The sequence below is a fragment of the Cornus florida genome, unplaced genomic scaffold, assembly GCF_030987335.1.
Source record: "Cornus florida cultivar Cherokee Brave unplaced genomic scaffold, ASM3098733v1 CherokeeBrave_3.0.0_Hap2_Chr08, whole genome shotgun sequence".
Taxonomy (NCBI): Eukaryota; Viridiplantae; Streptophyta; class Magnoliopsida; order Cornales; family Cornaceae; genus Cornus; species Cornus florida.
This window is the reverse complement of record NW_026775578.1, coordinates 13291088-13361712: the sequence shown is the minus strand read 5'-3', so window position 1 is coordinate 13361712 and position 70625 is coordinate 13291088. Positions and strand designations below refer to the sequence as shown.

Sequence of the window (70625 nt, the reverse complement as noted above, 5' to 3'; positions counted from 1 at the left end):
AACTTATTATTCTAATAACTTGTTATCTGTATAACGCTATACCTAATTTATCTTTCATAAAAATTCCCCATGCGATTGATTTAAATACCCTAAATTAAACTCGAAAGTGTCTATTTGGCCTGTAAAAATGATCGATTATGATGGAACCGGATAGGCGTGCCAGGAACTGCTGTAGTCCCAAAGAAAGATCCAAACAATATTTTAGATGAAAGATTGTGAGACCAGACGATTGTGAAGAGGTCTGGAACAAACACCTCAGGGTCTTTTTTGTCTTTGATAAAGGACTTCGGGATTACTACTTGACTAAGGAATAAAGAACTACTTTTGAACAACAAAAGAAACGGAGTCGAAAAATGAGTCCCAAGCAAAAATATATGCCCCGAGCATAAAGATATACCCCGAGTAAGAACGGCGACTCCCGAAGCAAAAACCCTAAAAAGGGAGAAAACATTTGGAATGCATTTCTAAAAGTACGTGGCTCGACGAAATGCGAAAATGAATCCCGTACGAGAATCCTATCCCAAAACAGGACACTTGGCATTAACTTTCGTTAATTGCACAAAAGCCGCTCCATTAAAATATCTTTAAAAAGATATTCGCACAAATGACCCAAAAGAAAAATATCTTCCAACAGATACTTTCTAATAAACCCCTGAAATAAATTATCTTCAAAAGATATTTTCAAAAAGACCCCAACAATGAGAATATTCTCAAAACTTAATCGCATAAATAACCCCAAAATAGAAGAAGTGAAATAACAACAAGGACAAAGCAAATATCAAATGAAAGAAGTGTCGGAAACTATTCCCGAGCACTCAACTCAACCCGAATGGACAAAACCTGAACACAAAAAAAAGTAAAATAAAACAACGGAAAAAGAAAATCCATAAAAATGGAAGATAAAAGGAACTGGTCTCTATAAGAAAGGCATTAATAAATAGATCAGTTTATGAAAAAATCTCAAACTACATCAACTTTAGTTGACAAAATATATTCGTAAAATCTATTGCAACTTTAATCATGGAACACAATCCCACCTAAAGCATCTACATTTATGTTTAAGTAGACTAAATCATATCATTAGATTTAAGATGTCTCACTAAGATTGAATCAATATATTATGTTTACACTAGACTAAATTAATATCATTACAATTTGCTAAACTTATTCTTCTGATAACTTGTTATTTGTATAATGTTATACCTAATTTATCTTTTTAAAAAATACCCTATGGGATTGATTTAAATGCCCTGAATTAAACTCGAAAGTGTCTGTTTGGCTTGTAAAAATGGTCGGTTCTGATGGAACCAGATGAGCGTGCTAGGATTTGTTGTAGTTCCAAAGAAAGATCCAAACAATATTTTAAATGTAAGATTGCGAGACCAGGCGATTGTGAAGAAGTCTGGAATGAACACCTCATGGTTCTTTTTGCTTTTGATAAAGGACTTCGGGATTGCTACTTTGCTAAGGAAGAAAGAAATATTTTTTAACAACGAAAGAAACGGCATCGAAAAATGAGTTCTGAGCAAAAAGATATGCCCCGAGTAAGAACGGCGACTCCCCAGGTAGAAAACCCTTCGAGAGAAAACGTCTGAAAAGCATTTCTAAGAGTATGCAACTCGATGAAATGCGAAAATGAATCCCGTACAAAAATCATATCCCAAAGCAGGACACTTGGCATTAACTTTCATTAATTGCACAAACTCCACTAAAATATCTCAAAAGATATTTACGTAAATGACCCAAAACAAAAATATCTTCCAAAAGATTTTTCTCATAAACCCCTGAAATAAAATATCTTCAAAAGATATTTTCAAAAAGACCCCAACAATGAGAATATTCTCAAAACTTAATCGCACAAATAAACCCAAAATACAATAAGTGAAATAAAAATAAGGACAAAGCAATTATCAAATGAAAGAAGTGTCAGGAACTATTCCCGAGCACTCAACTCAACCTGAATGGAAAAAACCCGAACACAAAAAAAATAAAATAAAACAATGGAAAAAGAAAATCCATAAAAATGGAAGAAAAAAGAATCGGTCTCTATAAGAAAGGTATTAATAAATATATCAGTTTATGAAAAAATCTCAAACAACAACATCAGCTTTAGTCGGCAAAATATAATCGTAAAATCTATTGCAACTCTAATCGTGTAACACAATCCCACCAATAGCATCCACATTTATGTTTAAGTAGACTAAATCATATCATTTATATTTAAGATGTCTCACTGAGATTGGATCAATATATTATGTTTACACTAGACTTAAGTAATATTATTACAATTTGCTAAACTTATTCTTCTAATAACTTGTTATCTGCATAATGCTATACCTAATTTATCTTTCATAAAAATTCCCCATGTGATTGATTTAAATGCCCTGAATTAAACTCGAAAGTGTCTGTTTGGCCTGTAAAAATGGTCGGTTCTGATGGAACCGGATGGGCGTGCCAAGAACTGGTGTAGTTCCAAAGAAAAATCCAAACAATATTTCAAATGGAAGATTGCGAGCCCAGATGATTGTGAAGATGTCTGGAATGAACACATCAGGGTTCTTTTTGCCTTTTATAAAGGTCTTTAGGATTGCTACTTAGGTAAGGAAGAAAGAGCGAAACACTCCGTTCAGAAGGTCTCGCTGGGCATGCTAATACGTTTGGCCTGCAAAAATGGTCTATTCTGATGGAACCGGATGGCGTGCCAGGAACTGCTGTAGTTCCTAAGAAAGATCCAAACAATTTTTTAGATGGAAGATCGCGAGACCAGGCGATTGTGAAGAGGTCTGGAATGAACACCTCAGGGTTCTTTTTGTCTTTGATAAAGGACTTCGGGATTGCTACTTGGCTAAGGAAAAAAGAACTACTTTTGAAAGTAATTGACTTGGCTGTAAAATATTCTAATGTAAAGCAGTAAAGGTGCAGGACTTAAGCTAGACATGTTGGAATTACATTGCAATGAAAATATGAATTGTATTGGAATGTTATGTTTGTTGTGTTGTGCGTTGAGCAGGCCTTTTAAGTTACAATATCATGCCCTATTTATAGAATTTGGTAATGGCAGTTGGCATGTCCCGTAACTTTCCACTTGCATGTAACCGTTTGTTTCCTTGGCTACCATGTGTCCCATGACTTTCCACTTGCATGTAACCGTTTGCTTTCTTGGCTGTCATGTGTCCCATGACTTTTTACTTGCATGTAACCGCTTGCTTCCTAGGCTGCCACGTGTCCCATGACTTTCCACTTGCATGTAACCGTTTGCTTCCTTGGCTGCCACGTGTCCCATGACTTTCCACTTGTATGTAACCGCTTGCTTCCTAGGCTGCAACGTGTCCCATAACTTTGCACTTGCATGTAATTGCTTGCTTCCTTGATTGCCATGTGTCCCATGATTTTTCACTTGTATGTAACCACTTGCTTTCTAGGCTGCCACGTGTCCCATGACTTTGCACTTGTATGTAACTGCTTGTTTCCTAAGCTGCCACGTGTCCCGTGACTTTCCACTTGCATGTAACTGCTTGCTTCCTTGGCTACCACGTTTGCATATCACCCTTCTATTGGAATCGGCTACAATAACTTTTCATTGGAAAATGACCGATGATTATGATGCAAATAGTTATAGTTGTGGCCTTTTTATTAAGCCATGTGTCCACCTTGGATTGGGTTTTAGCCAAAGTTTTTAGAAGATAGTGATTTCCACTGGAATATTGTAATACCTTCCATTGAAATCGACCAGTGCAACCTTCTACTGGGAAGTGACTGATAATTATGATGTAAACAAAATTGATATAATAAGTCTTATATAATACTCATCATGTGTCAACTAGTCATTGGCTGAAATATATGGTGTAAACAGTGTCTTTGTACAATAAAATGTTTAATTTTTATTCAAATAAAAACAAATTTCTGTCTAAATATTATTCTAATAAGGATTACAATTTGTTACAAATATATTATTCTAATAATGATTACAATTACCATCCTAAAAATAATATCTCTAATAATGATTACAATTACCATCCTAAAAATAATATCAATAATTACGTTGAATCCAATTTTGTAATTAAATTTTTAATAATCATATAAAAACACTTTTTCTTTTTTTTTTTTCCTTCTTTTTTGCTGTTATCAGACTTTTTATCACTAAAAAAAGATAACAGAAATACTAAAACTGACAAAACCAGACTCTTGGGTGTTCATGTTTCACAAAAGCATGGACCAAATCACAATAGTCCTTATTTAATCAATTTAAAAAAGGGTTAAGTGTAAAAAAAACCCCTCATATATAGACTTTGTGCCGAACAAGTCCCTACTTTTTGAAATAGTGCATGCAAGTCCACAAAATTTAAAAAAGGTGCATAACCGGTCCCTCTGACAACTTTTTACAAAAAGTAAAACTTAAAATCCCATTTTACCCTTTTGTTTCCCACTTTGCCCCTTACCATTTGTGCATAAAAGGCCCTCACCAATCGTGCATTTAAGGACCCCTACTTCTAAACCCAATTCCCTCTCTCTCTTTCTCTCTCTCTCTCTCTCTCTCTCCCTCTCCATGTTTGCTTCAATTCTCTGGGGGAAATTTTAAAAACTCACCAATTATTCTTGTTTAAGCTTGCCCTGAATCATCCATTAAAAACTTTGTTTCTCACTGCTCATCTACTTTGGAACAGTTCCACAAAACTCAAACTGTCCTTTTATTCTAAGAAGACATTGTTGTTCATTAGGATCCTCGTGGAAACATCAATATCTATCCTTCCACGTGAAAATGGCAATAGGGTCTTAAGCCCTTTCCTTCCATCTCCTTGTTTCAAACACTTGTGCTAGCAAGACAGAACTGTAGTTTCAAGTAGCTACGCCCAAAAATCACAAAGGTGAAAGAAGTTGAGAAGATTACAAGTACTATTTCTAATCATATTCCGTTGCAATTTAATTCAATCTTATCTTTTGTACTCTCTTCCTGACCTCTTAGCTCAATCTCTGCTTCACCCATTACGAATCTATCTCCGAACAATCCATAACTTTACCTCTAACATTTTGTTCTGCTCTAGCAATCATTCTTCACATACCCATTAATTATTTTCTGGTTTCAAAGCTTAATTTAGGAATCAATGGTCACTTGTTGAACCCGAACTAGAACAACGGCTGAAGCTTGTGAATGGCGAACGGCGAACCCGAACTGGTTCAGTTGGCGATGGAAACAGAAAGATATGGGTTTTGATTTTTTGAACAATATGAAATGATATGCCGATATGGGTTTTGAACTTTTGATTCTTGCAGTAGATAGCTAAACTAAAATATATGGGTTTTGAATTTCTGATTCTTGTAATTTGCAGTTGCAGAGAGAAAGAGAGAGAGAGAGAGAGAGAGAGGGTAGGCAAGTTCAGAGTTGAGAACGATAATAGTGATGGAGGCAGCGGCGGAGGCTGAAACAGATTTGCCCTAATGTGCATATATATATATATATATATATATATATAAATGATAAATTTATTTATATTTTAAAATATGAAAGGGCATGTCTGGTTTTAGATTTAATTATATTCATGTTTAAGTTATTCCTATTTTATACAATTTGAGGTTTATATTATCTTTCTGCCAAACAAACCCCATTTTATATAAATTTGGACAAAATGGTCATTTTACATGGCCTGTATTTATAATCATTAATTTATTCAACTGAAGTGAGGGTATTATCGTCATGTTACACCACCAGGGATCCAATCGCACTAAATTAATAATATAAGGAAGTTTTTTATTACACATGGACTGATAAGCACTATATCCATAATAGAGGGGAGTTTTTTTGCACTTAACCCTTTAAAAAATGAGGGGTGTTTTTCAACCGACAGGGGCCTCTGTACATTGCAGGGGATTCTCTACACTATACCTTCTACCAGAAAGACTCAGGGAGACCGTAATCAAGTGGTTCAACGTAGCGAACGGCCTGGATTGATCTGTTACACGTGTGCGGCTACAACGTAACGTGAGCTGTGATCATGAAGTTCATTTACACTTTTATATTCCCTTGGAGAGCCAAAATCGAGTGCTCTTCCCTTCAGACACCGAATCATACATTTCGACACTACAGCAAAATCGAGTGCTCTTCTCTTTACAGCCGGTATAGTTTCGCCGGAACCTTCATTGCCTACTAAACCGAAAATGACGGCCCGTACAAATCACCGGCCATCATCGAAGGTACGGATAACGCGTGCTCTATGTTTCATTCCATTTTTAGGGTTTGAAAATGTCTGTTTAGTTTATTGTTTAAACTCTCAGAATCAACTTTGATACTTGTTGCATACCATGATTTTGTAGTGAAGTGCGGTGTAAAGTGACGTTGTTTTTGTGAATTTTTGATGAATTCAAGGTCTAGGGATTGATTTGCAGACTCGGCTTATGTGAAGAGTGCTGTCCATACACGAAAGGGACTCTCGTTTTACTAAAGGTGTTCTTGTTTTGGAGATTATTGGTCTAAACTGCTTTATTTTGGGATTTATAGTTGTTGAATTGGAAAGTGTAAAATGGTATGTTCTATACTCTCTTTTAATATATTTATTTATTGGTTGATCAGTACTGTCATTTGTTGCACTCAATTGTATAGCTTTTATATAGAAATTTTGTTGATTTCTTTGAACAAATCCATAGCCATTGGCTTTATGTAACAAATTTTGTTATCCGGTTAAAGCTTGAATGGACTGCACATGGATTTAGTTTTGAAGCAGTGGGGTTCTTCCGCGTGCGTATGGTAAATTGTAGAATTGGTTAAATGCACTATTTGCTGAATGATAATACAAAGGATTGCAAACATTTAATCAGGGCCAAGCTGAAATTGTGTTTTGTTTTGGGTGGTTCTAACTGGATGTTGGCAATATTGGAGGAGTCACTATTCTAAGTTAGTGCCAATTAGTGTTTTTTGATGTATGTTAAGTAGCACAGTGGTGAAAAACCATATAAATATTGAATACATTTTTAGATATGGGTAGTTATGGGATGTAATTCTAAGCTTATGATTGGTAATTCCTAAATGTCTACTTAATCTTAAAAATAAGTCTAGGATGATCCTATTGCGAATATTGCTTAACTAGTATAGGCACTTTACTAAAGCAATATCAAGAAATAAAAGACCCACCCAAGCTGAATACAAACTATGAAGGGCCACAAGGCTTTTTGTGCCCCTAATTTTGTCTGAGAAATAGAAGACCCCTCCAAATAATGTTTTCTATGTTCTTACGTCTTTTCAACATACTGCTTACAATAATTGACTGATCTTAAAGATTTGCATATCAAATATTGCCGTTATTTGTATTTCAGAGTTGCTAGTAGTTAAATCTAAGTCAGGTTGCTATCCATTTTTTTTTTATAAGTTAAATGTATAAAAGGCGTTCAAAAGGGGAACGCGTCCCAAGCTATACAAAAAACTGAAACTATGATCTGAAGGAGCCCACAAAGTCCACAATATCCTCAATGGAGGAAAAATCTCTCTCCCAATCCCAACAAAAAAGAGTACAAATAATAGAGAATTTCAACACCCCAATGGAGGCCTCCTTCCCATCAAAAGATCTTCTATTCCGCTCTTTCCAAATGCTCCACCAAACACAAAAGGGGGTTACCCTCCAGAAGACTCTCGCCTGAGCCCCCACCCATTGGCCCCTCCAAATATCCAACAAATCCCGAGATGTCCGAGGCATAACCCAATGAATACCAAACAAATCAAAAATGAGACTCCAACAATCATGAGCCACAGGACAATGCAGCAACAGGTGATCCGCTGACTCCCCATTCAACTTACAAAGACCACACCGATTAACAATAATATGTCTTCGTTTCCTCAAGTTATCCAAAGTCAAAATCTTGCTCCAAGCTACAGTCCACACGAAAAAGGCCACCCTAAGAGGCGCCTTAGACAACTACACCGTCTTCCACGGTAAGGAAGCGCCATGAAAACTAGAAAGGTATACAAAAAAAGACCGGACCTGGAACATCCCCTGAGAAGAGTGCACCCAAAACAGGGAGTCAACACCAGTGCCCTCCACCTCCTGTCTGTACAAGAGAGCCAACAAGCCAGTGACATCATCCAACTCTCAATCCTGAAAAGATCGCCGAAATCGCACATCCCAAGATAAGCTCCCGCTATCAAGGCAATAGCAGTTAGCAACCATAGTATGTTTGTCAACAGCAATCCTAAACAGCCTTAGAAACAAAAGAGCCAGAGGCCTATCCGTGCACCAGGGATCCTCCCAAAACCGGACAAACCTTCCATCCCGAACTTTGAATCTAACATGTTTGGAAAACTCGTCCCATCCTTTTCCAATGGCCTTCCACACCCCTACTCCACTAGCAGACCTGACTGGCCTAGCTGACCACCCCCCTCTCTCCTCCCCAAAGCGACAGGAAATAACCCTTCTCCATAATCTATGCCTTTCACTGCCGAATCTCCAAAGCCACTTACCAAGGAGAGCACTATTAAAGGGGGCCAATCTCCTAATCCCAAGCCCGCCCAACTGAAGAGGCCTGCAAACCTGCTCCCACCTAACAAGATGATACTTAAACTCCTCTCCACGACCCCCCAAAGGAAGTTACGTTGCAACATCTCCAGACGGCCAACAACCGAGGCTAGAACCCGAAAGAGCGAAAGAAAATACGTTGGAAGGCTTGACAAGACGCTTTTCACTAGCGTAACTTTACCACCCTTGGAGAGATATTGCTTTTTCCAACCAGCTAATATTCTTTCGACCCTCTCAATCACTGGGTCTCAACTTCCCACCCTCCTGGCCAAGTCCCCCAGCTGCAAACCCAAATACGAGATAGGGAAACGTTGTGTCCCACACCCTAAACTGTGTTACCTGGACTCGCCGGCGACGGCCAGAGTGTCCGTGTTGACACGACACGACACAGACACCGACATGGGATATGTGTCCGACCCTCTGATCTTCAACCGGACACGGCTGATGACGAAAATAAACAAAAGGATGTGTAACTCGATGCTTGTGAAGGATTAGGGATTTTTTTCGTGTTTTATTTAATAGATCTGTAGCTATACGAAGCTTCCTGGTTCAACAATGGCGCTCTGATTCGAATCGGTGGTCTAAAGGTTGAAGACGACTTCTTGTTTGTGAAATCGCATGCGCTGACTTTGTAAGTACCTACCTGAGCGTGGTTTCACGCAATTGTTAATACCCAGCCTTTAATGGCCAGGATGATGCCACCTATTTACCTATTTATTTGGATCTGAAAAGATAGAGACAATAATGGGCTTTTTAATAAAAGTAAAAAATTCAATGCCTTACAGCTGGAAAGCAATACCTACAGCTGTGTGTGGTATACAGCTGTTACTTACCTTTATTACGAGTTATGACTGATATACATATTGTTTATATTGTTGAGTTGGGCTTCCTTGTTAATTGTGCTTTGACTTGTACAAGCCCAAAGGTCAAGACTAAGATGACAATTAAAAGGCATCTTCGCCCAAGCCCAAACTTGCCCAAAAGGAGCCCTTAAAATTTCTGATTACAGGTTCCCATCAAATAGTAACACGGGAATGCATATCCATGACTATGGCCATGCCACCAATCAAATGAGGCAAACAAATGGTAGTAATAATTATAAAATGTTTATAAAAAATTACAATTGATATATTTATTTTTTTAGTTTTATGATTGATGTATCAAACATAAAAAAATATTCCAATTTTTTTTTTAACTTTCCAAAGTGTCCGAGTACTCGTGTCCAATATTTGGACACTTTTGAGCTGTGTCCATGTATCCTGTAAATTGATAGATTGACGAATCCGACCCCTAGACACACACCTGTGTCCGACACCCGTACCCGAGTCCGGGTAACATAGACCCTAAAGCAGCGGCCAGAGTGTCCACCTCCTGAACCTCCCCCACAGGGATAAGCACACTCTTGCCCACGTTGCTTTTCAAACCAGAGACAGCCTGAAAGCAAACTAAGACACATCTCAGATACCTCAACTGGGACACCTCTGCCTCACAAAAAACAACAGTCTCATCCGCAAAGAGCAAGTGAGAAATCTCCATTTGCTGAATGGAGTCGGGACCGATCTTGAAACCCCTGATAAAACCCAAATCCACCGCCCTTCTCATCAACCTACTAAGAGCCTCCATAACAATAATAAAAAGGAACGGGGAGAGAGGGTCCCCCTGCCTCAGACCGCGAAAGCTACCGAAGAACCCCGCGGGGGACCCATTCACCAACACTGAAAGCCTGACAGTGGAAACACATGAAACAATCCATTTCCTCCATCTCTCACCAAAGTCCATCCTCTCCAACAGGTAGAACAGGAAATTCCAGCAGACATGATCATAAGCTTTCTCGATATCCAGCTTACAAAGAACCCCAGAGCCCCACTACACAACCGAGAATCCACACATTCACTGGCAATAAGAGCAGAATCCAGGATCTGTCTACCCCCAATGAAAGCATTCTAGGACTCAGAAATAACTCCATCCAAGACCTCCCTCAAATGGAAAGCAAGGACTTTTGCGATGAGCTTGTAAATGCATCCAATCAAACTGATTGGTCGAAAATCCTTAATGTGAGAAGCACCACCCTTCTTAGGAATAAGAGCAATAAAAGATGCGTTCAGTGATTTCTCAAACCTCCCGGTGGAATGAAACTCATGAAAAGTGCCCATCACCTCATACCGGACCACCTCCCAACTCTCCAACAGAAATCTCATAGTAAAACCGTCCGGGCCTGGAGCCTTATCACCATTACAGCTCTTAAGGGCCTTCAGCACCTCTTCCTCCGAAAAGGGATTTTCCAACCCATCTCTTTCCAATGTAAAAATAGAATCAAAGTGAAGATCATCAAGACGTGGCCTCCATCGAAGAGGCTCAGAATAGAGCTTTTGGTAGAAAGAGACAATACCGCTACGCACCTCCTCCTCCGTAGTCAAAACCGCTTCATCCACACACACCCGCCCAATGTGATTATTCCTCCTTTGAGCATTAGCGGTTCTATGAAAAAACTTGGTATTCCGGTCTCCCTCTTTGAGCCATAAGGCCCGAGATTTCTGACGCCACGAAATTTCCTCCAATACTGCAATCTCCACACATTCTGCCTGACAAGCTGCTCTCCTACTGCGTTGGGATTCAGCAAGAACACCCTCCCCTTCCAGTCTATCAATCTCGGCAATATCAGCGAAAGCCCTATTCTTTCTCCACTCCAAGCTCCCAAAAACCTCCTTATTCCACCTTTTAAGATTATTTTTCAGAATATGAAGCTTTCCTGCAAGAATGAAACTCGATGTGCCCACCACCAGGTTCTCCTCCCACCACGAACGCACAAGTCCCTGGAAGTTATCCGCACAAAGCCACATATTCTCAAATCTGAAAGGAGTGCAACGAGATCTCAACCCTCCACAATCCAGAACCAAAGGAATGTGATCCGAAGTCACCCTAGCCAACACAGCCTGAACAACATCCGGGAACTTCTCTTCCCAGTCACCGGACAAACACATAAATATAGACACAAACTCTAATATGCACATTTATGAATTATAGAAGCAGTATGTAGAACAAGAAGCGGAATATAAGAATCTGCATGTGTGTGTGTATTTGTGAACACATGTCTGTATTTGTCAGTTTGTTTTAATTTAGCAATGTTGTAGAATTAAGCAACTTTCTGTTGTACTACTGGGATACCCTTCTGAATGATCTTTTTGACTGTCTTTCCAGAGTAAAGGATTCTGGATGGCAAAGAGTGGTGAACATTCAACTGATGGGGATACAGTATTTGATGACCCATCGAGAATTGAACCGAAGCGTTCTCATCAATGGTTCACTGATGCTGCTGAACCAGAGGGGTTCCCCAACAAGAAGCAAGCTGTACAAGCTCCATATAGAAAATCGACTTCAGGATTTGTCAATTCAAATGCTTCTCACTGGGAGAATGGTTCTGGTTTTCAGTCAGTCCCAAACCAATTCGTTGACCGGTTATTCGGATTTGAGCCAACCAGGCCCGTGAATTATACTGAAAGAAATGTTTCTCCGGTTGGAACAGATAACCCAAATATCAGAAAAAGTGGTATCAATGAGCCATTTGGATATGATCCTTCTGTTGGTTTGTCTATATCTCCTGCCATGGAAGATCCTGTAACCAGTCTCAGCTATGGTGGAATCAGAAAAGTTAGAGTCAATCAAGTTAAGGACTCTGACAATGGTCAGCACAAAGCGACGGAACATGACTGTGGCTCGTCTATTGCTCAGGTCTATAACAGGGGAAACGAAACTAGTTTTATATCAGTGGGGCAGACCTATAGTAAGGATGATGGAAGTGTCATGTTAATGGGTCACACCTATAACAGATCCATGGATTCCACCTCTGGAAAAGGGGATGACGATACCATTTCAATTGGTCACACCTATAACAAGGGAGAGGCCAGTACAATATCTTTTGGTGGCTTCCACAATGAACCTGTTATTGATCTATTGGCTCGGCCCATTAGCAGCTATGATATGTTGTATAGTCGAGATTCAATTCAGACATCGGAAACGCCTGGTCAAAAGGAGTTAGATGCATCAAATGCCGGTACAGTTCCAAGTGCCTCCCAGATAGCTAATTCCAGACCAGAGCCTGTGTCCAAAAATATGTTGGAAATGAGGATGGCTAAGAAAGAAGCTCCTAATAGTTTCCCTTCTAATGTCAGAAGCTTGATATCTACTGGTATGCTTGATGGAGTTCCTATAAAGTATGTTTCTGTGTCGCGGGAGGTAAATCTCTGTTCTTTTGTGTTAATTTCATTATAATTTGCTGTTCAGTAACCATATGGTTTTCTCCTTGCATGTGTTAAGGAGCTTCGTGGAATTATAAAAGGTTCTGGTTATCTTTGTGGTTGTCAATCTTGTAATTATTCCAAGGTAAGATTTTCATTTGCTTTCAATTTCGTTTCAACTCTCTGACCAAACTGATAATCCAATGTTTTGTATAAGGTACTCAATGCTTATGAGCTTGAACGTCATGCTGGTTCCAAAACAAAACACCCAAACAATCACATATACTTCGAAAATGGGAAAACCATCTATCAGATAGTCCAGGAATTAAGGAGCACCCCAGGGAGTATGTTGTTTGATGCGATTCAAACCGTGACGGGGTCACCAATCAATCAGAAATCATTCCGCATTTGGAAAGGTAATGAAAATGTTTGGTCGAGTTGATGCTTTGTTTAAGCATCCATGCTTTGTTTAAAAAAAAGAATAGACATCCATGAAGTTTAAGCTCACATACTATTCAAAAAAAAAAAAATCTTCCTATAAGGTTGAACTCTCTCTATCACGCGCACACAAATCAAAATTATCAATTCCTTAGTTATTTGTCCACCCGTTATTATCTTTACCATATTCCTCTTCTTCAGAATCATTTCAAGCAGCAACTCGTGAACTTCAGCGTATCTACGGGAAGGAGGAACTAAATCTATAGGAGGAATACTCTTAATGATCCTCCAAAAGGGCAATCTCTTTATGTGCTAATGCAAATGCTTGATTCTGGTAGGTTGTTTTTGGGTTGCTTTTTTATATGGACAAACTCTGCCTTTCTAAGTTTGATGCACAACCAATTTGATGTAAATTTGAAGTGGTTGTTATGGTTCCATTAGGATGAGTTGTGGTAGACTGCGTAATTTTGTTTACAAAGAAGAAATGAGATCACATTGTAGCCATTGGAAATCTTGTTTTATGGTAATTTAGAGGAAATCAGTGGTTGTCAGTTCCACATTTCTGTTCAGTCTGAATGGTGAGATTCAATTTGTTAACCATGTGGCAGTGGGTAGTTTGGGAGGAAAAACACTCTTCATTGTTCTAGCAGTCGACTTTCTGGAATTTTTTCCGCAAAATACTTGTTCATAATTTCCTGAATTTTGAAAATTACAAAAAAAAACCTTTAACTCAGCCGAACTTAATTTTGCTACTACTAAATGGAAAACATGTGGGGTTGCCCTGGGTCACCGAATCAGAAATATAGACTGGTGGGTCCCACACCAGAACAGGTGGGTTGTGGGGCTCACCAGTATTCGATTCGGAGTCTTCGCACTAAAATACTGACGTGTGCTGGGCCCAAATTCTCCATTGTATACTTAAGCCCATTAACAAACGCACGTCTTAGGCCGACCAGAATTGCTTGCTTTGCCCATTCCAAACATGAACAGATGTTGGGTGCCCGGCCCAATAAGGACTTATCATTTCCTATTGTTATCAAGGTAACCTGAAAGTTCTAATTGAACTAGTAGGGTACTACAGGTTAGGTATTCTGGAGGAATTAAAAAGTTTTATTTTGAAAACAAAGATTAGACCGCAAAAATGGGGGAAAGGTTCTGTTTTTCATACTGCGTGTTAGAAAGCTAAATCACAATCAATCATTAAAAAAAATCTATAGGATAACCTTAATTATTTATATTCATTGACAGCTCATTGCGTGTAACAATCGATACACGCTCTTGTTATCATCAGAGTTCTTGTTGCACCTTATTCTCCAGAAGAATAAATACATTTTTTATAATGATTTTCAGGTAATTCAATAGATTAAAGAAGTTTTTATGCATAATCCGTGTCTTAAATTATTGCTCGGTGAATTGCATCGTCTTCTTGACTTGCCAAATGTTACGTTAACGACAATGTGAATTGCATCGTCTTCAAGTGCTTGTACCAGGAGACGTAATAAAATTTATATACGGAACTACTAATATTTTTATTGGAGCACTTCTCCCTCAAGTACCACAGCAAACTGTCAACCTTAATAAAATTTCAAATTATTTTCTACTATTCTATTCTCTAAATATATATTCAGAGAATAAAAAACGCATATTTGGAAGGACAAAATAAATAAATAACGCATATGTACCGCTAAAAACCCAACCTATGGAAGTCACTAAAATAAAGGTTAAAAACGTACTCGTATCAATTACAAAGAACACAGCTAATAACAAGTACCATACAATTATCCTACTTGACCTGAAAAAGTAACCTACTCAATGGGAGAAACTCTAATTTTCCATGCCTGAACTTTAACCCATTACCACCATCAGAAGAAACCTGAATTCAATTTTCTTAAGCACACTGCCAAACTTGTTTGATACTTTTATAAATTAATCAGATGAGAAACCCAATTTGCTGAGATTTAAAATCTAATTTCAAAAATTAAACAAAAAAATACAATTTAATTAAATAAAATACCACAGATTGTTCAGATCTAACCACTGAAAGCAGAATCTAAACAAACCCCCTCCCCCCTCCCAAAATAAATAAAAAAGTTAAATTAAATAATTTTTTATGAAAAAAAAAAAAAAAAAAAAAAAAAAAAAAGGGAAGCAGGAAAAGATGAAGAGAAAGAAGGAAACCACTAAAAAAAAAAAAAATTTGCAGATCTCCCTCGAACAAACAAATAAAATGAAGGGAAAAAAATGAGGTGACTGAATTACCACAGTGGTGACAAAACAGAAGAGTTGGCAACAGCTTGGATGATGAAGCCATGGTCAGCAGCTGGCCATCATCCCTCCTTCCTCTTTAGCAATCAACAAGAAGGTCCGACCGCTTGTATCTCACATGCGACGGATATCAAACCCTATGGGGGTACTTTAATATGATCACATTCAGTGACCCAAATGAAGGACTATGCATATCCTAATTCCTATCAACCCGCAAATCCAGCCAAACAAACATGGCCATACCATAATGTCTCTCAGCAAAAAGAACTTAAATTTTCAAGAACAAAACGAGATGTGAAACATATAAATTTCTCAAAATAATAAGATACTACCTTTCAAACACTAAAAGAGGTTCGAAAAGAAAGATAATATAAAGAACTACACGCACCCAAAACAATGTCATCGCAATTAGATTTCCCATTTTCATTTTTCTCTGGAGGTAGCACCCAAAATGTGGCCCTGCTCCTGCAATAAATTGTTTGTTTAACCGCAGCAAGCTGATTTTTGGGCAACTTGAGCTGCCCCACCTGCTGGATCTGATTGATTAATTTTGATTGTTGTAGGCTGAAAACACACAACCAAACAAGTCTTCAGCACTAATAACAAGAGTTTGATTTCAAATTACATAATTTTTTATTCAAATACCTCGGCCTTGGAGTCGGTGTCTGCAAGCCTTTGCTTTATATCCCTTCCTATTGAGAAGAAAACTTCTTCTACATTAAGATTTGTCTTTGCACTCTGCAGCAAGCGGTATCTTAGACATATACGAAGAAATAATCAACAATCTATTGAGTAGATACCGATGTTGTACTTACAGTTTCAAAGAATTTAATGCCATATTCATCAGCAAGTGCTTGGCCTTTGGAAGTAGGCACAGCCTAAAAAGATTTTCCATTAAGGAGATCCTCAGATTTGGGTTTGACAAGGTAACCATATTGAAGACACAAGAATTGAAATCTCAAGCAATTTAAGTGATAAAAATGACTGGTTTTGAAAAATCAGATTCACACAATAATTTTACCCTTTTGCTTTCGTCCATGTCAGCCTTGTTCCCTACAAGTATCTTGTTGACATTGTCAGAAGCATGCTGCTCAATGTTGCGAATCCAGTTCCTAATGTCTGAAAGCAATGGCAAGAAAACTCTTTAAGAACCAGTTAAGAAAATAAGAAAAACCTGATAATTATAGTTCTGCAAACCAATCCAGGTTATAAACCATTAAATTCTGTCTACACATTATAGAAATGCATCAAGTGATGGAAATATCGTGGGAAAGATCCCAAATAGTAGAGTTTGAAAGAAGCATGGAGATTACAAATAAATGCATCACAGATAATAGATGTGGGAGGGCAGTAAAACTTACTGTTGAAAGATGATTCATCTGTAACATCGTAGACCAGCAAAATACCCATGGCTCCACGATAGTAAGCTGGAATAGAATTTTAAAAGTAAAATGGTTGACCATACAAAAAGGACAAATATGAAGCATTTATAGAGTAAAAACCAATTAGAAGGTGTTGTAAAATTGCAGTTCTATAATTACTCACTCTACACAATCACAATGGTATCCATGCTGTAAACATCATTTATATCGTAAAATACCCAAGAGCAGCTTGACTTAGAAGCAAGAAAATTAGGTAGTTCTCACAATATAATCAACATGATTCTTTTAAAATTAAAAATTATTATTATTTTTATCATTAATATTTGGGACAGATGCATGAGAAAATAGGGTTAATTGCAAAATCCAGTTTTCAACATTAAGATTTCTGAGGTGAAGAATGAATGATTCAAAGACCTTGGAGCTTTTAATTTTTCCATATTGTGCAGTACTGGCAACTACACTAAGGAAGACAGCTCTCCCCATCAAAATACGTATTGCAAAATTGAATAACATTATCTACAGAACCTGAAATTTACCAGTTGTGATTGTTCGGAACCGCTCCTGACCAGCTGTATCCCAGATTTGGAGCTTGATCCGTTTGCCATCAAGCTCAATAGTTCTTATTTTAAAGTCAATGCTGCAAAGGAAAATATGACACCAAAAGGTCAGAAGCACTTTTAGAGAGAAAAACAAAGTACTGCATTTTAACTTGAGATTTTGAGAGTGCGCACCCAATGGTAGTGATAAAACTGGTAGTAAAGGAACCATCAGAAAAACGCAAAAGAAGACAACTCTTACCCACACCTGCAATGGTAGATAAAAATAAACAGATAAACTCATTACTGATTTCTGGGTCATAAATATTTTAATAGGCTCAAAAGATTATGTAGTTCCATTATGTTCTCAAGAACAAGAAGTGAACTCAGGCCCTCGCACTGCTAGTACAATCTACAGAGCTGTCCTTTTCTAAGCATTCAAATAACAGCATCAAATCAGAAAGCCCTTCAGACCAGTATATAAACCAACTTAAGCAGGAAGGAATAAAATGATGAGAACATAATACCCATGAAAACAACCAAATTTCAGAACCCTCAAAGTACAAATACAAAGTTTGCTAATCACATAATGTCACGGCATGTGATATGATCCTATAAGGCATGCACATGAATAACAACATGTGTGGGCACACACCCCCCACCCCAAAAAAAAAATTTGGCTCCGCCCCTGATGCCAAAAAATCCAAACCTCTCACAAAGCCCAGTGTTAGGCTCCATTTTTTTTTTTCCTTTTTTTTTGTTGTCAGTGTTAGGCTCCTTAAGAATATAGATTGTAAACTCTAGGTAGTTTATATAGAAAAAGAAAGAAACCTAAGACATTTACAGAAGATTTCTGAGATTTAAGGCTATTAAAAAAGGATATCAGTTCACTTCTAAACTCAACTCCACACCATCAGCACAAACTAAATTGTTATATTACATAATTTGAGAGAATACTACCAGTTAAAATTATGCATAGACAAATTTGTGTATCAAGGTGGCATCTCCTTGAGAATTGCTAAGACATATAGCAGTTCACTTCTAACATCAAGGTGGCATCTCCTTGAGAATTGCTAAGACATATAGCAGTTCACTTCTAACCTCACACAAACTTAATAGTTTGAATTACATAATTTGAGAGTGTATACTACAATTTATGCATAATCATATTTGTGTATCATAACCTTGAGATTTGCTCATGGTTTCATACGAAACGTACAATTACACGAGAAAACACTCATGACTAATCATTAACGTGGACAATTCATTCACATGAGGAAGCAAATATTTTTCCTTATTGAGAACCCAAACCACAAATGCCCCCACCCCTTTTTGGGTGTCCACAATGGTGGTGTCGGGCCTCTTAAAGCACCCCGTAATCCACCACTGGGCACTGCAGTCCCCCATTCCACATGCACGGGGCAATTACCCGAAAAATTCTCTAGGTGGCCTCAAGGGGATTCGAACTCCCAATATATTGTTCGACTGTATATCTAATCAAAAGAATCTGAAACCAACCAGATCCCATCAAAAAGCCAACTTTTTTAATCCCTGAATTCTGCTAACCGCAAACGAAAATGCTTACAATAATGTGGTAATTATAGGGGATCAATGTCAGAAAATTTCAAATTCAGAACACACGATCCATGGAATTAAACACATTTCAAATGGAATGAAAAAGAAGATTTGAGAAATTAGAAAATGTAAAAGACCGTACCGCTGTCGCCGATCAGGAGGAGCTTTATGAGGTAATCGTAATCGGCTCGAGCCCTTGCAGGTGGAGCGGCCATTGAAGAAGCAACACGAAAAAACCTTCTCAAATTATATATAACTGTGTGTGTGTAATCGAACAACAAGTTAACGAAAATACACCAAAATCAAAAACAATAAAGAGAGTATTCAAAAGAAAGAAGTACCCAATCAGAAATAAAGAGAGAGATCGCCCATGGAAGTTTTAGAGAGAGAAAGAGAGTATTATGTTTGTTTTTACCAAATAACCGAAGTGTTTAATTAGTTCACCGTCCGACCTACAAGCTCCCTACGATGGTGGCTATCATGCGCAGGGTCTCTAATACATTTTGTTATCGTGCGCCGTTTACTCTGCTGCGCACGCTAGCAAGTCTCCAACGGAGAGAGAGAAAGAGTCCTCACTTCATTTACTTCCGCTCTCCGCGTCAGTAAAATCAGGTGACCCCGAGCTCATTATTACATTTAACACTTTTTTAAAAATAAGGTATTGTTATACAGTATAAAACTAAAAATAAAATACCAAAACTTTTAAGTACTGATTTTTTAGTGGTAATTAAAGATTAATTTTTTTAATATCTTTTTATTATTATTATTCTAAACATTTCACATTATAAAACATCCACAATTTTATCTCATTTTAAAGGATAAAGTACAAAAAACCCCATGAATTATGGACCACAATGCAATAAACCTCTTGAATTACAAAAAAAATGTAATTAATCCCCTAAACTATGGTACTTTGTTGCAATTTTATAATTCAGGAGGGTTTATTGCAAAATCTCAATAATTCAGGAAAATTTATTGTACTTTACCCCATTTTAAATGATGCTTCCTATTCTAAGTGATATTCACATTATGTTTATTATGATTAATAAAATAAATTTTATCCTACTATAAGTTGATACATACTTTTTTAAGTGATAATACATTTAATTTCATTTTAAGGAACGCTTACATTTTTTTAGGTGATATTTATATTATGTTATTATGATTTATAAAATATATATATATATATTTTTTACATTAATAAGAAATACACTCACACATTGGGTTACTTATACTTCTTTTAATCACATCTAGGGTCAAACTCCTATCCTCCTCTTTAAAGATGGAGATTACTCCATTGAGCTAGCTGCTCTTTGGTAATCCAATGTTAAAATCACCAAATTTTTAGTCATTCTTTTTTTTCAATTACTTTGATAAACTCACACACTCCCTTTTGTCACTATAAAAACTTGAATTATGAGCTTCTATGTTAAAATGTAAAAAGTAAGTGTTGTCCTTGGTGGTCTGTCATTTTTACTCTCTCTTAGGCTAAATAGAACTATCAAAAAATAAAAATAAAAATGGAAAATAATATATATATATATATATATATATTTTCTAACATATATTTGATTAGTATAGAAATTTATTCAAGAAAATTATAAGAAAATATCATAATAGCAAAAAAGTTAATATATATTTATATATATATATACACAGTGGCGTAGCCACATAGGGACAAGTGGGCCACGTAGGGACAAGTGGGGGCAGCTGCCCCCACTGAATTTTTTATTTTTTTTAATTTTATATAGAAAGATTTTTATATTTGTATAATTGTCCCCACTAAAATAGGACATTGCATATATATATATATATATATATATATATATATATATAACCAAATGACCATTCACGGTATTATTAAAAAAAAAAAAAAAGGAATATAATCTTTCCGAAAAATATGATTTTTTTTTCCATTTTCTCAAAGTATTATATTCTTTCCTACTTTCCCAAAAAATACAAGATATTCTTTCACATTTTTGACTTTACCATAAACAAATGCGTTGTTAATTTCCATCACATTTTCAATCTTCAACATTTCTCTTTTGAGGAGTTTTCAATATTTCAAAAATTTACAAAATCCAAACAAATACTGTAGTGCGGAAACAGATAATCTGATATATATTTTTTTATCATCTAAATTTACTATTATTATGCCATGAACATTTTGAAAACTCAACTACGCACTTTATGAATATGAAAAATATTCTGAAATATTTAGTACTGTTTAATTTTCACATATATTATTTTGGTTCAAATAATATATATGTGTGTGTGTATATATATATATATTTGTACTTACATAAATTGCCCTTATTTGATAAAAATAGTAAATTATAAAATAAATAGTAGAATAATAAAAAATTAATTAGTAGATCTTATAAGCTACTATTTATAGAAGTGTACTTATTTATAACTTTACTACCAATAAAGAAGTTATGGGTTTGCAATTATCAATGAAGCTGTTAAATAACGGTTTGCGAGTTAATTTTTCGGAACGTTTTCTATTCGTTGTATTCAAACTCTAAAAAAAGCTGATTTTATCAAACAAAACGAAGGCTTATGCTAAAATAAAAATAATAAATTTAACTTTTCCTTAAATAATACATTTCATATAATCCTCATGCTACTTGTGTCAAAAATGGTGTTTGACATTAAAAAAAAAAAAATAGTACCAAATCATCAGGAAAAAAAAAAATATCACACTAAAATATCTAAAAAAATAAAATCATCGACTGGAAGTCCAACTTGTATCTCATAGACTCATAGTTATAGAGATAGTATAGATTTCTGAGTTTGCCACGATAAATAATTTTTAAAAAAAGTCACAAAAAAAATATAAAATCATTATGGACCATCTGGCTTGATTTTCTGATAATAATTTTCTATTTGAAAATTGAATTGAGAAAAGGTTTGTTTTTCAGATAAACAATTTTGTAAAGTTTGAAAACTATTCCTTCTATCATAAAACCAAATTAAACAGACCGACATTATCTTTTATGAAATTTTTTTTTTTTTATACAGGAGAATGGGTCGCTGAGCTGGCGACCCACTAGTCCCACTACATATAGTGGATACCAAATCATTGACATACAAGTGTGAATTGCAATTAAGGAAATCATTATTGACAGCTGGTGTCGAGTGGTGATGGATTGCAAAACAGAATTGAGGAAAGTAAATGACGACCGTCGGCCATTTAACATGCTGGTCTCCTTTCAGCAATCTGATCAAACCGGTCACAACGACCTAGAAATTCTATCACGAGAGTTCCTCGAGTGTTGTGATTGATTTACAACTAATAATCACAAAGGAAGGCGAGTGCCGATCAACAATCGCTGGCACTCCTCTTCAACAATTGAGTAAGAAACTCAATTTCAGGAGAAATTTCTCCTATATCATGGAGAGTAGCTCCATTCATTTACCCATATAATTCCCTTGGAAATGTAAGTGCACATGTTTGTCTTCGGTCATTCTAGGAAGCATGAAATGGGACCTTTTAGTATCATCAGCCACACAGAGTTAAGCTATACCAAGAAAATGAAACTTAGTCCCCACAAAAAAAGGAGAGCAATGAAAGAATAGAACAAAGCAATTTCGGTTTGAAGACTATTTTCTCATTAGCAAGGCAACGAGGGAGCATTTTAAACACCACTAAATTAGACCTAAGATAAACTTGTATGGGCACCCATGAACTTGAAACTCAACTTTCCACTTTGGGAGGTAGAGGAGATAAAATTGAGTTACAAAGTTTAACCTTTTCAACAACAAAAATTATCTAACAAATGCAATTTAATTTCCGGAAAATTGGGATTTTCCAACATCACAGTTCATATTTCTTCTATCAATGAAATCCAAAATCGAGAGGGTTCTTTTTTAATCATAATTACCAAAAAAAAAAATACTTTGTAACGGGCTAACAGCTTAAGTTTTCAATAAGCAACAATCCCAAATGCAATACTTGGAAAAGAAAATCAAAACCAAAGACAAAAAAGTCTAACCAGATTCCAAATAAAAATCTATAGAACATAATTCTTTCATAAAAGGCCGCGCGTGACAAAAAAGAAACCCTCAAAATCCCGGCTCAGTAAAAAAAGCCAAGCACTTTACCGCCGACATTCTTTCTCCTAGCTTCTTCATGATCCATGATGCCCGCAGATGTTGTCAACACAATATACCCAAACTGCAAATTTATCACGCATCCGTCATAAATTTAGAAAGAAAAGGGAGAGAAGAAGAAGTTCAAATCACTAGCAAGAAATCTGATGCATAAAGAAAAATAATGTAATTAATCCAGACATGTATCGTGGATATCACATGCATTGAAGATTCCCCAGTGTTCTAAATGGTTCATGTACTATCATATTTATATTTATATATATATATATATATATATATATATAAACAGCAGTGTTCAACTACTCCTTAGTGAGCAGTATACTCACTTTTACTCAAAGCCTTAGGATCTAATCCTAAGACTACTTGAAACTATAGTTAATTTAGGTAATTGTCATTCTTTTAATTAGCCATTAATTATGAAATGACTATATTGGATACTTTCTTAAAAAAAATAATAATAATTTTTTTAATCTGATTAAACTTGAATTACGCCCCTTTCCACCACTGTCGGTCCGTCACCACCAGCCACCTCTACCAATCACACCACACCGCCACCCACCACCTCTATCAATCACACCACACCGCCACCCACCACCACCACCACCACACCGCCACCTACCCCAATAATTATAAGGACGCAAGTTTAAAGATGCATTCTCGATCACGATAGATTTTTTCTATCAGGTTCTTGTGATTTTCTTATGATAATTATGATTAACGATGGGATCTAAATGCAAGCCCCTTTAAGTTGTATATTAGGTTCCTACGAATCACAAGAATAGGGATCTTTCATTTTGATTAACTATTGACACCCAAAGTATATATTGTGTTAAATGTAGCATTACAGTTTGCAGGTGGCTAATTTTGATTTGACAAGATTATCTGAAAGCTTAATCACTTGGCTTATAGTTGTGAATCTGGCATTAACTTGTAGATTTGGTAATTCTTAGATATAAGTTGCCATCAAATCTGTCTGGGTGGAGGTGGTGTGGTTTAGGAGGTGGTGGTGCGGCGGTGGCATAGAGGTGACAGTGGCAGTCAGGGGATGGCAGTTCACGGTTAATTAATAAATTTATTTTTTCTTTTAAAAATGCATCCAATATAGTCATTTCATAATTAATGGCTAATTAAAAGAATGTTAATTTCCTAAAATAATTAGATCCTAAGGACTAAGACTACGAGTAAAAATGAGTATATTGCTCCCTGCTCACCAGGGAGCAGCTGAATGTTACGTATATATCACTTATAATTACCAGTTTCCGCTTAAAATGATATGAAGTGTTATTCAAAGAATAAAATAACAAGGAGTTTTAAAGGCCAACCTGTCTTGAGGGGAGTAGTCTTGCAGTCCAAGGTTCAATTTCTTTGACCCCAACATCAAAACGAGGACTAATAACCCCACATTTGTTCAGCCTTCCATTCAATTCAACCACAATTTTTCCAGATCTGTGATCATCAACATACTCAAATTCTCCAATATAACCTAGAAAAACAATTGCCAATTGGAATTAAACATATATGTAATATTTCAACAACTTTAGTTCTAATTGTAGGATAAAGAAGTTTAAAGCTGATAGAAGAATGAATGCAAGGGGCAAACCATGCTTCTGCATGACCAGAAGAAACTTTATAACCACTTTTGATGATGGCCTGATCATGACCTGTCGTTTTCCCCTCTTCTCTGCATTGTACATGCTCTTAAGAGCATCATTCAAGACACTGACTCTCACCATCTTCACAAATGCAAGCTACTGGAAAAACACAGCAAACATCAAATTGGTAAAACTGCTTAAGAGATTCAATAACTCAATCATAATTGATTGGTTAAGATACAACTGAACAGGAAGGGACCTAATTTTGTGGCTCGCCACTGTAATCTAACGTTACATAAATTGGAGGATCGGCATTTATATTTCCCAGCCAATATAGCTGAAATAAAATCCAATTGACAGATTGCTAAGGACGGACCCAGGAAAATGACAATCGCGTATTGTTAGTCCCGCCTTAAATATAGCTGGGAGGGATCACTGAACCCATAGAACTGCACATGTATTCAATTTTGGTAACTTCCACAATAATTAAATATTTCTCCAAGCCATAGAGCTTGGTGACTAAAAGTAAGGCTAGAGAACAGAAGTTAATTAAAGTACAAATTGTCCATTTAGAGCAAAGGTGTTCCAGCAAACACAGTAAGCTAAAAAGTGTCACCTACATGCTTGGCTTGTCTTGGTCATTGGCCATTAAATGTCTGGTGTGTGTATCATGAATTGGGTAATGTTCTGTATGTCCCTCCTAGTGTCCAAGAAGTGCGTGATACATTAATTAAGCCACTTCTTGGAATGCATAAATATTCTCAAAGTGCATTTCCCTCTCCAGAAAGTTCCATTTTTCATTATTTTTCTTTTACCTTACTGTCTTCATTGAATTGCTCAAGTAAATTCATTTAAATCATTGCCTGAGAGCATCCTTCAACCAAATAGGTCATATTCAATTATCAAACAAATATCTATGATGCAAAAGAACAGAACAGATATTTACGTACCATACAAGTGTGCCCAATATAAAAGACAAAAATAATAGATTGCATATTTTGTTTTTTCAGACTGTAATAATTTTGACATGGTTATCTAGTGACCTCCGGTTATCCAAATCCCGCACAAGCAAAACAATTCTCTATTTCAACTTGAGAATGTCATTGTTTCCATGATAAAGCCAGTCACATTCATGAGATCTACAGTTCCCACTGCCTTGATGCTGGCCCATAAGTTATATTAAAATTTTAAAAAATCCTAAAATTCAAAAACTGATAATATTTAAGCACTTATGGTTCATCATTTATTTCTTAGTGCTTTAATGAAAACCCAGGATAGGACCACAAGTATAAAAATCTAACAGATCTCAATTTCATAAGACAAGACAAATACTGAGAAAATGATGTTCCTAATAACCATTGTAACTAAAGATTTTTTTTTTTTCCCCAATAAATGCACCTATTGCATATGCAAACAAGCTTATTGGATATATGATTTTCACATTTTTGCACTACAAATTGTTGTTTTAATATACATCACATCAAAAATTGGCATACATAGTCTGCGATAGAATATGAAAATTTAGGCATAAACATAGGGTGTTTCTTTATCTTCACGCAGAAGTGTGTGGTAAATGAAAGACAACTACATAAAAATTAGGCAAAAATGACAAATACAACAACAATAATAATGATATAAAGCCATATTTAACGAATATATATGATACAAATATGTCAGAGTCAACATAATCAACCAATAGCAATTCAAAACTAATAATCTACATTCATTAAATAAAAAATAGGCAGTTCCACAAAATGCATGCAACGCTGATATGATCTTGATATGACAATATGTAACTCGATACAGATATATAAATACATAGATAAATATATACATATAGAGAGAGAGAGAGAGAAGGGGGTGTAGCACAAATCAAATTAAGGAAGCGGATTGAGAACAAATCGAGCTTCAACGGAAATTGATGAGAGAGAAAAAGAAACAGATCCATGGAATTGATGGTCGATGACTTTACCTCGAAGAGTAGACGGTGGCTGCGTCTGTTTAGGCAGCTGAGTGCGGAGAGCAGTGAAGAGAGAAGTTATTAGGGTTTGTGCTTTATATTTCCGGGGATGCCGCAATTAGGCATCTAACGAAATGATCGATAACCGGATGGGAATTGATACTGGCCCAATCCGAGCCCGAATAAACAATTGTGCGGGCTTTTGGACCCACTCTGCTTCAAATACATTACCTGTCACACAGATCAGAAATGGGCCTGGCTCAAGACACTGCTCCTCGACAAGTTCGAACACAAAATCAATTAGTGAGTTTGGAGTGATCCTAATAGCATCATGGGCTTTTTTATTTATAATCGTGTCAACCTATTATTCTTCATGTGGGGTTTGTTCTTAGGGCGCACCCCATTATTATTCATGTGGTGTTTGTTTTTAGGGCTCACCTAATATAATTGTGTCAACCTGTTAATAATGTATTATTTATTTTTGGGTTCAACTCGTTTAATTAATTGTGATAAATTAAATTTATAGTATAACATATTTTAATTAATTGTTATTATTTCAATATGCTATAAACAAAACCAAGATGGATATATATGTATAAATATTATTTTTTTCATTGGCAAGTTACTCATTTTTGTCTCTACAAGGACTTGAACGCTTTAACTTCTTTTATTTTTGGGAAGATAAGGAAGTCCTATTGAACTATAACACAAATTATCACCTCATATATAAACTCTCAGTTTCATGACCCAATTTACCTTATATGATCAAGGGAATTGTAAAAAATCATAAACAAATGGTTCTCACATTTCTGTATGTAACTCCTCTAAAATTTTATCCAACTTTTATTTTGAAAGTAGTTTTGAAATTTTATTGGATACATGAGAATAATTGTGAGTAAAATGATGCTTACTATTCAATATGATGTCAACTATAACTGTGTATAAAAATTAAATTAATAAATTAAATCAAACAACAAATAAAAAATATGTTTATGTTTGTAGATCGAGATTAGAATTAGATTTTATATTCACAAGACAATATTTGTGTTGATTTTAGTGTTGAACGGTCTCTACTTAAATTAACAAATCAAATCAAACAACATCTAAAAAATATGTTTGTAAATCAGGTCACATTTATAGTTTATGTTCTCGAGACTACTTGCGTTGGCTCCGTGCTAAACTCATGATTGTCTCGATACGACGATTATCCTTCCTCTAGTAGTAGCAATACTCTTGATAAACATCGAACCAAATAAATGTCATGAGAAAGATCAGAACCACTAAATGTTAATGATATACATATTTAATAATGATATGGTAAAATGATAGATTATTAAAATTAATAATATAATTATTTAATATTCATTTCTATTATTTATATTTAACACAAGGTTTCATAATATTTTATTAGGTAGAACTGATTATTAGTTTAAGAGAAACAAAACTTTTTTTAAAAAATTGATTATATGTTATTGTTGATAATTATTGATTTAAGAGAAAAGTTTTGAGGAAAAATAGCAAGTGTGATAAATTAATTTTTCAGTACGTTTCTTTTTCATTATATTCAAACTTAAAAAAAAAAAAAAAATTAAAAAACCAAAAATTATATATTTCCTTTCTTTCCTAATTTATTTTATTTAAAGAGAAATACTGTTTTTTTTAATGAGCAAATGAAAATAATAAATAGAGACATTTATAGAGAAAGTGGTGCCTATTCGAACAAGAAGCGCGTGCACCTGTTTGCATCACGTTGCACCACTTCGATCCGAACCATTAGTTGCACCTATTTGACTAAAACCCGAATAATTATGCTATTTTGACTTGTGGCTCAAAGAGTAATGCCCGGGTTGACTTTAATCCATTTGGGTTTTAGAATATTTGAACATTTTGGGACAACCTAAAGCCTATATTTATTTTATTTTTATATTTATTATATTTTTATCTGATTTATCATTTCTGATAAACTTGAATGCCTCGATAGATCGGTGGGTTATTATCATCTACTAATTTAACTTTTAACTCTTCTTATCTGGTAAAAATAAAATAAAAATCATTTTTTATAAACAATTTTAAAACAAGTAAATCTGTTATATTTATTGGCGAGGGTTCTAAGTAAATCTGTTATATTTATTAGCGAGGGTTCTAAGTCCTCGTAGAGGTTAAAACGCATTATAACTTTAAATTTGATCCAATGTGTGCTTAATCAAGGATGTTGAAGATATAAAAATTACGTATGGTATAAATAGGTAAGGTGACATTATTACTCCAAAAATGGGTGGAAAAAAACATAATGAAGACAAGTATGGTAAAATATGCAATCGGGGTTTAATGGTATCGGCGACTTCGAAATCCGATGCGAACCAGCTGATTCGGCTTACTCCTCATCTATTTTTGTAAAATAATACAATATGGTGTAATACTAAAAAAATTAAATAATAATACCTCATTCTGTTTCCTTTTATCAAATAATGAAATGTTTTAATATTATTATTTTGTAAATTATTTCATAATGACTAATACTTTTATTTATATTTGTTCCTATTATTTAATGTTAAATTTGTCATTTCATTGCCCAGTTAACCGGTCGGACACGAATAATGAGTTAATGTGATCACTTTTTAAAGTGTAAAGAATTTATTGAAATAAATTGAGAATTTATGATAAAAATTTGAAAATAGTGAGAATTTTTTAAAATTATCTCATAAAAGAAAAAAATAATAATAATAATAAAGAGTGATATGATATTTAATTTTTGTGTCCTTATATCACTTGATTACCTAGAGAGTAGCATAGTCTAAAAGTACAGTATATTTTTGGTGGCACAAGATAATGCACACATCCACCATGTCATATGGACTTGAATTTTAAACCTTTAACTCCAAGAGCATCTCCAAAATTATATTTTTTTTATGGTAAAGTTATATTTTAAGAAGAGTTACAGTGCTAACATGTTATATTTTAGCAATTATGTTTTAATTAGTACATTTCATTCAAAATACTATATTTTAGTAATTATGCTCTAATTGTGCTGACATTTTGACCATTACTTTTCTTATTTTAATCAATGCATTATTCTTACTTTTTCATGTGACTTTCCAGTCCATATCTGCACAAAAATCCAAAAAAAGGCTTAGAGCATCTCCGATCGTTGTACATATATATATATATATTTAAAAATTTGATGTGTCGTAGTAGATTTACAAAAAAAAAAAAAAAAAAATTGAATTATTTATTTTTAGTTTCAACTTTTGTTTTATACCTTTTGTGTAAAAATATATCACTTAATAACAATTAACCAGTGTCGTGCCTGGATCCGACATAATTTTTATAAACTTTCTTAATATAGGGTTGATTAGTTAATGAAATGAGAAAGAGGGAGGAGAAAGGATATACGATGATGTAGTTGTGTAAAAAGGTTATATAAAATACAAAACAATTTTATACATTTGTGTATCTTAACTAGGAGTGGCAATTCGTATTCGTGTTATGTCGATTTAAGGATATTATACTAAATAGGTAAACCTAAACCCAACCCATTTAATAATCGTGTTAAGAATCCTCAATGTTAACCAGACCCGTTTATTAAACAGGTAACGTATTAATACGTTTAATGACCTGTTTATCAAAATAGACATTTAATATTTAATTAAATACTAAATAATAGAAAAAAATTGTCATAATTAACCCAAATATTCAAAATAAAAAGAAAAATCAGAAGGCATGGATAAAGATTATGTTGAAATGACTTAACCATCCATAGTAATTGGGTTTAAACATGTAATATATTACATACGTTATATTCACGATTCTTACATGTTGAATTAAATGGGTTATAAGCAGATTACACGGGTTTAACTCTTCAACCCTAACCCGACACGATTAAGTAAACGGGTTAATCGTGTCAACTCGTTATGACCCAAACTCGTTTATGCCAAACCTGCACCCTTTTAACTCGTGTCATGTCATGTTCTCGTGTCGTGTCGTAATTTATCATCCCTAATCTTAACAGACTGCTGGAGATTTAAAAAAAATATAAAAAATTACACATTATACGTGGCAGTGTATATTATACACAAAAGAGTGTTTTAACAGAATCTCAAGTTCTCAACTTATAACAACCTGCTATATATGAGAAAAGTTTTGAGAATCTCATATTTTGAGAGACTGCATAACATACTATTGGAGTGTATTAGAAAACAAAATCTCCAATATGTTGAGTTTGAGAGGACATTTGAGAAAGCGTTGGAGATCAACACTAAGATAATTTTGAGTTAAGGTTTGTTTGGTTCAATTTTTTAAAATTATTATTTCTCCTTTAGATAATTGAAAGTACAAAATTTGGTTTGGTTGACATTTTTTTTATTAAAAAAGAGTCACTTAAAATATATATTTGTTTTTAAAATAGATTATTTATATAGTTATCAGAAATAAGCTTTTTCACAATTCTTTAAAACTATTTATAGAAAACAAATCAAAGCGAAACAAACATTAATTTTTTTTCCTTTCAATTCCGTGATCTTATTTGGGAAAACTACACATGGGTAAAGTTAGGAGTCCTAAAATAACAAAATGGTATATTTTAAAAGTCTATTTTTTAGTTTGATTAATTTTTAAAAAATAATTACAAATGTATCAAAAATTATTGTTAAAGTCCCAAATACCATCCTTTTAATCTAACATGTTTTTTTGTTGTTGAGACTTGAGAGAGATGCCTCTATATGTTCATCTTGTTTCCTTCTTTAATAAAATTGATTAATTATCAATATATATATATCAAATAAAGTTTTCCTAAATTATTTTTTCAAATTAATTTAGTATATTGTAATTAGACCAAATTCACACAATTATAGAATAAAATAAAATAAATAAAAAAATAAATGTATTAATATAAACCCATATTATTTCGCTAAGAACACAAGGAGCATCACACGATACCAACAAAATAATGTAGCAAGTACTAATCTTTCATTCTCAAGACAATGGTCGTGTTTACCATAAAGCCAAGCAAAAAACTGAAAGAAATCTTGCATGCACCAAGTCATATCGGTCTTAAACCTTATTAAGATTTTATGGTTTCAAAGAGTCTTTTGTGTCTTTAATCGGAATTTTGCAGCATAATATTTGTATGTTTATTGGTAGATTTCTATTGGTAGATTTCTATTGGTACGTTTGTTTCATTTTTTTATTTTTATTTATTTTTTATTTTTTATTTTTAAATTATATAATCTTGTGAATTTGATTCCACTACAAATTATACATGAAATCAATTTGAAAAGATAATTCGGAAAAACTTTCATTGATATATATATACACATAATAAATAAGCAATTTCATTAAAGAAATAAACAAGTAGCACTTAGATAGGCATACATCTCAACAACAAAAAAGCAAGCCACATTATAAAGAGGATATTTGGTATTTTAACAATAATTTTTGATGCATTTGTAATTATTTGGTATAAATCAATCAAATAAAAAATTAAACTTATAAAATAGACTATTTTGTTATTTAGGACTCATAACTCTACCTATGTGTATTTTTTTCATCTTATTTTAATAATTTCATAGCAGAAGAATTTCGAAGTGTGTTAAATAATAACATTATCCTTTTATTTGTAAGAAATAAGTGGAGTGCTGGTGCAATTGTGAGTAACCGATATGAATATTATTATGTTAGAATAACACTATTATGCTCTGTTTAGTAGGGGAAAAAAAAAAATTTTGAATAGAAAGGAGAAAAGAAGGGATGAATGAGCCATCTAGGAAGATATTGTGTATTTTCTTCTTTTTTGTTTGGTTGGATAGAAGAAAAGATAAAACTTGGATAGAAGATAAGATAATATGCTCATAATTTACTTTCATTAAGAGATACGGAAAGATAAATTTTTAATTATTTTTACTATTATATTCAATAATATTTATAATATTATAATTTAGAGAGGATAGTATTGTAATTTAAAATTTGTATAATTTATGATATATTTAATTTAAAATTTCCATAATAGTCCTGTTGTCTTCCTTCTGCCCATTTTTGGGCCGATAAAAATTTGTAAAAAATGTCTTTTCTCTTCTTTTCTTTTTTTTTCTAAAATTTAAAATTTATTTATTTATATCATCTCTACTGGAGAAGCTCGTTAATTTCTTCCTATTTTTTCTCCACTCCCTTTCCTTCCTTCCTATTGAACATAATGATAGGAAAAAATATAAATCTATCCTACCCTCGATAAGATTGATTAGATTTCATTATCAAGGATAATGAAATATGAAGTGGTTCAACAGGTAAGAATAATCCTATTATAACTGGAGGAGGTCAAAAAGATTAAATCATATCCCCGACAAATCTGTCAACAAATCTCTTATGATTTCGCATAAGTAGAAGATAAGATCAACCATCGACATCGGCGGAACGATTTTGATTCCAATCGACAGGCCATTAAAGAAGGTACGACGTAAAAACTATTATTAATCCCTGCCTTCTTTTTTTATTTATTTATTTTTTTTTTCATACCCCTGTGAACAGTACTCTTCATTTGATAAGGGAATAAATCATATGAGTTTCACTCCTTAATAAGGGAATTGAATTTTACAAGTTTTACTCAGCTCATCCCTTTAGTAAGGGAATTGAACTTTACGAGTTTTACTCAACTCACCTCTTTAATAAAATATTTTTATTTATTATCCCTTATTTTAAGGGGATATTAATTACGGGATTCATCCAACCCGGGTCCTTGTAGTACAGGACATTCATTTATTATCCCTTATATTACGGGGATATGGATTACGGGATTCATTCAACCCGGATCCTGATAATACAGGATACTTATCCCTTATAGTCCGGGGATATGGATGACGGGATTTATTCAGCCCAGGTCCTTGTAATACAGGACACTCATTTACTATTCCCTTATAGTATGGGGATACGGATTACGGGATTCACTCAGCCCGGGTCCTTGTAATATAGGACACTCATTTACTATCCCTAATAGTACGGGGATACGGATTACCGAATTCACTCAGTCCGGGTCCTTGTAATACAGGACACTCATTACTATCCCTTATAGTACGGGGATACTGCACGTATAAACTAAAAGGAATTTTATTAAAGACCATCATTGCCTTAAGGCTTATTAAAAACAAAATAACACGTGATGGAGCTACCCTCCATTTAAAATGATTAACTAAGATGCTCCCAGTCTTTATTGTGAATGACTTGATAAGGCTAATTCCAGCCGTGAGACAATTTCTAGTCGGTATACTCATCTGAGTCATTCTCATGATATGTGCTGTCGCTCTGGCTGAAGAACGATTTCTTATATTTGGTATTATTTTCATCCCTGGCGAGAGGGGCTGGCCTCTTCTTGTCCTCTCCTTCATTCCGTGCACTCATGGTGTCTTCAACATTGATGTGTTTTTGCGCTTTGACCAGCAACTTTATCATGTTGGTGGGAGGTTATTTTGATAAGGAGAACAAGAATCTGGAGGTTTGGAGTCCTCATATGAAAACGGTCAAAGCTACCTTGTCGTCCACCTCTTCTACCTGCAACATCTCTGCGTTGAATCGGGTGATGTATTCCCGAATTAACTCTTCCTTTTGTTGCTCCACGGTAAACAGGTAGGTAGCCGGCCTCCTATGCCTCTGACCTGCAATGAAGTGGCTCACAAACTGCTTACTCGATTCTTCGAAGGTGTTGATGGTTCCTGGCTTCAACTTGTTGAACCAAACTCTCGCTGATCCCTTAAGTGTAGTGGGAAAAGCTCGGCACATGATTTCATCTGGCACAACGTGTAAATGCATAAGAGCTTGAAAAGTTTCCAGGTGATCGAGGGGATCTTTGGTCCCATCGAAGCTTTCGAACGAGGGCATCCTGAACTTGCTAAGTAATGGACATTTCATAACGGCGGGGCTGAAAGGAAGGTTGGTCCTTTGTATCAGGTCATCTGCGGCGACAGGACCTTTCCCTTTCATAGCCTGCATTACATCCTCCATTTTCCCGTTGAGATCCTTGATCTGCAAGTCGAGATGGGTAACTTTTTTTGTCTTTTCCTTAAGACAGAAGGTTATGCTTTCAGGAGGTCGGGAACTCCATGGGATAGATGGGTGAACCACCTCTCTATGTCGGGTTCCCACCTGGCTTTGTTCCACTTCAGTCTCGTTTTGGGGGGATGATTATCCTTCTCTTCAAGATTCCCATTACCTCCGTTTAGACTTGAGAGATTTTGTCCTGGAAAGTTTTGTTAAACCGGTGGAACAAGGTGTTGCAAGAGCGTTGCATTTTGCTGGATCAATTGGTTCATACCCTGACTCAGAGTTTGAATCTGCAGTTCTAATGCTGCAAGCCGTGCCTGGTCGTTTGGGACGTCCAGGTTTTCACCCGACTCTACCCTTTGACCAGATCCCTGCGACGGTGTTCCTTCAGTAACCATATCGGATTGCAAACGTATATACCCAACGAGTAATTAATTGATTCAAGGGAATCGTCGTTCCCACAGATGGCGCCAACTGTTGAGGCTGAAATTCGCGCAGTCCGATACGATACCGTTTTCCTGCAAGGAAGAGACTAATTTGATCGTCGGAGAGCTCTTGGCAGGCACCACACCGGTGTCGTCAAGGTTCATCGATCTTCTCCTCTCTTCCTTGCAGGAAAACGGTATCGTATCGGACTGCGTGAATTTCAGCCTCAACACATAACATTAAAGTTTATTTTGTAAACCATTTTTTAAGAACAATGGTATTCTAATTAATAATTCAAAAATCTACCCCAATAGTTAAAGGGCTATAATCTTAAACATATTTAAGTAATAAATATAAGTTTTACTTATAGACTCAAATATTAATTTTTAGATTGTGTAATTAGATTAGTAGCATATGGGAAACACTCATTCATAGTACATATTTGTAATTTAATAGAGAAATTATTAAATAATTATGAAGCATTTGACATATTATTAATAAATTATTGTAAATATATTTTTTCAATGGACTAATACCATATACGTAGTAGTAATAATTTCTCAATTTAACCAGTTTAAACTAAGAAAAAAAAAAAAAAAAAAAAAATAGCTTAAAAACTCGATCCGCATCTCATTGAAACTTTGAAAGTATCTTTTCTCATTTTCATAATTTTTTTTGGGCGAAAATGAAACAGTGATCTGCCCGCCTTAAACAAGGCGCCAATCCAAAATCCGCCTAAACACGGCACAGAGTTTAATAGCATCTCAACCGCTGAATCACTCAATTACCAAAAGAAAAATCCAACGTCCAAACGCTTGCCAACTCATCAATCCGCGTGAAAACTCACTAACCAATAAGATTTTGCCAGTCCCTTTATATAAACTTCGTCCTAACCTACCACTCATTTCAAACTACTCCGTATTTCTACAATAGCCCCTTATCAAATTCCCAATTCTCTCACTTTCTCTCTCTAGACACCCTTCGATGGCACCCAAGGCAGAGAAGAAGCCCGCAGAGAAGAAGCCTGCGGAAGAGAAGAAGACCGTCGCCGAGAAGGCTCCGGCGGAGAAGAAGCCCAAGGCCGGGAAGAAGCTCCCCAAGGAAGGTGGCGCCGCCGCCGGAGACAAGAAGAAAAAGAGGACGAAGAAGAGCGTGGAGACCTACAAGATCTACATCTTCAAGGTCCTGAAGCAGGTCCACCCTGATATCGGTATCTCTAGCAAGGCTATGGGGATCATGAACAGCTTCATCAACGACATCTTCGAGAAGCTCGCACAGGAGTCCTCCAGGCTCGCTCGTTACAACAAGAAGCCCACCATCACCTCTCGGGAGATCCAGACCGCCGTCAGGCTTGTTCTTCCCGGTGAATTGGCCAAGCACGCCGTGTCTGAGGGGACAAAGGCGGTGACCAAGTTTACCAGCTCCTGAAGGTGACCAATTTGTCCTTCAATTGGTTGTGTCTCTGCTTATCTAGGGTTAGGGTTTTAGAATCAGTTTACTATTAGGTTGTTTTTTAATTTTTCCTTTTGGATTTCAGTGTTGCTGTGAATTTGGATCAGCTTGATCCATTTGTTATTGAAGACGTGAATGTAATAGTTTGAAATCTCTCAAGTTTCGTTTGAGTTCATCAATTGACCACCTATAAATAATTATAAATCATTTTCATTTTGTTTTGTGATTTGACTTTTTATTTTTGTTGTTATCGCAACAACAACATTTGATTTCAATTAGTGAAATTGCATTTCGGACTTTATATTTGTTCTCAGAGTTGTTAAATTGGATGTTTTAGCGCTTAGGAAAAACAAAAAGGGTGATATAAGTTTTATTAAAAATACAATTACACACACTCTCAAACCCATCTCAACTAAGAATTACAACCCAACCATCTCTATAGATATACATGTACAGTTTCTGATGGCATGATAACCAAATCCAGATTGGACGGTCTTGAATGTCAATCTCGGATGACCAAGAAAATGAATCCAGTATCCACATTCCTTCTTTTGTCTCTTTAATGCTCTCCTTTGTATTCAATCTATCTTGTATAGTTAGTTTAGAGCTCTGTTAATGTTTTGTGAAGTTAACTGCACTGTTAAAAATCTTGTTGCTTTGGAACTATACTATTGTTTGTGTTTGATTGATTCAAGTTGCAAGGATGGGGAGGTTCTTTCTTGTTCAATACGATCTGTCTCCAGAATTTGACCTCCTCCTGTGTTATTTTTGTGAAGCTCACATTGCTCGCCTGGTAAACACACACACTCTCTCTCTCTCTCCATTGCAGCTAAATATGTACGTACTACTGTAAAGTAAATTATGCCCACGACGACATGTTAATTTTCTGAAAATTGAAACTAGAACAATTCTAAACATCTATGACTTCTTGAATTTCCTTTGCTGTTGAATTTATTTTCATTCTCGAGGGTTTCTTGATGCATATACAGTGTACCTATTATGGAAGGAGTTCATGGTTTGTCATAATCTTTTAAAGCATTTTGTGTGTGGACTATGTGAATATAATTTTGAGCAAAGTTATTTCTCCATGTCCTTCAAGAAGGTGCTAAACTTCAAAAAACATGAGTATTTTTAGATGTATTGTAGGTCAAATTAGATTACAAGAAAAATGTAAAAACACGAGTTCTCTCTCAGCGTGAACAAATAGTATATTTGAATATTTAATTCTAGTACCAGAATAATGTAATTGTAATATTTATAATACTGTGTATTGGCTCACTCCATCCATATAGGATCAAGACAAGAATGGTGATATAGGATCAAGACAAGAATGGTGACGGTGACGGTGACATTACTGTATATGAAAGCATGTACTATATTTTATTTTAACTTTTGAGTAAACATGTTTTCTAAAAGTTCCTATTAAACTGGGAAAATGATTTACTTTTAGATTAACTTTCAAATTGGATCATATTACAGGGGAAAATAAAAAGGCTATGCTTGTATTTACCTGAAAACAAAGAATTGTTATATTATATACAGCTTGCTGCTTCTATTACTTTTGCAATGATGTTCTATTAATTAAAATTTCAGTCACTTAAATATATTCACGCACACACATTTTATAAAAGCAATGCTGTCTATCATTAAATTGTAATTAAGAGAGGAGGATAGATCACCGGTGGTGGGTGATGAAACTTTTTGGTACATATTCAGACGAATCATAATTCAAGAATCCAATTAGTTGAGGAAAGTTGTACAAAATTGTTATCAGAATGGAAAATTTATTAAATGGTTCTGAAACATTGATGTAAAGAAATTGAAGAACGAGTCAAATACAAGACTATAGAGAAATCTTGGTTAAATCAGCAAGATTCAGTGGTTGAGATGGTTAATAAATGAAACAATTGAAATATACAAACACGCGTCGATACATTGTCCACAATAGACATAAGAGAAACAAATGAAATAAACAGAGTCTATACATCATCCTTGGCCTCTCTAAAAGTGGCTTTCTAGCTCTACATGTATGATCAAAAAGGTGTAGCTTTGCAGATAGGGCAAACATTTTTTTCAAGGAGCCACGACTTTATGCAGTCTGCATGATATTCATGTCCGCATCTAAGTCTTCCAATTGTCTCATTCTTTTCATACTCCGCCTGCAAAATTATACGCCATTTTAGTTATTACAACATCAACAGACAAAGAGATGTATGCCTTAAATTAAAACCAAACACAAATGTGACAGAATTGATTGAATTGGTTTGTATGAGACTGAAGATATATGCATATATATATATAGTTTTACGTACTTGGCATATGACACAAATTTCAGGTTCTTCGTCTTGATTCGCAGATGAAACATGGGTTCTCGTGTTAAGCTGATTTACTATGGTTTTCTCTGACAACCCAGTGCTAACCCGGCCCATTCGTTCCTGAAGCTCTAGTGCATCCTGCAAAGTTGCACACGTGTCCTTTTAGTTTTGAAATACATATCTTATTTATGTATAAAATTAAATTAAGAACACATTCAATTTTAACTTGGTATTGTAGATACCTCGTAAGACATATTATCAGGGAAATTATCTGAATTGGGGGTTGCCGGAATGTGAGGCCCGCTTCCACTATAAAGGGAGTAATCTGAAGAATCATCCAGCACGAGCACATCCTACAAACAATATTTTCATGGAATATATTAATTAGTATCCTTAATGTTAGATGGTTAAATAAATATATAAGTAGTGTAATATTTTATATTCAATATGGAAATTAAGGAACTAGATAAAAGTAGTAGAGGAAGAAGATAAATTAACATACATCTTCTGGTAGATAATCTCCGAAAAGGTGTCTCTGGTGTGGCGCTAATTGATGAATGGGTATGAGGCTGTTACTCGAATTCATGGTATAGACCGGAGCCAGAGAAGGACGACCACCTCTTCCTCTGGTTTCAATGTCACGACGATGATGATGATGCTGATGATGATACAAGCTGGGGCGGTTTTCTCTTCTTATTGCTTGCACAGGATGAGGTGAGTGTTGCTGATGACTACTTGTGACCACCATGTGATCATCGATAAATGACATCCGATATTGTTGCCTGCTTTCAATCACATATCAAGATATCCATCGCATCAGAAAAATAATATATATATATATATATATATATATGAACAAGAAACAGAGATAAGTACGTATACAATAAACAACACACAAAAAGTATGTAACTACAAAAGAAAGAAAGAAAGAAATTTATTCAGAAGAAGAAAAATTAAAATAACTTAACAAAATATATAAAACAGATATATATAAATCCACAAGCTACATTAGAATTAGGCCACTACTGTATCAGAATTTTAAATAAGTCCACCCCGAAAGTTAATATATGCACTCATATACAAATTAATATATAATTAAAACATAAGAGAATTGTTACCTTTCCATCCTTTTCCTCTCTGCAAGCCACTGAACGGAAAAATCCAATAGAGTAGAATGAGAAGTAGTGTGTTAGAACTGAAAATCTAAGGGAGTAGAATGAGAAGTATTGTGTTGATGGAAAGGACTATTTATAGATATAGAGATATATATATATTACTTGGTCCTAACACAAAAGGAAAGTTAAGTGAGGATTGTATAATTTCTCTGGACACAAGTTATAGGTAGTCAAACTAGGTCAATCAGAATCTAATTAGATATTGCCACCTAGTAGTTACATTCCGAGCGGTACAAGGATTTGGTTTCCCCGGAATTCTTATTTTTTTTGTTTTTCGGGAAAGTTTCCCCGGAATTCTTCCTAGCGTCTACATATGAAGTCGCAGCTTGAAATGAATAAAACATTTCTCAAAGTGTATTTCCCTCTCCAGAAAGGTCCCTTTTTTTTTTTCATTAATTTTCTTCTTCCTTTCTGTCTACATTGCAAATTCATTTTAAATCATTGCCCTAGAGCTATCCTTCTATTACATACTATATTGTATTCAAATATCTATGATGTGACCAAATATATATATATATATATATATAAACACTTAAACTTGTACTTCTATTATTTTGTCGACAGTAAGTTCTGTTGCATAGTAAATTCTACTAGTATTTTATTTTATTTTATTTTCTTTTTTTTACCCATAACATGTATACAATTCTATAATAATAATATAAAGGGTTAAATGCTCCAAAATGAGGTACGAGTTTATTGCTATGACACTGCTTCAAGATTGATTTAATTTGCCCTCACACCCTAGATAAAATTAAATACCTAAATTACCCGCCGTCTTTACTTTCTTTCTTAACCCACCCTTGATATATATATAGCTAATTCCATAAAACCACCACTATTTTTAAATTTTGATCATAAACTTCCAACTTGTTTCAGAAAACCCTGATACTTTAAAAAGTGATCCGTATTCGATCTGTTAACTAGATTATGAAATGCCAAATTTGACCTTACTATTTAATATTAAATTAAAAATATAATAATTATTTTTAAAGTTACTAAAATACTCCCGTGTCTTCTTCCTCCTCCCCCTCTAAAACTTTTACCCCCTCTCTCTAAACCAAAACCACCACTACTCTCTTCAGCTCTTAATCTTTGTTGTAATATATATATATATATATATATATATATATATATATATTGCAATTATATAGAGTAATTTTAGTATCAATATAATGGGTTAATTTTAGTATAATTGTAATATATATATATATTTCATATCCACAAATCAACCTATATTTATATATGGTGGTTTATTTAATTTATTTTTTTGCGATTTGGTTTGATTTTTAGTTTTAAAAATATAAAATTATTTATAAATAACTTTATTTTAATTTAAATTTCTATAAAATCAAATGGTTTATAGTCATATGTTTTTTATAAATAATAGAATAATAAAATTAATCTCTAAATTACTAGTATATATTATAAGTTTATAACATTTAATAAAACATTTTTGGACGGACAATGTGTATAGTGGGATGAATTTGTTACCATCAGTGAATAAGAGAGCATTTCGGTGGCTATGGGAGCTTCAGCAGTAAGTAATTGAGGAGAGAGAAAAAGAAAAACAGATCCCAACTCAACACTCTCACTCTCTCTCCCTAGAAAATCACCGATGGCACCCAACGCAGAGAGTAAGCCTGCGCCGCCGCCGGAGACGAGAAAAAGAAGAAGAGGTCGGAGAAGAGCATGGAGACCTAAAAGATCTGAGGGGACAAAGGCGATGACCAAGTTTATCAGCTCTTGAAGGTGATCAATTTGTTCATCAATTGCTTGTATCTGTGCGTACCTAGGGTTAGGGTTTTAGAGTTAGTTTATTTGTTTGTATTGTTCCATTTGTGTAGCTGATGGTTTAAGTAGGATTGAGTTGATCAATTGACCGCCTATAAATAATATTTCAATACTGGAATATATTTTTCTGAAGTTATTGTTTGCTAAACAACCAGGAATACTTGAATTTAGATAATAATTTGTCAAAAAAAAAAAAACTTAGATAATAATAATTGTGCTTTTGATCTGTGATTTGACTTTTTGTTTTTTTTACATTTAGGCACGTCAGTGTTGCAAATTAGTTTTAAATGTTAATTAAATGGGTAACATCTTTAGTTTTACAAAATTCAATTTCTCTTAAAATATATTATACAAACCGAATAAAATTGGGTCTTCCTTATTCTTCCTATATATACAAAAAGGTAATATAATTTTTAATCGAAATACAGTTGCAGTACTCTCTCTAACCCATTTCAGACTTCAGAATTGCAACCCTTCTATCTCTATATATACCTGTACAGTTGGCTTCACCTTCTCTCTCTCTCTCTCTCTCTCTCTACATGGCATGGTAACCAAACCCAGTTCGGACCTTCTTGAAGTTCAATCTTTGCTTCCTAAGAATCTGAATCCATCGTCCAAATTCCTTCCTTTGTCCCTTTAATGGTCTGTTTTTGTATTCAAAAAAATCTATCTTGGATTGCTAGTTTAGAGCTCTGTTCTTGTTTGTGAAGTTTTTTGGTCTCTCAAAATTCTTGGTGATTCGGAGCTCCATTAATGTTTGTGTTTGATTAATCCAATTAGGTTGCAACCATGAAAAGGCACGCACTTACTCTTACTGAATTTGATCAACACTTGCAGTTCTCTTTCTGTCGTTCTTGTGAAGCCCACATTGCCTTACAATCAGATTTTGCAGGCGCTGTAAGCACGCACGCACTCTCTCTCTCTCTCTCTCTCTCTCTCTCTCTCTCTTCTTGTTGAATTTTTGGTTGCTGCTCATCATGCAACCACATGTTTATATGTTTGTAACTATATCAATTCTAAATTTCTAGTCTTCTATGATTTGCTTTGCTTGAATACCCTTTTCTGCTGAATTTTTTTTTTCTTTTTCTCTCTCTCTCCCTCTTCTTGTTGAATTTTTGGTTGCTGCGCATCGTGCAACCACATGTTTATATGTTTGTAACTATATCAATTCTAAATTTCTAGTCTTCTATGGTTGCTTGAATACCCTTTTATGCTGATTTTTTTTTTTTTTTCATTCTCGAGGATTTCTTGATATGTATATAGAGTGCACCTATTGTGGAAGGAGTTCATGACCATTCATGATCTTTTGAAGCATTTTATGTGTATGTGCTGTGTGAATGTTGTATTTCTTTTGAAGCATTTTAAGTATTTCTTTTTGTATTTCTTGATATGTATTTCTCAAAATACCTCAAAAATATTAAACTAGTTAGACTAACTATGGATATGGTATCCTTGTATTTTCCTTGAAAACAAATAATTGTTTGCATATATAGCTTATACAACTTTTGCAATGATGTCCTGTTAATTAAGATTGCAGTAATTTTTTTATAAATATTATTATTATTATATTTTTATAGAAAAGAAGCAATTGCTGTAGTAGAAGTGATTAAGCAGTCTAATTTGCACATGCTTTACATATATAATGTATTTCATGCAAAAAATCCTCAATGAAATTCCAACTTAAAACCCCGTTCTTGTGGATTGTCTATCATTAAATTGTGATCAAGGGACGAGCATAGATCACCAGTGGTGGATGATGAAATTTTTTTTGGTACATATTCATTAGATGAGGATGATTGTTTTAAAAAGGTTGACACATTGTATTTTCTGTATAATACTACATTTGGTTCTAAATACTTATTGGACCTTTAGTTTAATCAGTTAATGTTTCGGCAAATGCCAAAATTTGGGTAATTTTGTGCTATACTTGTACACACAAGTTGGTGGAATGCACAGGGAAAACTAATGTGATAGTGCAGTAATTGGATTTTGCATAAGCAAGCAATCAACCAGTCTTTTTAAATCATTTACCATGCTTGTTGTTTATCCTTCAGCTTTTGTAGAAAATGCCAATAAAAAAAGAACTCTCTGATCTCACTATTCATTTCCATTTATTTTTCAGGACACCACATACAGTAAAGCCATTTTCCTAGACGCGTAAGAATCATCGTTCTTAACTTTTTTTAAATAAAAAAAAGTAATAATCTGTTCATCATCTTCCTTGTATTATGTCTTAAACATTTAGCATCTGTGGCAACTTACGTGTATGTATACAGTGTCAATGTTGTAATCGATGGCCCAAACCGTCATCGTACGGAAGGTACTAACAAAGTAGCCGATGTTCACTGTACTAGATGCAATACCCTTCTGGGCTCACAATATGTAAGATACTCCCAGAAAAGAGTTTTATCTATTATAATTTTGACTCTGTATAATTCTTCTAATTGTGTGGTATTGAAGTTGGAAACACCGAAGGACGTGTCAGAGCAGGAAGATTTGGACCGTTTTTGTGAGTATTGGAAATCTATGTACCAGTATATATATATATATATCTACAGTGCAATTCAGAGTATTGATCTTCTAATGGATGGTTGTTTCAAAATTTGTGAGCAGCAACGAGCTCCGTTTCTGGAATGGAAGCGCTCCTCTGGCTTGGCAATAATTCAACCAGTTTCAAATACACGGATTGGTCACTGCACAGAGTGACAGGATATCAATTTGAAGGGCTTCATTGAAATATATTTGTCCAATTTTTTTTTCTTCAAGTTAGAAGTGAAAAATTCTTCTTGTTAATTTGGGATATGCAAGTGTTTTTAGTTGAGGAATTCAAATCAGAAGGAACATAATTTGAATATGCATTTTGAAGCCGCTATGATAAGAATCCTGTAATCTGCTTATGGTGTAATATTACTTGTATATCTTAGTTGCTTTAAAATTTTCTTATTACAAGTTTTTGTTTTTTTTCTTCCCTGTGTTGTCTTGTTTTCTACTCTATTAATCTTCTTTATTGGAGAAAGAGTTGGATTCAATTTAGGTTTTGATTGAGAATAGTGTTAAGGTGTGATCGGATGCTTGAAAATGGAATTGGATGATTGAAATTGGAATTGGTGAAATTCGAAAAAAATATTTTAGTATTTTAGTCCAAAGTAGATTATATAGAATTTGTAAGCCGATGTTTCTTATTCCATTGAAGGACATTTGTGGTTCTAACAACTAAAATCTGGAAATTAATATTCTTACATCATTTCTTATTTATTTTTGTCAAGTTGTTAAAATAGTTTTCTCATAAGCCACATAAAGCAAGAGCAGGAGCGAGAGCGAATTTGAGAGCGTGAGCGCGGCAAAATGAAGTAATAAATAGTGAGAATTTGAGCAAGAGCGCATGTGGAGCGTAAGAGCGGGAGCGCGCTGAGCGTGAGAACGATACTTGTTGAAAAAGATTGTGTAACTAACGTTTTTCCTCATGTGTAAGATAAATTTTACTAATATGCTTTTCGAACCAATAGATAAACTCAAATTTGAATGTCAACCTTTTAATTAGGAATAATGATAGGGAGACCGGTGAATTAACCCGAATAAGTATGAATCTGACATGTTTTTGTTCACCCTATCTACTTAAACAGTTTTCAAAAATAATTGTTTAACACGTGATAAGAATGACCAACCAACCACGTCAAATTCAATACTAATTTGGTGATTCATTTTCGATTGCCCTATTATTACTCTTTAATTAGTGGCTAAACAGTGCTCTTATAATTCAAAATTAAATGGGTAACATGTTTACTGTGATAAAATTCAATTTCTGGGTTCAAGTGTACAAGAATTTAAAGCACCTTTGGGGATAGGTATATTCTAACATCATATCGTTCCTCACCAACCAGGAACTATGGGAATGGGGACTCTCAGTATAAGAGAAATTAATTAAAGTTTTATAATAATACTTTAATTATATATACATATATAGAAATAAATATTCAAATTTATATATAGCAGTATCAATGTAGGTGTCCTACTATTTTTTTAGAATTGGTTATGCTAGTATATTCATATCATGTTCGATATTACTTAGATTGACACCAAATAAACTTATCATGTTATTCTATTCATATTATTATTGTGACACCAAGTAAACTTATCATGTTATTATATTGGGTTAAGTGCAAAAAAAACACTCTCATATATAGGGTTTGTGCAGAACTAATATCTATTTTTTTAAAATGTGAATATTAGTCCATAAATTTCAAAAAAGATGCAAATAAGCCCTTTTGAGTCTTTGACCACCTTTTTTACAAAAGTAAAACTAAAAATCCTATTTTACCTTATAGTTCTATTATATGTTATAAGTAATTATATATTTATAGATTATTATTTTATAATAATAATAATTATATTTATATACATTATATTTTCAGATAATATTTAAATAAATAATACTATAATATATGTTATAGTTAAACCACATATTTTTTGGACTACAATTTTATCTTTCCTTTCTCTTTCTCATTTTATTAATGAATTAATCATATATAAAGTATGTTTGTAAAAGTTACGTGGAATTTGGTGATGTGATGAGAAATACTTTGTGATCTTAAAAAGTAGTATTGTTGTTATATTTCTTAGGAAAAAGGCTAAATTCAATTATCCTCTTCATCAAATATAACAACAACACTGTTTCTTAAGGTCACAAAGTATTTCTTATCACGTCACCAAATTCAATTGTATGGTCTCTTATTAATATTAGTAGTTATATTGCTCATACTTATGGCTATTTTATTTATATAGACTTGATTTGGAAAGTCTTTATATTGGCTATTTTCAATTGATAACGTGAGGATAAAGAAATATCATTTGTTTTATATCTTTGAACACAAGTGTCAGAACATTCAACAAGAGAATTTGTGTTAAACACAACTCCTCAAAATTTAATTAAGCTAGTTTAGGAATAGAGAAATCTTAAAATTGAAATAGAAAGAAACTTTGTTTAAACTTTAAATGAAATTTTCTCCAATTTCTATTCCAATATATCAATTTCATATTCCAAAATGCAACATTATTGTATATTTGTTGATAAATTTACTTATACTAGAAAAGTGTATTTATTTAAATTTTAATATGTGCACATGCAAAAAAGACCACTTACTATTTAACATTGACAGCAAGAAAATGTTTCTTAGGAAAAAGGCTCAAATATCGTACTGTTTTTGCAAAATTGAGAGACGCGGGTATTATTTTTCTTTCAAAGAAACATCTAAAGAAAAAAAAATAAAATAAAAAATTAGTAATATAATTTGGTATTATTTTTCTTTCAAATGTTTCTATTTTTATTTTGAAAATTATTTTTTATTGCTATAGTAAGTGGTAATAGTAAATTTAAATATAGAAACTAAAAATATGGTAAGAGTGGTTTGTGTTAAAAGGAAATGATATAGGTGGGTTTAAAAAATGACCATTAGATCTATATAGAAAGAGTGGATTAATTTTCTTACTTCACGAAGAGCAACAGCTCAGGACTTTCTCTCTCTCTCTCTCTATATATATATATATATTCAATATATATAAATGATATATGTTCATTCAACTCTTAGAATCTCACCCCATTAGCCATCACCAAGATACCACCACCCCACCCCTGGTTGCCGTCGATCACGCCCAAATACACACACTAACACAAATTTTCTGCCATTTTTTATTATTGAAGGAATCATGGATCGCCGGAATTAGGTTTGTGACACTTTACACACACACACACACACACACACATATATACATTCACACATATATACAAGTGCAGAAAATATTTCTAAAGTATATTCTGCTTAGCACTTTTATCCCTATTAGAAAAAGTGTGCGAAAAATACCCCTAATCTTTTAACATTGGGCAAAAATACTACATCTGATATATAAATTAGTATTTTAATATCCGTTTTACCTTTTTATTCTTCCGAAAATTATCATGGGGGTATATTATGTACACATTACCTTATTTTATATATATATATATTTTTAACTTTTCTCTCTATATATATCTCTAAGATATTTTATTTTATTTTATTTTTATTTTTATTTTTATTTTATTTTATTTTTAAAAAAAAAAAAAAAACTTTGAGATTTGTAGAATAAGGATTTGAATTTTTTGAAATTCTAGATTACCCTTTTCTACTAATTTTTTTTTCTTCTTTATTTTAATTTTTTTCGTACCAATACTGTTAAACAACAAACGGAAAAAAATCCCAATATCAGTGTGCACTAGTTTTCAGAGTTTGAAAAAAATTTGTTTCATTTAGTTTGCACTTTATTTTTGTTTTTTATTATTTTTTTTATCATTATTTTTTATTTTTTTCTTTACTTAGTCCATTGCTGGCCTCCTCCAATAGTATCATTTACCGTATAAAATTATTTATCTTTATATATTTTATAAAATGATATTCTAAGGGTAAATTAGTCAATTTAGGGCTTAAATTTGTCATAGGACCTATTTTCACCTGATTGAAATTTTAGAAGTATTTTTTTGCATGAGAACGGCAACCTTCAACGGTGTCCTTATCGGTCATTTTACAAAATTATATATTTTTATATATTTTATAAAATAGTTTAATAAGGGTAAAATAGTTTGATATATATTTTTATATCATGTAATACCCCCGAATTTCCGAATGCGGGTTGGCCAGGCCCGCGCCCGAATACCCGAGGATATCAAAACAAATTGATAATAAACGAACACAGAGTACAAAAGAATAAAAAAGAATAAATAAAATGCTGATAAGAAACTAAAATAATAATCTAATAATAAACCTCATAATATATTTCCATTAATTAATAAACTGTTCTGATACAACTGATCCTCCAAAATACAACTCGGGAATCCATACTGTGTGGACCCCTAGAAAATCCAAACTAAACAAATGACAGTAATCTAAAACAGAAAACTGAATCATAAAGGAACTCCTATGTAACATCGGAAGAATGAAGTAGACTGATCCCCGCTCAGTACGAACAACCTCTACTCGTGACGAACACCTGAAAAATAATGGTGGGTCAGACCCACAAACAAGTTCTACTCTACTGCAGTCCAAGCAGAGATCCGATACACGTATACATCCTAGTCAATCCAACAGTAACTAGTAGTCCGTATATATATATATACACACTAAAAGAACCTTACTAGACTATAGGGTTGTCTCAACCTGAATAGTAGGCAACATGCAAAACGCACATGTAGTGGGTATGAGTACCTAGACCTACCAGGGTACACAACTACACTATATCTAGCTACACATCCCTGGCGATATACACGCCCTAACCATTGATCCTGAGACTCAAGCTCATATCATGGCATCATACTTATATATATAAAATCTAGCAACCATTCTATCCAGTATAAATTAATCCTCCATAAGTCATTCAACTTGTTCAGCTGACCTAACTTGAATATAAGTAGGACTTAACATTTTAGTTAATCCATTCCCTTATATAATAAATTAATCCTCCATAAGTCATTCAACTTGTTCAGCTGACCTGACTTAAATATAAGTAGGACTTAACATTTTAGTTAATCCACTCCCTTATATAAAATAGGTAGGACTTAACTGATAAGTTAATCCATCCTTAGAATGCCACCGTCCCATACCGGTGCATTAAACCACACAATCCAACAATTGGTGTAACAATTAAGGAAATACATCAAACATTCCATAAATAACTATGATAAATATGATATCAAGTTATCACATAATAGGAATGACTTATTATTTCTTTAAACTTCCTATATCATATGTCCTACGCAAACTGAATCTTATACATGATGATATTTTATTATACCATTAAATAAGGATTCTCTATATCCAATTCATCCTACACATTTAATCTTAATTGCTAAAATATTTTAAAAGATTAAATCCATTCGTTTGTTTAAAACATTCAAATAGCAAGCATCATTATGATTGAATCTATTTAAATTTATTAAAACCCAAACCTAGTCCCTATTAAATGTTCAGGAATCCTAGACATGTTTCTACGTTCCATCATTTCACAGATATGAAAAATACATAATTTAAACATGTAAAAATTCACATAAGAAATCAAATCAAAATCATGCATTTTATCATTTCATAACACAAGAACAGATATGAACCAATTTCATAAAACCTATGTTCTAACCCAATTAAACATGCATAATTATTTAATTTTATGTGTTTAATAAATTCTGGAATTTCCTAGGCATGTACAGAAACACGAATCAAAGGGAAAGAGATAGAAGAAGAACTTGCCTTAAACTTTCGGATCGAAAGTTAAACTTCTTCTTCCTTGATCTTCTCTCTACAGGATTTTTCTCCTTATTCCTTCCTTTTCCTCCTTCCCTCTCTAACACTATCTCTCTAGTATATATCACGTGAATATTTCTAACTCCCTTTTATAACCTATAGCTATATATTTATAGGCTAAATAAAATAATCCTAACCCTTTTCCCAATCCAAGTCAACTAAAAAAAATGAAAATAAAAATATTAAAAAGGTAAGCAAAATATGTTACGTATATAATTTATGTATATGTTTATTAAATAAATAAATTATACACATTTCATTATTTATTAATAGATTATCCAATAATATTTAAGTTACCATAATATTATAAAGTAACTTAAAATATAACACGTATCAAATCTATGTATATTTTTATTATTTAAATAAACATATACATCAGATTAAATATTACTACCCAAATTACTATAAAAGTAATTAATAAATTACTTTCTCTTATATATATATATATATATATATATTAAAAAGGTAAGTAAAATATGTTACGTATATAATTTATGTATATGTTTATTAAATAAATAAATTATACACATTCCATTATTTATTAATAGATTATCCAATAATACTTAAGTTACCATAATATTATAAAGTAACTTAAAACATAACACGTATCAAATCTATGTATATTTTTATTATTTAAATATAAAACATATACATCAGATTAAATATTACTACCCAAGTTACCATAAAAATAAATAATAAATTACTTTCCTTTTTATATATGTATATAATATATATACATACATTATCTATGGGTAATAATCCATACATATCCAACCTCCTATCCAAGTAATCCATGGGACCCAATTGGTTGGCCCATTACTATTAACCATAACCATAAAAGAAAAATAAAATAAAATAATAAAAGAAAAGAAAACATTTAATTTACAATTAATCAAAATACCATTTAAGCACATAATCTAATTAAACAATTAACACATAGACAAATACAAATAATATATAGACACATAATCAAATAATCAAGTAATACCTAATTCAATTAAACACATAAGCAATTAGTCAAATAATTAATTAAATAATTAAAAAATACAATTAAAACAAATAAATAAATACCGAGACTATCCTTTTAAAGTTAGGGGTATTACATTCTTCCCCCCTAATAAAAGGAATTCCGTTCTCGGAATTCGCCCTTACTTTCTTCCATTATGCTTGGAAACTGTGAGCGAAAAACATCCTCATATTCCCAAATAGACGCAACCTCACTATAAGGGCTCCACTTAACTCTAATATACCAAGTGGTATACAGAATTCCTATATTTTAAGAAACACAATAATCATACAATACGTAGGTTGTATCAAATAACAACGTAATTCTCCTATGTCGACATGGGAATGATCTACATACCTCCAAGTGCCATAGAATATATGCACAAACTCATATGCACCCAGCGCTAATAATTTGGTAACGCTAATTCAGAGGTGACTGCCTCAATTGCGAAACACAATCTTCTAAAAGTCAATGTAATAAGTAAAATTGACCTTTCTCCAAAAATCGCCTTTCTTCCTACATAGAAAACAGAACGAGCAAACTACCCCCTGATAGAAAAACTCTAGTATACGAGTTCAACTATTTACAACATCCTATTGTTGCCTCCCAACAGCGCGCAGTTCAATATAAAGGGAAGTATCTATTTTTGACATATTTTTAAATGCAGTCGAGGTCTGATTGTACAACCCTTACTTCCATTTCCAACCAACAAATGAGAGGTATGCATTGTGAAAGATACAAAATCTTCAAAGTTGTCACACTAACCTTCTTGTGCCAACAATATCACAGACAAAATTCCGACAAGTGAAGTAAACACTTCCAACAGTCCATGAAAATCTAAGATATACGCCTCAAACATATCCTTTATGGTCTAATTTAATCTCTCGATTAATTCCTCCTTCTATATATATGAAGTAGAGCTGCTGCTCCAAAATCTTCATAAAACTCCTTCGAAATAGCACTTTGCGTCCACTAATATGGACATCCACATGCTATAACACCACTATCACTGAGCTATATAATTACCATGAAGTTCTAAAATAAGCATCACTCAAATTTATGTCCTCAAGCGATCTTTCTCAATCCACCACTCGGATTCCATATGGAAAATTGAAATTCCAAATCAATGTCGATCCTTCCCACCAACTATCACTCCTGTTTAGTTCAACTTCCATATTCGTTATAGGAAGTGGCTAAAGATTCCTATGATATCTAATGATCAACTTTCCACCTTTGTAGCAGGTTTTACACTTAGGACAATTATATACACGTCCCTATCCGTACCTGTTTACCAAAACTGACATTTGATGTCGTGATGTACCTTCTAACCGTCTGGGTGTACCAAGAAAAATTATAAATTTCCATCTCAGTCGCCCGACAGTCATATCACTATTTATAGAAACTACTAACTCCTCTTCCAGTACCTTAAACTCCATCTGAGTAAGGTAACACCTTCTCTAGGGTCAGCTCCGATATTCAAAATTGACCTCCTGAACTACCTTGGTAATAACAAGTGTTATTATTCACACTTTGCATCCATCTAAGCCGTCTCGTGATCTGTTATATTCGTATGAACTGATATCTTACCAGCTCGATCAAAATAGATAAAATGAAACTGATTTAATTTTATCAGTCAACCAATATCCCATCTAGAATCCTGACCCTTGCATCAAATCAGCAATCCCTCAACTAAATCCGTGAAAATGCTCTGTCATTTCCACTTCAGTATAGAAAATAGCTGCAAGAATCCAGTGATCTCTGATGGTCCATCTCTACTATTTAATAAATATTAGACTTAGAGAAAAAACACTATATTCCTCTTCCTGCCTGTCCTCCAAACATCTGCTTCATACTGTGAAGCATCATGTTTCTACTAGGGTGAATAAAGAACTAAGAGTTGTGAAACTCAATCTTTGCATCCTCCATCAAATTTGTCTACAGAAAGTACCGTTAGTCCGGTATCACCAGCTTTCGTCTGTACCCATTGTTTAAATTGGAGCATCTTCAAAAGCGAATTCTGTAACTAAATCTATCCACCACTGATCAGTGATAAACTTGCCGATATTAAAAATCAATCGGTAATTCAATTTATCAATAGTTAACTATGACTTTAACTCAACAAAAGTCAACAAACTACGACCTTTCCATACATACCATGCACCTCATCTTTATATAAGTATTTGGTCTCACCATCTTGTCTTTGACACACCCTGCTTCTTTAAGACAAGTTAATGACAATCCAACTTCTTTATCTAACTTCAAAAGAATATGAAATCTTCCAATCCTCTACATAAGTCATCAATTTCTTTGCAACAGCTAATTGTTGTAAATTGTGACTAAAAAAATAATTCCATATTATTTATGGAAATGAAGAAACTTAGTTTCCTCCTCCATGTGTAGCACCGGCAAATTCTTCCCAATGACACACCCTCTTGAACAAATTCTTGATTAAGAATTTACTGATGAATATTTATTCAGTCTCCTATCCTCACTCGGTGTCATTCCAATAAGTACTTAATCCAGTACTAAATCCTCCTTCTGACTTGGTAACGACTTCTGAAATTTTCAAGAAGATGTTCAGCAAATCCAGCACCTCTGATATATCATCATGGCGTTTTAGTGATCTTTATTTACCACTACCTCACGCATACCGAAACATTAACAATCACCAATATCATGGCGTTGTAATATGATACGAATCCATACCTAACGTAAAGTATATCAAATTAATCGTTCTAGATTGTTTGACTCGTAGTGATGGTTTAATTATCCCATCCCAAAACACACCAAAATGACACATGTCCAGGTCCAATAGATTGGTTAGATTTATGTGTATCTACCAAATCTTATGACCGTATGCTCACAAATTTAGCGTAAATAGCGCTATGACTCCATGTTATTAAAACAATAATTGGTTGATCACACACTTATGTCCCCAACTAAACCACATACCAAATCCCGAGTAATTAACAAAAAAATAAAATAAAACACGTATGATAAACATAATAGAACAAAATATACTCCTACTTAGGACATCGTTCTTTCTAGAAAAGAAAGTCTCCTTTGAAATCAACCTTACTAGATTGTTTCAAAATTTCCTTTTATAGTTTCGTAAATAATCATTCAACCTCGAACATATCCTTTAAAACATCGCTTAAAAGCGCAAATGTTTTCCTAAGCAAATACCAAAGGCTTAACCCTCATCCTCCTTATATGCGGAATGTAAACTGTCTTACTTGACTCTATAAATCGAATTAGAACGTCACAACATAATACCAATGCCTTTTTGTATGTGATTTAAAAATTATGTATTTCGTTCTGATAAGAATACATCCGATCCCTAAACTCCTGAACAATACTTCTTATATACCTCTTTTAGAGATGATAAGAAATATTTAATTATTTGTAGATTGATCAACCCCAATTCTACTAATAACATTCGCTATACTACTAGCAATTCAGATCACCTCGTGCAATCATCCCTCTTCAAGATTTAGTACCCTCTCTATTGGATACACATAAATCTACTCCATTGGGATCCTCTTCGGCTCCTACTCCTTGCTTGTCTCCTTTTTGAGATCAACTGAAGTCGTGTTGACCCCGATATGCGGTGATCTATCACGTACACCTAAATCCTTCCTTAGCTTATACTTTTAAAGTAACGCCAAACGAACCTAAACTGTCAATCCTTAACTCTGCCTTCTGGCAACTAAATCGATAACATACTTCTCTACTCCTTTGGGTGTTTATTGCTTTCACCTTGAACCCATCCTTTTTCTAGTGCCAATCATTCTATGACTACAGAATATAATTGACATCAGCTCCTCCTAACAAACCGTAAATAAAGTACAACGAATCCTAATATGGGCTCTAAGTTTTAAGAGACACAACGCGGAAGTCATATAACGAAAGACACTCTTAAGGATACTTGAACCTGGAGTGCTCTGATACCAACTGTGATACCCCTGAATTTTCGAATGCGGGTTGGCCAGGCCCACGCCCGAATACCCGAGGATATCAAAACAAATTGATAATAAACGAACACAGAGTACAAAAGAATAAAAAAAAATAAATAAAATGCTGATAAGAAACTAAAATGATAATCTAATAATAAACCTCATAATATATTTCCATTAATTAATAAACTGTTCTGATACAACTAATCCTCCAAAATACAACTCGGGAATTCATACTGTGTGGACCCCTAGAAAATCCAAACTAAACAAATGACAGTAATCTAAAACAGGAAACTGAATCATAAAGGAACTCCTATGTAGCATCGGAAGAATGAAGTAGACTGATCCCCGCTCAGTACGAACAACCTCTACTCGTGACGAACACCTGAAAAATAATGGTGGGTCAGACCCACAAACAAGTTCTACTCTACTGCAGTCCAAGCAGAGATCCGATACACGTATACATCCTAGTCAATCCAACAGTAACTAGTAGTCCGTATATATATATATATACACACTAAAGGAACCTCACTAGACTATAGGGTTGTCTCAACCTGAATAGTAGGCAACATGCAAAACGCACATGTAGTGGGCATGAGTACCTAGACCTACCAGGGTACACAACTACACTATATCTAGCTACACATCCCTGGCGATATACGCGCCCTAACCATTGATCCTGAGACTCAAGCTCATATCATGGCATCATACTTATATATATAAAATCTAGTAACCATCCTATCCAGTATAAATTAATCCTCCATAAGTCATTCAACTTGTTCAGCTGACCTGACTTGAATATAAGTAGGACTTAACATTTTAGTTAATCCATTCCCTTATATAATAAATTAATCCTCCATAAGTCATTCAACTTGTTCAGCTGACCTGACTTAAATATAAGTAGGACTTAACATTTTAGTTAATTCATTCCCTTATATAAAATAGGTAGGACTTAACTGATAAGTTAATCCATCCTTAGAATGCCACCGTCCCATACCGGTGCATTAAACCACACAATCCAACAATTGGTGTAACAATTAAGGAAATACATCAAACATTCCATAAATAACTATGATAAATATGATATCAAGTTATCACATAATAGGAATGACTTATTATTTCTTTAAACTTCCTATATCATATGTCCTACGCAAACTGAATCTTATACATGATGATATTTTATTATACCGTTAAATAAGGATTCTCTATATCCAATTCATCCTACACATTTAATCTTAATTGCTAAAATATTTTAAAAGATTAAATCCATTCGTTTGTTTAAAACATTCAAATAGCAAGCATCATTATGATTGAATCTATTTAAATTTATTAAAACCCAAACCTAGTCCATATTAAATGTTCAGGAATCCTAAGCATGTTTCTACGTTCCATCATTTCACAGATATGAAAAATACATAATTTAAACATGTAAAAATTCACATAAGAAATCAAATCAAAATCATGCATTTTATCAATTCATAACATAAGAACAGATATGAACCAATTTCATAAAACCTATGTTCTAACCCAATTAAATATGCATAATTATTTAATTTTATGTGTTTAATAAATTCTGGAATTTCCTAGGCATGTACAGAAACACGAATCAAAGGGAAAGAGATAGAAGAAGAACTTGCCTTAAACTTTTGGATCGAAAGTTAAACTTCTTCTTCCTTGATCTTCTCTCTACAGGATTTTTCTCCTTATTCCTTCCTTTTCCTCCTTCCCTCTCTAACACTATCTCTCTAGTATATATCACGTGAATATTTCTAACCCCCTTTTACAACCTATAGCTATATATTTATAGGCTAAATAAAATAACCCTAACCCTTTTCCCAATCCAAGTCAACTAAAAAAATGAAAATAAAAATATTTAAAAGGTAAGCAGAATATGTTACGTATATAATTTATGTATATGTTTATTAAATAAATAAATTATACACATTCCATTATTTATTAATAGATTATTCAATAATATTTAAGTTACCATAATATTATAAAGTAACTTAAAATATAACACGTATCAAATCTATGTATATTTTTATTATTTAAATAAACATATACATCAGATTAAATATTACTACCCAAATTACCATAAAAGTAATTAATAAATTACTTTCTCTTATATATATATATATATATATATATATATATATTAAAAAGGTAAGTAAAATATGTTACGTATATAATTTATGTATATGTTTATTAAATAAATAAATTATACACATTCCATTATTTATTAATAGATTATCCAATAATACTTAAGTTACTATAATATTATAAAGTAACTTAAAACATAACACGTATCAAATCTATGTATATTTTTATTATTTAAATATAAAACATATACATCAGATTAAATATTACTACCCAAGTTACCATAGAAATAATTAATAAATTACTTTCTTTTTTATATATGTATATAATATATATACATACATTATCCATGGGTAATAATCCATACATATCCAACCTCCTATCCAAGTAATCCATGGGACCCAATTGGTTGGCCCATTACTACTAACCATAATCATAAAAGAAAAATAAAATAAAATAATAAAAGAAAAGAAAACATTTAATTTACAATTAATCAAAACACCATTTAAGCACATAATCTAATTAAATAATTAACACATAGACAAATACAAATAATACATAGACACATAATCAAATAATCAAGTAATACCTAATTCAATTAAACACATAAACAATTAGTCAAATAATTAATTAAATAATTAAAAAATACAATTAAAACAAATAAATAAATACCGAGACTATCCTTTTAAAGTTAGGGGTATTACACCAAGCCATAGGAGGTTGGTGCCCATGAAACTGAAGCTAGAAAGCAGAGGCTGCAGAAGTTAATTAAAGACTTTAAAGTACAAAATTGTTATCGGGGCCTTGTGATGGAAAAATTATTAAATGGTTCTGAAACATTGATATAAAGAAATTTTAGAACTAGTCACATACAAGACTATAGAGAAATCTTGGTTAAATCAGCAAGATTCAGTGGTTGAGATGGTTAATAAATGAAACAATTGAAATATACAAACACGTCGATACATTGTCCACAATAGACATAAAAGAAACAAATGAAATAAACAGAGTCTATACATCATCCTTGGCCTCTCTAAAAGTGGCTTTCTAGCTCTACATATATGATCAAAAAGGTGTAGCTTTGCAGATAGGGCAAACATTTTTTTCAAGGAGCCACGACTTTATGCAGTCTGCATGATATTCATGTCCGCATCTAAGTCTTCCAATTGTCTCATTCTTTTCATACTCCGCCTGCAAAATTACACTCCATTTTAGTTATTACATCATCAACAGACAAAGATGTATGCCTTAAATTAAAACCAAACACAAATGTGACAGAATTGATTGAATTGGTTTGTATGAGACTGAAGATATATGCATATATATAGTTTTACGTACTTGGCATATGACACAAATTTCAAGTTCTTCGTCTTGATTCGCAGATGAAACATGGGTTCTCGTGTTAAGCTGATTTACTATGGTTTTCTCTGACAACCCAGTGCTAACCCGGCCCATTCGTTCCTGAAACTCTAGTGCGTCCTGCAAAGTTGCACACGGGTCCTTTTAGTTTTGATATACATATCTTATTTATGTATAAAATTAAATTAAGAACACATTCAATTTTAACTTAGTATTGTAGATACCTCGTAAGACATATTATCAGGGAAATTATCTGAATTGGGGGTTGCCGGAATGTGAGGCCCGCTTCCACTATAAAGGGAGTAATCTGAAGAATCATCCAGCACGAGCACATCCTACAAACAATATTTTCAGGGAATATATTAATTAGTATCCTTAATGTTAGATGGTTAAATAAATATATAAGTAGTGTAATATTTTATATTCAATATGGAAATTAAGGAACTAGATAAAAGTAGTAGAGGAAGAAGATAAATTAACATACATCTTCTGGTAGATAATCTCCGAAAAGGTGTCTCTGGTGTGGCGCTAATTGATGAATGGGTATGAGGCTGTTACTCGAATTCATGGTATAGACCGGAGCCAGAGAAGGACGACCACCTCTTCCTCTGGTTTCAATGTCACGACGATGATGATGATGCTGATGATGATACAAGCTGGGGCGGTTTTCTCTTCTTATTGCTTGCACAGGATGAGGTGAGTGTTGCTGATGACTACTTGTGACCACCATGTGATCATCGATAAATGACATCCGATATTGTTGCCTGCTTTCAATCACATATCAAGATATCCATCGCATCAGAAAAATAATATATATATATATATATGCACAAGAAACAGAGATAAGTACGTATACAATAAACAACACACAAAAAGTATGTAACTACAAAAGAAAGAAAGAAATTTATTCCGAAGAAGAAAAATTAAAATAACTTAACAAAATATATAAAACAGATATATATAAATCCACAAGCTACATTAGAGTTAGGCCACTACTGTATCAGAATTTTAAATAAGTCCACCCCGAAAGTTAATATATGCACTCATATACAAATTAATATATAATTAAAACATAAGAGAATTGTTACCTTTCCATCCTTTTCCTCTCTGCAAGCCACTGAACGGAAAAATCCAAGAGAGTAGAATGAGAAGTAGTGTGTTAGAACTGAAAATCTAAGAAAGAAGAATGAGAAGTAGTGTGTTAGAACTGAAAATCTAAGAGAGTAGAATGAGAAGTATTGTGTTGATGGAAAGGACTATTTATAGATATAGAGATATATATATATTACTTGGTCCTAACACAAAAGGAAAGTTAAGCGAGGATTGTATGATTTCTTTGGACACAAGTTATAGGTAGTCAAACTTGGTCAATCAGAATCTAATTAGATATTGCCACCTAGTAGTTACATTCCGAGCGGTACAAGGATTTGGTTTCCCCGGAATTCTTCCTAGCGTCTACATATGGGGAAAAATCGTCTCTTGCTACCCTCTCACAGGAGGGTCTCCATTGCTGACGTGGCATGGGTGACATGGCAGGTATGTATATAAAATATTTACCTCCTATGTATATAACAGTATCCTATGTATATGTACAAGACTTCTGTATGCATATAACCTCAAATTTCCCCCCAAAAATTTCCCTCCAAATGTCAGATGTTATTTCCCCTCAAAAATAAAATGTTAATCATTTTGTATCATTATTTGCCTCTGAATTTCAGCTCTCTCTCTCCCTCTGAAATTGAACTCGTGAAGAATCCGGTAACTGATCAAGAATCCGGCGACTGATGAAGGAGGAACATAATAAATCAGATGGAGAGAGAGGCAAAGGAGTTGGCATTCAATGTACTGGCAAGAGAGGTGGAAGACATCTTCAGGAACCAAAACGAAGAGTTCTTCTTCAGGGGACCGCACCAGCAACAGGAGCAGGAGGGTCGTGCTGATGCGTGAGAGCGTGCGTGCTGCCGCTGGAGTGGAACAATTCTATCGGACATTTCATCGAACAATGGAATTGCTATTTCACATTTGGATTTTAAAGAAGTGGATATAGCAAAAAATGGTGTAATAATAATGATTCAAAATCGAAGGAGCAGAGTCTTCCTTTTCATCAGCTATTCTCATTCGCCGACAAGTACGATTGGCTTCTCATAATCTCCGGAAGCTTGGGAGCTATTGTTCACGGCTCTTCCATGCCGGTTTTCTTCTTCTTGTTCGGCGAAATGGTGAATGGTTTCGGCAAAAATCAATCCGATTTGAAGAAGATGACTGAAGAAGTGTCCAAGGTTCTTAGCAAAATCATTTCCTCCCATTTCAGTTTTTACATTATAATTTTATATATTTTTCTGTGATTTTTACCTTCATTTCACAAGACAGATCTGATTCTTTTGCTTTTTATTGAATGCACAAAATCAATTCCTCCCATTTCAGTTTTTACATTATAATTTGATATAGTTTTCTGTGATTTTACCTTCATTTCACAAGGCAGATCTGATTCTTTTGCTTTTTTATTGAATGCAGTATGCTCTGCCGTATTCCTGAGACTTCAATTTAAGAGGGATTCAAAATCTGAACCAGGGTACGGATGAGGGTGCATAGGGGAAAAAATGTAATTTTGGTATAATTTTTTTATATTGTATTCTTATATGATAAGTATGTATTTTGTCTAAAGTATTTATACATGGTAAAAAAAATAAGTTTCAAAACTTACTGCTGACTTGGCACTTTATCAGCGATGATATGACAAATTAGGCTAACTTGACTTCATCTCAACCCTTGGATCTGCCATGGACACCTTCTAGTGAGAGGTGCCACGGAGACGATTCTAGGCCCTACATATGAAGTCGCAGCTTGAAATGAATAAAATATTCTCAAAGTGCATTTCCCTCTCCAGAAAGGTCCCTTTTTTTTTTCTTTTCTTTTTTTTTTTTTTAAATTAATTTTCTTCTTCCTTTCTGTCTACATTGCAAATTCATTTTAAAGCATTGCCCTAGAGCTATCCGTCTATTACATACTATATTGTATTCAAATATCTATGATGTGACAAATATATATATATATATATATATATATATATATATATAAACACTTAAACTTGTACTTCTATTATTTTGTCTACATGTAAGTTCTGTTGCATAGTAAATTTTAAGGTTAATTTTACCTAAACTTCGTGAGGTTGACGTATATTTCACATAAATGAAGATTTGATTTTTAGCGATCACTTAGACCCCAATTTGATTTTTGGCCTCAAACACATGCGAATGGACATATTTACCCTCAAAATTTTAATACTACAAAATATCTTTAATTTTAAATGATATAAATGCCCCTCTTTCATCTCTCTCGTTTGTGTCTGCGGTCTCTCTCACCCACCCCCTTCAACCACCAACACACCACCTCAAAAAATGCATAAACACCCACAAACCACCACCTCTGTAATTAATCAAACAAACCAAATCTTACACCCAATCACAATCCCACAATCCCCAATTCACAAAATCGGACCATGTAATCAACAATCCACAAAAAAAAGAAAAAAATCAACAATCCACAACCTGCAAATCAAACCCAAACTCGGCAATGATGGTTGCCATCGAGACCCGCAAGACCCAACAAATCCCGCCGGAGACGAATCCGAACTAGAATCGGACTCAAACCATGGCAAAGACAAGCTCAGCACCCCGTCGCTGGAATTGCTCCATAGGCGCCGATTGAGATCTTCTTGAGGGGAGCAGTCACGGCATGTTGGAGGTCCTCTTTATCGCGATCGACAGCGATTGGTGACTGTCGATGCAGATCTTGACCGTTAGTTGGAGGTCCTCCGGCGATTTGCTCTCAATTATCTCCGTCGAGAAGTTCTCGCGTTGCAGAAAACCCAAGCTCAGGGACCGTCCGGATGATAGTAAGCTTGTGGCTTCAGATGATGGCAGCAGTGAGCTCGAGATTCAGTCATCTCGTCCATCGCCGAGCTCCCTCATCCTAGCCGCTTCAATCTCACAGCTAACCGCCGAAAGTCCATCCCATTCGCCGGCTGCCGATTCAGTTATCCGTCCATCGCCGAGCTCCCTCATCCTCGCCGGTCAAACTCAAATGTGCACAGTTGCAGTTCATCCACAGCCATCGCCCGAGCACGCCGTCGCTGTCATCTAAGCCACCACTAGTCATCCACGGCCAAACCGATCTCCCAACCTTCTCAACCACCGACTTATATTCGACTCCCCTATTCTATTTATTGGGCTCCTCTCTCTCTATATATGTGAATCATTCTCTCTCTCTCTTCACAAATATCAGAGAGGTCTCACTTTGCCAATCTACACTCTCGCCTCACTTCCCTAATAGAAGATGGTGTGGGTTAATTGGGACGATTGTCGGAGAGGAGGAAGAAGATGAATTGTGTGTTGGGGGTAGTTTAGTCACAAAAAATAGTCAACACGAGGTCAAAGGGTAACATAGTCATTTAACACTAAAAATTGCATTTTGGGTGTAAGTGAAATGTTAAGCCACTAATTGGGGTCTAAGTGGTCGCTAAAAACCAAATCTCCATTTAGGTGAAATATGCGCCAACTTCAGGGGGTTTAGGTGAAATTATCCCTAAATTTTACTAGTATTTTATTTTATTTTATTTTCTTTTCTTTTTTTACCCATAACATGTTTATAATTCTACAATAATAATATAAAGGGTTAAATGCTCCAACATGAGGAATGAGTTTATTGCTTTCAGATTAAATATGAGCAAAAGTTGCTATAACACCCCTTCAAGTTTGATTTAATTTACCCTCACACCCTAGATAAAATTAAAAACCTAAATTACCCTCTGTCTTTACTTTCTTTCTTAACCCACCCTTGATATATATATATATATAGCTAATTCCATAAAACCTTCACTATTTTCAAATTTTGATATCTCCAAAGAAAACCCCGATACTTTAAAAAGTGATTCGTATTCGACCCGTTAACTAAACTATGAAATGCCGAATTTGACCTTCCTATTTAATATTAAATTAAAAATATAATAATTATTTTTGAAGTTACTAAAATACTCCAGTGTCTTCTTTCTCCTCCCCCTCTGAAACTTTTACTCCCTCTCTCTAAACCAAAACCACCACTACTCTCTTCAGCTCTTAATCTTTGTTGTGATATATATATATATATCTATATTGCAATTATATAGAGTAATTTTAGTAATGATATAATGGGTTAATTTGAGAAATTTAGTATAATTGTAATATATATATATATATATATATATATTCCATATCCACAAATCAACCCATATTTATATATGGTGGTTTATTTAATTTATTTTTTTGCCATTTGGTTTGATTTTTAGTTTTAAAAATATAAAATTATTTATAAATAACTTTATTTTAATTTTAATTTCTATAAAATCAAATGGTTTATAGTCATATATTTTTTATAAATAATAGAATAATAAAATTAATCTCTAAATTACTAGTATATATTATAAGTTTATAACATTTAATAAAACATTTTTGGATGGACAATGTGTATAGGGGGATGAATTTGTTACCATCGGTGAATAAGAGAGCATTTCGGTAGCTATGGGAGCTTCAGCAGTAAGTAATTGAGACGAGAGAGAAAGAAAAACAGATCCCAACTCAACTCTCTCACTTTCTCTCCCTAGAAAATCACCGATGGCACCCAACGCAGAGAGTAAGCCTGCGCCGCCGCCGGAGACGAGAAAAAGAAGAAGAGGTCGGAGAAGAGCATGGAGACCTACAAGATCTGAGGGGACAAAGGCGGTGACGAAGTTTTTCAGCTCTTGAAGGTGATCAATTTGTTCATCAATTGCTTGTATCTGTGCGTACCTATGGTTTGGGTTTTAGAATTAGTTTATTTGTTTGTATTGTTCCATTTGTGTAGCTGATGGTTTAAGTAGGATTGAGTGGATCAATTGACCGCCCATAAATAATATTTCAATACTGGAATATATTTTTCTGAAGTTATTGTTTGCTAAACAATCAGGAATACTTGAATTTAGATAATAATTTGTTCAAAAAAAAAAAAAAAACTTAGATAATAATAATTGTGCTTTTGATCTGTGATTTGACTTTTTATTTTTTTACATTTAGGCACGTCAGTGTTGCAAATTAGTTTTAAATGTTAATTAAATGGGTAACATCTTTAGTTTTACAAAATTCAATTTCTCTTAAAATATATTATACAAATCGAATAAAATTGGGTCTTCCTTATTCTTCCTATATATACAAAAAGGTAATATAATTTTTAATCGAAATACAGTTGCAGTACTCTCTCTATGAATTGCAACCCTTCTATCTCTATATATACCTGTACAGTTGGCTTCACCCTCTCGGCTTCACCCTCTCTCTCTCTCTCTCTCTTTCTACATGGCATGATAACCAAACCCAGTTCGGACCTTCTTGAAGTTCAATCTTTGCTTCCCAGGAATCTGAATCCATCGTCCAAATCCTTCCTTTGTCCCTTTAATGGTCTGTTTTTGTATTCAAAAAAATCTATCTTGGATTGCTAGTTTAGAGCTCTGTTCTTGTTTGTGAAGTTTTTTGGTCTCTCAAAATTCTTGGTGATTCGGAGCTCCATTAATGTTTGTGTTTGATTAATCCATTAGGTTGCAACCATGAAAAGGCACGCACTTACTCTTACTGAATTTGATCAACACTTGCAGTTCTCTTTCTGTCGTTCTTGTGAAGCCCACATTGCCTTACAATCAGATTTTGCAGGCGCTGTAAGCACGCACGCACTCTCTCTCTCTCTCTCTCTCTCTCTCTTCTTGTTGAATTTTTGGTTGCTGCTCATCATGCAACCACATGTTTATATGTTTGTAACTATATCAATTCTAAATTTCTAGTCTTCTATGATTTGCTTTGCTTGAATACCCTTTTCTGCTGAATTTTTTTTTTCTTTTTCTCTCTCTCTCCCTCTTCTTGTTGAATTTTTGGTTGCTGCGCATCGTGCAACCACATGTTTATATGTTTGTAACTATATCAATTCTAAATTTCTAGTCTTCTATGGTTGCTTGAATACCCTTTTATGCTGATTTTTTTTTTTTTTCATTATCGAGGATTTCTTGATATGTATATAGAGTGTACCTATTGTGGAAGGAGTTCATGGCCATTCATGATCTTTTGAAGCATTTTATGTGTATGTGCTGTGTGAATGCTTGTATTTCTTTTGAAGCATTTTAAGTATTTCTTTTTGTATTTCTTGATATGTATTTCTCAAAATACCTGAAAAATATTAAACTAGTTAGACCAACTATGAATATGTTATCCTTGTATTTTCCTTGAAAACAAATAATTGTTTGCATATATAGCTTATACAACTTTTGCAATGATGTCCTATTAATTAAGATTGCAGTAATTTTTTTTATAAATATTATTATTATTATATTTTTATAGAAAAGAAGCAGTTGCTGTAGTAGAAGTGATTAAGCAGTCTAATTTGCACATGCTTTACATATATAATGTATTTCATGGAAAAAAATCCTCAATGAAATTCCAACTTAAAACCCCGTTCTTGTGGATTGTCTATCATTAAATTGTGATCAAAGGACGAGCATAGATCACTAGTGGTGGATGATGAAACTTTTTTTGGTACATATTCATTAGATGAGGATGATTGTTTTAAAAAGGTTGACACATTGTATTTTCTGTATAATACTACATTTGGTTCTAAATACTTATTGGACCTTTAGTTTAATCAGTTAATGTTTCGGCAAATGCCAAAATTTGGGTAATTTTGTGCTGTACTTGTACACACAAGTTGGTGGAATGCACAGGGAAAACTAATGTGATAGTACAGTAATTGGATTTTGCATAAGCAAGCAATCAACCAGTCTCTTTAAATCATTTACTATGCTTGTTGTTTATCCTTCAGCTTTTGTAGAAAATGCCAATCAAAAAAGAACTCTCTGATCTCACTATTCATTTCCATTGATTTTTCAGGACGCCACATACAGTAAAGCCATTTTCCTAGACGCGTAAGAATCATCGTTCTTAACTTTTTTTAAATAAAAAAAGTAATAAGCTGTTTATCATCTTCCTTGTATTATGTCTTAAACATTTAGCATCTGTGGCAACTTTTGTGTACGCGTATACAGTGTCAATGTTGTTATTGATGGCCCAAATCGTCATCATATGGAAGGTACTGACAAAGTAGCTGATGTTCACTGTACTAGATGCAATACCCTTCTGGGCTCACAATATGTAAGATATTCCCAGAAAAGTTGATCTATTCTAATTTTGACTATGTATAATTCTTCTAATTGTGTGGTATAATATTCAGATTGAAGTTGAAAACAGCAAAGGACGTGTCAGGGCAGGAAGATTCGGACTGTTTTTGTGAGTATTGAAAATCTATGTACCAGTATATATACTAGTATATGTATATATATTTATAGTGCAATTGAGAGTATTGATCTTCTAATGGACGGTTGTTGTTTCAAAATTTGTGAGCAGCAACAAGCTCCGTTTCTGGAATGGAAGCGCTCCTTTGGCTTGGCAATAATTCAACCAGTTTCAAATACACGGATTGGTCACTGCACAGAGTGACAGGACATCAATTTGAAGGGCTTCATTGAAATATGTTTGTTCAGTTTCTTTTTCTTGAAGTTAGAAGTGAAAAATTCTTTTTGTTAATTTGGGATGTGCAAGTGTTTTTAGTTGGGGAATTCAAATCAGAAGGAACATAATTTGAATATGCATTTTGAAGCTGCTATAATAAGAATCCTGTAATCTGCTTATGCTGTAATATTACTTGTATATCTTAGTTGCTTTAAAATTTTCTTATTACAAGATTTAGTTTTTTTCTTCCCTGTGTTGTCTTGTTTTCTACTCTATTAATCTTCTTTCATGGAGAAAGAGTTGGATTCAATTTAGGTTTTGATTGAGAATAGTGTCAAGGTGTGATCGGATGCTTGAAATTGGAAATTGGAATTGGATGATTGAAATTGGAATTGGTGGAATTCGAAAAAAATATTTTAGTATTTTAGTCCAAAGTAGATTATATAGAATTTGTAAGCCGATGTTTCTTATTCCATTGAAGGACATTTGTGGTTCTAACAACTCAAATCTGGAAATTAATATTCTTACATCATTTCTTATTTATTTATTTATTTTTATCAAGTTGTTGAACTGATACATTAAATGATCTTTTCTAAAATAGTTTTTTTCATAGGGAGCAGGGGCAAGAGCATGAGAGCGGTAGAATTAAGTAATAAATAGTAAGAATTTGAGCAAGAACGATACTTATTGAGAAAAATTGTGACTGTAAGATAGATTTTGCTAATATGCTTTTCGAACCAATAGATAAACTCAGATTTGAATGTCAACCTTTTAATTAGTGGCTAAACAGTGCTCTTATAATTCAAAATTAAATGGGTAACATGTTGACTGTGATAAAATTCAATTTCTGGGTTCAGGTGTACAAGCATTTAAAGCACCTTTGGGGATAGTTATATTCTAACATCATATCATTCCTCACCAACCATGAACTATGGGAATGGGCACTCTCAGTATAAGAGAAATTAATTAAAGTTTTATAATAATACTTTTATTTTATATATATATGTAGAAATAAAAATTCAAATTTATATATAGCGGTAGCAATGTAGGCGTCCTACTATTTTTAGAATTGGTTATGCTAGTATATTCATATCATGTTCGATATTTACTTAGATTGACACCAAATAAACTTATCATGTTATTCTATTCATATTGTTAGTGTGACACCAAGTAAACTTATCATGTGATTATATTGGGTTAAGTGTAAAAAAAAATCTCTCATATATAGGGTTTGTGCATAATTAATACCTACTTTTTTTAAATGTGCATATTAGTTCACAAATTTCAAAAAATGTGCAAATAAACCCCTTTGACCACCTTTCTTACAAAAGTAAAAATGAAAATCCTATTTTACCTTATAGTTCTATTATATGTTATAAGTAATTATATATTTATAGATTATTATTTTATAATAATAATTATATTTATATACATTATATTTTCAGATAATATTTAAATAAATAATATAAAGTATATGTTATAGTTAGACCACATATTGTTTGGACTACAATTTTATCTTTCCTTTTTCTTTCTAATTTTATTAATAAATTAATCATATATTAAGTATGTTTGTAAAAGTTACATGGAATTTGGTGACATGATGAGAAATACTTTGTGACCTTAAAAAACAGTATTGTTGTTATATTTCTTAGGAAAAAGGCTAAATTCAATTATCCTCTTCATCAAATATAACAACAATACTATTTCTTAAGGTCACAAAGTATTTGTTATCACGTCACCAAATTCAATTGTATGGTCTCTTATTAATATTAGTAGTTATATTGCTCCTACATATGGCTATTTTCTTTATATAGACTTGATTTGGAAAGTCTTTATATTGGCTATTTTCAATTGATAACTTGAGGATAAAGAAAGATCATTTGTTTTATATCTTTGAACACAAGCGTCAAAAAATTCAACAAGAGAATTTGTATCAAACACAACTCCTCAAAATGTAATTAAGCCAGTTTAGAGATACCGAGATATCTTAAAATTGAAATAGAAAGAAACTTTGTTCAAACTTTAAATAAATTTTTCTCCAATTTCAATTCCAATGTATCAATTCCATATTCCAAAATGCAACATTATTGTTTATTTGTTGGTAAATTTACTTATACTAGAAAAATGTATTTATTTAAATTTTAGCATGTGCACATGCAAAAAAGACCACTTACTATTTAACATTGAGAACAAGAAAATGTTTCTTAGAAAAAAGGCTCTAATATCATACTAAAAAAAAAAAAAATTAGTAATATATATCGGTATTATTTTTCCTTCAAAGGTTTTTATATTTCTTTCAAAGAAACATCTAAATAAAAATAAAATTTTAGTAATATATACACGTATTATTTTTCTTTCAAAGGTTTCTATTTTTATTTTGGAAATCATTTTTTATTACTATAGAAGGTGGTAATGGTAAAATTAAATATAGAAACTAAAAATATGGTGATAGTGGGAATGATATAGGTGGGTTTAAAAAATGACGGTCTATATAAAAAGTTTGGATTAATTTTCTTACTCCACTAAGAGCAAGAGCTCAAGACTCTCTCTCTCTAAATGACCAGGTATATATATTTATTATTCATTCAATATATTTATTCAATATATATTCATTCAACTCTTAGAATCTCAATATATATTCAATATATATCTAACGGTTTATATATTTATTCAATATATATAAATGATATATATTCATTCAACTCTTAGAATCTCACCCCATTACTCTAAAGTATATTTTGTTTAGCACTTTTATCCCAAGTGGAAAAAAGTGTGCAAAAAATACTTCTAATCTTTTCACGTTAGGCAAAAATACTACATCTGACATAAATTAGTATTGTAATACCCGTTTTGCCTTTTTATTCTTCCGAAAATTACCAGAGGGTATATTATGTACACATTACTTTATTTTTTATTTTTTATTTTTAACTTTTCTCAGCATTTTTTTTTTTTAAAAAAAAAAAAACTTTGAGATTTGTAGCATAATGATTTGAATTTTTTGAAATTCTAGTTTACCCTTTTCTACAATTTTTTTTTTCTTTATTTTAATTTTATTCATACCAACACTTTTAAACAACAAAAGAAAAAAAATCCCAATATCAGTGTACACTGGTTTTCAGAATTTGGAAAAAAATTGTTTTATTTAGTTTGCATTTTATTTTTGTTTTTTGTTTTTTATTTTTTATTTTTTTTTCTTTACTTGTCCATTACTGGCCTTCTCCAATAGTGTCATTTTTGGTCAGTTTATAAAATTATTTATCTTTATATATTTTATAAAATGATATTCTAAGGGTAATTTAGTCAACTTAGGGTTTAAATTTGTCATAGGGACCTATTTTCACCTTATTGAAACTTTAGGAGTGTTTTTTTTGCACGAGAGGGACATCCTTCAATAATATCCTTTTCGATCATTTTACAAATTATTTATTTTTATATATTTTATAAAATAGTTTAATAAGGACAATATAGTCAACTTAGGGTTTAAATTTGTTACTAAAAATATACTTTAAGAATGTTTTCTACACTTGACTCATATATGTATATATACACA

At 33.4% G+C, this 70625-nt stretch overlaps 9 protein-coding genes across 21 annotated transcripts; 4 read left to right on the top strand and 5 right to left on the bottom strand.

Annotated features, from left to right (window-relative positions):
* Positions 1-6005: 6005 nt before the first annotated feature.
* LOC132269479 (uncharacterized) lies at positions 6006-13728 on the top strand. Of its 4 annotated transcripts, none has more exons than XM_059770675.1 (6): positions 6006-6189; positions 6362-6439; positions 11697-12731; positions 12813-12878; positions 12951-13149; positions 13373-13728. In XM_059770675.1, exons 3-6 carry the CDS (start codon positions 11712-11714, stop codon positions 13435-13437), a joined length of 1350 nt encoding a protein of 449 aa, XP_059626658.1. In that variant the 5' UTR covers positions 6006-6189; positions 6362-6439; positions 11697-11711; the 3' UTR covers positions 13438-13728. The 4 variants fall into 4 exon arrangements, with proteins under 4 accessions (XP_059626658.1, XP_059626655.1, XP_059626656.1 ...); XM_059770672.1 differs by having other exon boundaries at positions 6007-6189; positions 6362-6518; XM_059770673.1 differs by having other exon boundaries at positions 6007-6189; positions 6310-6518.
* Positions 13729-15654: 1926 nt separating this feature from the next.
* On the bottom strand, positions 15655-19523 carry LOC132269480 (ras-related protein RABE1c). 2 transcript variants are annotated; one of them, XM_059770677.1, is made up of 9 exons: positions 19345-19523; positions 19072-19185; positions 17550-17622; positions 17355-17455; positions 16798-16863; positions 16458-16555; positions 16252-16314; positions 16082-16174; positions 15655-16000 (listed from the first exon to the last, which is right to left on the bottom strand). In XM_059770677.1, the coding sequence occupies exons 2-9, from the start codon at positions 19142-19144 to the stop codon at positions 15920-15922; spliced, it is 648 nt and encodes a 215-aa protein (XP_059626660.1). In that variant the 5' UTR covers positions 19145-19185; positions 19345-19523; the 3' UTR covers positions 15655-15919. The 2 variants fall into 2 exon arrangements, with proteins under 2 accessions (XP_059626660.1, XP_059626659.1); XM_059770676.1 differs by having other exon boundaries at positions 19271-19522.
* A 3251-nt stretch (positions 19524-22774) lies between these two features.
* LOC132269478 (small ribosomal subunit protein uS8) lies at positions 22775-26749 on the bottom strand. The gene is made up of 4 exons (XM_059770671.1): positions 26610-26749; positions 24646-24796; positions 24368-24528; positions 22775-23109 (listed from the first exon to the last, which is right to left on the bottom strand). The coding sequence occupies exons 2-4, from the start codon at positions 24776-24778 to the stop codon at positions 23011-23013; spliced, it is 393 nt and encodes a 130-aa protein (XP_059626654.1). The 5' UTR covers positions 24779-24796; positions 26610-26749; the 3' UTR covers positions 22775-23010.
* A 9197-nt stretch (positions 26750-35946) lies between these two features.
* LOC132269471 (histone H2B) lies at positions 35947-36721 on the top strand. The gene has a single exon (XM_059770665.1). The coding sequence runs from the start codon at positions 36033-36035 to the stop codon at positions 36474-36476; it is 444 nt and encodes a 147-aa protein (XP_059626648.1). The 5' UTR covers positions 35947-36032; the 3' UTR covers positions 36477-36721.
* Positions 36722-38432: 1711 nt separating this feature from the next.
* On the bottom strand, positions 38433-38944 carry LOC132269475 (probable E3 ubiquitin-protein ligase RHG1A). Its single transcript, XM_059770670.1, has 2 exons — positions 38813-38944; positions 38433-38659 (listed from the first exon to the last, which is right to left on the bottom strand). Exons 1-2 carry the CDS (start codon positions 38927-38929, stop codon positions 38534-38536), a joined length of 243 nt encoding a protein of 80 aa, XP_059626653.1. The 5' UTR covers positions 38930-38944; the 3' UTR covers positions 38433-38533.
* Positions 38945-39036: 92 nt separating this feature from the next.
* LOC132269741 (uncharacterized) lies at positions 39037-39593 on the bottom strand. Its single transcript, XM_059770993.1, has 2 exons — positions 39318-39593; positions 39037-39168 (listed from the first exon to the last, which is right to left on the bottom strand). Exons 1-2 carry the CDS (start codon positions 39582-39584, stop codon positions 39037-39039), a joined length of 399 nt encoding a protein of 132 aa, XP_059626976.1. The 5' UTR covers positions 39585-39593.
* Positions 39594-41455: 1862 nt separating this feature from the next.
* Positions 41456-44810, top strand: LOC132269469 (protein yippee-like At4g27745). Of its 7 annotated transcripts, none has more exons than XM_059770662.1 (6): positions 41746-42423; positions 42562-42678; positions 43904-43938; positions 44058-44163; positions 44242-44290; positions 44395-44748. In XM_059770662.1, the coding sequence occupies exons 1-6, from the start codon at positions 42421-42423 to the stop codon at positions 44514-44516; spliced, it is 432 nt and encodes a 143-aa protein (XP_059626645.1). In that variant the 5' UTR covers positions 41746-42420; the 3' UTR covers positions 44517-44748. The 7 variants fall into 7 exon arrangements, 4 of the variants coding, with proteins under 4 accessions (XP_059626644.1, XP_059626645.1, XP_059626646.1 ...); XM_059770663.1 differs by having other exon boundaries at positions 44235-44290; XR_009469508.1 differs by lacking the exon at positions 41746-42423 and adding an exon at positions 41456-41739 and having other exon boundaries at positions 42619-42678; positions 44058-44290; positions 44395-44810.
* Positions 44811-58122: 13312 nt separating this feature from the next.
* Positions 58123-59541, bottom strand: LOC132269468 (probable E3 ubiquitin-protein ligase ZFP1). The gene is made up of 4 exons (XM_059770659.1): positions 59005-59541; positions 58745-58855; positions 58500-58640; positions 58123-58352 (listed from the first exon to the last, which is right to left on the bottom strand). The coding sequence occupies exons 1-4, from the start codon at positions 59269-59271 to the stop codon at positions 58227-58229; spliced, it is 645 nt and encodes a 214-aa protein (XP_059626642.1). The 5' UTR covers positions 59272-59541; the 3' UTR covers positions 58123-58226.
* Positions 59542-64036: 4495 nt separating this feature from the next.
* Positions 64037-67292, top strand: LOC132269473 (protein yippee-like At4g27745). Of its 3 annotated transcripts, none has more exons than XR_009469510.1 (6): positions 64037-64302; positions 65179-65238; positions 66458-66492; positions 66613-66718; positions 66798-66853; positions 66971-67292. XR_009469510.1 is itself a non-coding variant. In XM_059770668.1 (6 exons), the coding sequence occupies exons 2-6, from the start codon at positions 65131-65133 to the stop codon at positions 67017-67019; spliced, it is 354 nt and encodes a 117-aa protein (XP_059626651.1). In that variant the 5' UTR covers positions 64041-64302; positions 65122-65130; the 3' UTR covers positions 67020-67292. The 3 variants fall into 3 exon arrangements, 2 of the variants coding, with proteins under 2 accessions (XP_059626651.1, XP_059626650.1); XM_059770668.1 differs by having other exon boundaries at positions 64041-64302; positions 65122-65238; XM_059770667.1 differs by lacking the exon at positions 64037-64302 and adding an exon at positions 64545-64984 and having other exon boundaries at positions 65122-65238.
* The last annotated feature ends 3333 nt before the right edge of the window (positions 67293-70625 follow it).

Excerpts from the sequence above, each read along its gene's own strand:
- LOC132269479 (XM_059770672.1), top strand. Across the intron at positions 12,732-12,812 it reads ATGTTTCTGTGTCGCGGGAG|GAGCTTCGTGGAATTATAAA; the intron begins GTAAATCTCTGT and ends GCATGTGTTAAG. Across the intron at positions 13,150-13,372 it reads ATCATTCCGCATTTGGAAAG|AATCATTTCAAGCAGCAACT; the intron begins GTAATGAAAATG and ends CCTCTTCTTCAG.
- LOC132269480 (XM_059770677.1), bottom strand. The coding sequence starts at position 19,144 with ATGGCCGCTCCACCTGCAAGGGCTCGAGCCGATTACGATTACCTCATA. Across the intron at positions 17,623-19,071 it reads CCTCCTGATCGGCGACAGCG|GTGTGGGTAAGAGTTGTCTT; the intron begins GTACGGTCTTTT and ends CTACCATTGCAG. Across the intron at positions 16,315-16,457 it reads ACATGGACGAAAGCAAAAGG|GCTGTGCCTACTTCCAAAGG; the intron begins GTAAAATTATTG and ends AAATCTTTTTAG.
- LOC132269478 (XM_059770671.1), bottom strand. The coding sequence starts at position 24,778 with ATGGTGAGAGTCAGTGTCTTGAATGATGCTCTTAAGAGCATGTACAAT. Across the intron at positions 24,529-24,645 it reads TCTGGTCATGCAGAAGCATG|GTTATATTGGAGAATTTGAG; the intron begins GTTTGCCCCTTG and ends TTGTTTTTCTAG. Across the intron at positions 23,110-24,367 it reads GACTACTCCCCTCAAGACAG|TTTGGGTATATTGTGTTGAC; the intron begins GTTGGCCTTTAA and ends ATAAATTTGCAG.
- LOC132269471 (XM_059770665.1), top strand. The coding sequence starts at position 36,033 with ATGGCACCCAAGGCAGAGAAGAAGCCCGCAGAGAAGAAGCCTGCGGAA.
- LOC132269475 (XM_059770670.1), bottom strand. The coding sequence starts at position 38,929 with ATGGGCCGGGTTAGCACTGGGTTGTCAGAGAAAACCATAGTAAATCAG. Across the intron at positions 38,660-38,812 it reads AAATTTGTGTCATATGCCAA|GCGGAGTATGAAAAGAATGA; the intron begins GTACGTAAAACT and ends ATAATTTTGCAG.
- LOC132269741 (XM_059770993.1), bottom strand. The coding sequence starts at position 39,584 with ATGTCATTTATCGATGATCACATGGTGGTCACAAGTAGTCATCAGCAA. Across the intron at positions 39,169-39,317 it reads GAGATTATCTACCAGAAGAT|GATGTGCTCGTGCTGGATGA; the intron begins GTATGTTAATTT and ends TATTGTTTGTAG.
- LOC132269469 (XM_059770660.1), top strand. Across the intron at positions 43,939-44,057 it reads AAAGCCATTTTCCTAGACGC|TGTCAATGTTGTAATCGATG; the intron begins GTAAGAATCATC and ends GTATGTATACAG. Across the intron at positions 44,291-44,394 it reads GGAAGATTTGGACCGTTTTT|CAACGAGCTCCGTTTCTGGA; the intron begins GTGAGTATTGGA and ends ATTTGTGAGCAG.
- LOC132269468 (XM_059770659.1), bottom strand. The coding sequence starts at position 59,271 with ATGTCATTTATCGATGATCACATGGTGGTCACAAGTAGTCATCAGCAA. Across the intron at positions 58,641-58,744 it reads CTGATAATATGTCTTACGAG|GACGCACTAGAGTTTCAGGA; the intron begins GTATCTACAATA and ends GCAACTTTGCAG. Across the intron at positions 58,353-58,499 it reads AAATTTGTGTCATATGCCAA|GCGGAGTATGAAAAGAATGA; the intron begins GTACGTAAAACT and ends GTAATTTTGCAG.
- LOC132269473 (XM_059770667.1), top strand. Across the intron at positions 65,239-66,457 it reads AATCAGATTTTGCAGGCGCT|GACGCCACATACAGTAAAGC; the intron begins GTAAGCACGCAC and ends TTGATTTTTCAG. Across the intron at positions 66,854-66,970 it reads GGAAGATTCGGACTGTTTTT|CAACAAGCTCCGTTTCTGGA; the intron begins GTGAGTATTGAA and ends ATTTGTGAGCAG.